Here is a 72,089-nt window from a genome sequence, read left to right as displayed (position 1 = left end):
TCATTCTTAGGAACGGAGGCTCCCGGTTACAGCGGTAAGGTCCAGGGGCCATCGGAGAGGTGAGTATATCCATAGTTTTTATTTTAATTCTTTATTTTACACATGAATATGGATCCCAGGGCCTGAAGGAGAGTTTCCTCTCCTTCAGACCCTGGGAACCATTCCGATACTTTGCGTCCCATTGAAATGCATTGGTATCGGTATCGGCGATATCCGATATTTTTCAGGTATCGGCCGATACTATCCGATACCGATACTTTCAAGTATCGGACGGTATCGCTCAACACTACTCAGCACCTTTCTTCCCTTCTTCTGAGATGCATTTAACTCATTGTTGGCCAGTTGTACTGTTATGATCCGGTGACCTAGGAGCCGCATGAGAGACTTTCTCAGGAGTAGTGGTATCTGTACTGACCGCAAACCCTAAACTGACACCGCAACTAGAAGTAGCCGTGGGGTGTGCCTGACCCGTCCTAGACACCTCGACACAGCCGGAGGACTAAATACCCCTATAGGTGGAAATGGGAATTCTATCTTGCCTCAGAGCAGACCCCCAAAGGATAGACAGCCCCCCACAAATATTGACTGTGAGTATAAGAGGAAAGACACACGCAGGCAGAAAAACAGACTTTAGCAAAAGAGGCACTTCTAGCTAAATAGAAAAGGATAGGACAGAATTCTAAGCGGTCAGTATTAAAATCCTAAAAATATCCACAGCAGAAAATACAAATATACTACATCTAACTAAAGACATAGCAAGTATATCTGCAACTCCTGAAAATCCAGCATGACTGAAAAATCCAAACAAAGTCTAAGCTGGACAAAAACACAAATGGATTGCACTGAATTACAAGCACACTGCATGTGTGCACAGAGACAAAAAAACAGACACTTATCTTAGCTGAATTGGCAGCAGAGCATGAGGAACCAGAGAGAGCAGCAATCCCTCCAAGAACAATGGACAACTGGCACTGACTAATGAATCCAGCAGTCCTAAATACCCCAGTCAGGCCTGCAATCAGCAAGGACACCTGACCAGAATTGCCAGCCAGGAACAGCTGCAATACCACCAACAACCACCGGAGGGAACCCAAGAACAGAATTCACAACAGGAGACAGACAACCCGAAGGGCATTGCTCTAAATTGTAGATGACAAACTTGACCTCCTATTGTAACGGCTACTCGAAGGAACTGTTGATGTGAGTGATGTATAGTCAGATGGTAATACGCATCTTTAAGATCCAAAACCGCCATATAGCAGCTGGGAAACAAAATCTTAATAGCCGAACGTATAGACTCCATTTTAAGGGTTCAGATCTTAAAAAGATATTTCATTTCCTTTAATTGTGGTCCTGGTTTTTCGCGATAAAAACGCTATAAAAACTCATTAAAAACGCATACATTATGCATCCTATCATTTAGAATGCATTCTGCATGTTTTGTGCACATGGTGCGTTTTTTTCCGCGAAAAAAACGCATCGCGGTAAAAAAAGCAGCATGTTCATTAATTTTGTGGATTTTCCGCATTTTCCCGCAATTCTATGCATTTGGGGAAAAACGAGTCAAAAAACGCACCAAGAACGCGTCAAAAAACGCATGCGGATTTCTGGCAGAAATGTCCAGTTTTTGTCAGGAAAATTTCTGCAAGAAATCCTGACGTGTGCACATACCCTCAGGCTTGGGAATTAGAAACAAGGGAGAGTAAAAGCCCAGGAATTAGTAGCTATTTTTCTCCATTGGTGACCGAAATGTAGCAATCTACCCACTACTGGCAGGGAAGAACTAGCGGGATCTATCGGCTGGTTTGAAGGGACGTCTGTGAAATAGGTTCCCCTTCTGCCTGAAATCTTTATTGTTCTAGCGGTCTTTATAGTCCTTTCTCCTGCCAAATGCCGGCTTCCTGAATGCTCTTCTGTAGGAGGGAATGAATGGATTAGGAAACCCTTTTTTCCTCTCACACACTTTAGTTAGGATATCGTCTAGCACTGCCCCAAAGAGGTACTCACCCTGACAGGGTATTGCACAAAGCTTAGATCTGGATTGGGCATCACCTTTCCAATTTTTTAACCATAATGCTCTGTGAGCTGTATTGGTTAAGTTAGATGTTCTGGCTGCCAAACGGAGAGAGTCTATGGAGGCGTCTGACAAAAAAGCCGCAGCACCTTTAATTAAGGGAATAGCAGAACGTAACTTGTCTCAATTGGATCAGACAAGGTTCCAGCATCCTCTACCGGCAAGGAGGAGCGACGAGAAGTACAGGCTACAGCAGCGTCCACCTTAGGTACTTTAGCCCAAGTAGCTAGGTCCTCGTCATCAAATGGGTAGCGTCTTTTAGATGCTATGGGCACAAAACCTTTTTGCCCTTGTTTGTTCCACTCTTTTTTAACTAAATCTTTAATAGTTTGAATTACCGGAAAAACACGTCTAGATATTCCTTTTTTTATATTCTGGTCCAGCTGATCAAGCCAAACAAGCATGGACCTCCCTGTGCATGTTCTGAACAGGTAGGCGGCGGCTGCCAGTGATACCGCACACTCTTACCATCCGGTCTCCAAGTTGCGGCACGTGCCTCCTTGCGCTGCAGGTCCAATGTGATAGCATATTTCACATTGAGGCATCTCCCAAAAAGCAGTGTCCCAGCAGGGAGACTGCTTGGTATTATATGGGCATCATCATCAACATGTGCCACAGAGGAGGGGGGAGCCAGCAGGACCATTCCCCCGACCCTGCCACCCGCACTGGAGCCCCTGCCGCTCTACCAGAAACTGCACAGGCGACAATCCAGGCGGGTATTCCTCTTCTCATATAATCTTCAGAGAATCTTCTCTGTAGGTTCCCTTTTAGGAACAGGAAACCAACAGAGGAGCGAGGGGGGCCGCCCCTTTTATCTCTCTGTAGGTTTCCTGTTCCTAGGGGCGGATCCCCTCTCTCTGTGGGTGCTGTCGTGGCGAAGAGAAAAAAATGTTGCCGAGTTTCAAATTAAATGAGACTTCTGGGAATACTTTTTTTTTTTTTTTTAAGTTGTTCAACCTCTAGTTAAATGCAACAGAGTCACATGTAAAATATTATCACCCTATACTCAACTCTCAGACCATCTTTATTCCAGTAATGTCTGCACTGTTGCAACACTGATCCCATTAGAGGCTGCAGATCATAGAATGAAGGGACCTCCTGAGTCATCTTGTCCAACCCTCTGCTCAATGTTCACTAAACCATCTCAGACAGATAGATGTCTGTCCAGCCTCTGTTTGAAGACTTCCATTGAAAGAGAACTCACAACCTCTCGTGGCAGCCTGTTCCACTCATTCATTGATCACCCTAACTGTCAAAAAGTTTTTTCTAATATCTAATCTGTGTCTTCTCCCTTTCACTTTTATCCCATTGCTTCTCGAGTTTCCAAGTGCAAATGAGAATAATGATGATCCCTCTACACTGTGACATCCCTTCAGATATTTGTAGACTGCTATTAAGTCTCCGCTAAGTCTTTTCTTTTGCAATCTATATATTGCCAAATGTAGGAGATGTGGGTGTGCTGCTGTTAAATAAGAAATAAAAGATATACATTAGTGTTCAAAATAATAGCAGTCCAATATGACTAACCAGAATGATCACTGTTTTTTTGGTATAAATTACCACATGTCAAACAATTTACCTGTTGGTGCAGTAGATTCTAAGAAAACCAACAGGCTCAGTATTCATGATCTGCAGGTTTTTGACTGTGTATTAAAACGCAGGTCATTCCGCATGTGTTCATTGAACCGTGTGGAATCACTGCATCCAATAGATTGTACGGGTACATTTATCTTGTGGAGACTGAGCGTCTCCGCAAGATAAATTGACATGCTGTGGTCTGGAAAGATGGGCAGCATGTGTGTCTCCACAGGGAAGCCGCAGGTGCCGATGCACGTATAGTGGAGATGCGATTTATTCAAATCCCATTCATTATGCTGTAACATCTGGACACTGCGGGTTGGACGCTGTGGATGTACGCAGCGACCAACCCGCAATGTTTACAGACTGTTAAAGAGGAGTACAAAAGGAGCATATAGGTAATTTAAAAAATCGTAATATTTTATTAGGTAAATTTTGACAGACAAAGTGCATGCAGTATACAAAATCCAGTATTGGATAAGGTGCATAAGGATGGTTAAAAAGAAGTGGGTGTACCCCGGTGTACGCTGCCCATGTGACCAGTATGCATAGTTGCAAAGGGAAAGTGCTGCCAAAAAGTCAATGTACCAAATTGGCTAGCGAGTAGAATATACCTCACAGCAGAGTCAATAAATATAGACAGCAGCGCTTACGAATGCCGGACACCAGGACAGAGAACACCGGACAGGATCCACCAGACATTGTTCAGAAACAGCATACTTTGATTAAAAAGAGATTGGAGATGGTAAAACTTAGAAAAAAGTGCAGACAATGATAGGCTGTTCTGCTACAATGATCCCCAGTGCTTTAAAATGGATAGCCAAACCAGAGAGACGTGGAAGAAAACGGAAGACTACCATTCTAATGGATGGAAGTTACCTGTGAGCACTGTGACAGATGCCTGTGTGAAGCTAATCTCTTAGCAAGAAGTTCCCGCAAAGTCCCAATGTTAAAAAAAAAAAGACGTACTGAAGCTAATTCAATCTGCCAAAGAACACATCATCTCGCTTAAAGAGAGATGGAGAAACATTCTGAACTGATGAAAGTAAAATTGTTCTTTTTGGGTCCAAGGGCCGCAGACAGTTCGTCAGACGACCCCCCCAAACCCTGCATTCAAGCCACAGTACACTCTGAAGACAGTGAAACATGATGGTGCAAGCATCATGATATGGGCATATTTCTCTTACTATGGTGCCGGACCTAGTTACCGCTTACCAGGGATCATGGACTGGTTTGAAGATATTAAAATAATTGAACAGGCCATGTTGCCTTATGCCAAAGAGGATATGCCCTTGAAATGGACGTTTCAACAAGACAAGGACCCTAAACACACCAGTAAACAAGCAAAATCTTGGTTCCAGTCCAACATAATTGAGGTTATGGAGTGGCCAGCAAGATTACCGAACCTTAATCCGATAGAACACTTGTTGGGTGACATCAAAAATCCATTTTCTGAGGCAAAGCCAACAAATGCCAAGAAATTGTGGGCTGTAGTCCAAGCATCCTGGGCTGGAATAACAGGTGACAGGTGCCAGCAGTGTGGTTGACTCTATACAACATAGATGTATGCATACAGTTTTTTAGAACTGCTTCACAACTAAATATTAGGTTAGTGATTCACAGGAATGCTAAATCCGCAAAAAAGTACCGTATTTTGCGGACTATAAGACGCACTTTTCCCCCCTCAAATTCGGGGGGGAAATGAGGGTGCGTCTTATAGATGGAATGTACCTTTAGATGGGGTTCGCAGGAGCTGGGACGGAGGTCTGTCAGCGCTGCCAAAGCCGCCGGCGGCGGAGCGGCCACTGCAGGAGCCGCCAGCGGTGTTACAGCAACTCCCTGAGCCGCCGACAGTGGAGCGGCCCTGCCGGAGCCGCCAGCGGTGGAGACACGGAGGTCTGTCCTGGAGCGGCCACTACGGGAGTCGCCTGCAGTGCAGTGGCCCAGCCGGAGCCACCGGCAGTGAAGCGGTAGTGTGGGAGCGGAGGTCTGTCCGGAGTGGCCCTGCTGGAGTGGCCACTACGGCCGCCGTCTGCAATGCAGCGGCCCAGCCGGAGCCGCCGGCAGTGGGGGAGCCGCCGGCGGAGTTGCTGGCGGAGTCGGTGCAGCGGCCACTGCGGGAGCCACCAGCCGGAGCCGCCGGCAGTGGGGGAGCCGCCGGCGGAGTCGGTGCAGCGGCCACTGCGGGAGCCACCAGCAGTGCAGCGGCCCTGGTGGAGCCGCCGGCGGTGGAGCGGCATTGTGGGAGCCGCCGGCGGAGTCGCTGAGGTCTGTCGGCGGAGCAGCTCCTGGAGGTGTCTTAGAGCAGCCGCTCTACTTCGGTATACTGCGGCCACACTAAACAGGAAGTAGGAGGTCTCACATCCGGTCACGTGCCGCAGTGACGTACTGGCCCTGTCTCATCAGCTACTGTCACTGTGTCTCGTGATCTGGATAGGAGAACGTCTACCGTACTTCCCTTCACGGTAATTTGCATTAAAAGTAAAAAAAAAAAGTTACACTAAAACACTCACACTCGTGAACTCTAAGGCTAGGTTCACATTGCGTTAGGGCAATCCATTTAGCGCATAGCGCTAGCGGATTGCGCTAACGCAATGTCACTTTAGGGATCGCGTTTGCCGATCCTGCTAGCGCAGATGCCCGATCTGCGCTAGCGAGGAACGGACCTCGGACGCTGCAAGCAGCGACCGAGGTCCGTCCGAAAATAACGGGACATCGCTAGCGCGTGCTGAAAATGGCACGCGCTAGCGATGCGTTGGTGACCCGTTAGCACATTGCTGTCAATGGGTGCGCTAACGGACCCGTTACATGGCACTAATTGCGACAATTTCGCCATGTAACAGAGTCCGCTAGCGGACACCCATTAACGCAATGTGAACCTAGCCTAACTCCCAGCATGTTACAGGAGCTTCATGTTGGGAGTTAGGGCCTGTTTCCATGTGGCATAATACATCCGGATTTGCTGCGGATTGGAAGCTGCGTACATCCACAGCGTCCAATCCGCAGCGTCCAGATGTTACAGCATAGTGGAGGGGATTTTATGAAATCCCATCTCCACTATGCGTGCAGGGCCGCATACGGCGGCCCTGTCTATCCGGACATGCGGCGCGTCTCTATAGACTGCAGCATGTCTATCTTGCGGAGACGCTGCGTCTCCGCAAGATATCGTAAATACCAGTCAATGAATATGATGCGGTGCTTCCGCATGTGCTCAATGAACACATTCGGAATCACCACGCATACAACAGGGGGTGATGCTTTGGGTGGAGCGGGGCATCCGCTGCGTCCAAAGCACTGCGTTTCCTGAATGAACGTGGAAATATACGGTACAATAAATGGCACCTATGACATATGGTATTAAAGGTGATGTTTTGTAGGCTGTCCAATGCGTAGGCAGCGTGCATTAGTGTAGCAACAAGCTGTATGACTTTAGCCACTTTTTTCTCTGAAATGCCACAGCATTTCAGAGGAAAAAAAGTGGCTAAAGTCATACAGCCCACTGTTACGCTAATACCTTACATGCTGACTATGCATTGAACAGCCCGTACTTTAAAAGCCACCTAAAGACTAGTCAGACAGGTCCCCAGCCGCTTCTCCCCATCCGCTCCCAATGAGTGACAATTTTCTTTCTGAGTGCGCATACAGGAAGAGACCTGTCAGTGATTGGCAGCAGGAGGGGAAAAGCCAAAGGTACGGTACAGTGTGTTTTTCTCTGAAACGCCGTAGCATTTCAGAGTGAAGCATACCATACCTGGCTTTCGGTACGGTAGATCATACAGCCAGTGTCTGATACATGCTGTCTGTGGATTACGGTAGCATGTATCAGCTGTCAGGTTCCCTTTATACCGTAGTGTTTACGGTACTTCCACATTGGGAGGTGAGCTGCATTCACATGTGGACAGATGCATGATTAGTACGGTAACTACAGTGTCATGCCGGTGCTTTGGTTCACTTTGATGGTAGGATGTCAGCACTACTCACTTCCCAATCCTGAAGCAAATGGTGCCAGAAAAACCCTTTTAACCCATCAAAAAATACAAGATGTCACCAATCTGTACACACTTTTTTTTCATCCCGCCGCATAAAAAAGTGATTGAAAATCATACCGTAACTACGGTACCATACCACAAATTTGTACCAATAAAAATTCCAGCTTGCTAAAAAAAACCTCAGACATACGGTGAACAGAAAAATTACCGTACCACAGAGTTACGGTAGTGGTCAATTACGGTATCGGTATTACCGTATTTTTTTATTATGCATTGCCTACGGTACCGTATATTAGACTATCCTATTCCACAGCGCTTTACAGACATTATCATCACTGTCCCCATTGGGGCTCACAATATCTCTATCTGCATATGTTGGAAGTGTGGGAGGAAAGCAGAGAATATGGAGGAAACCCACACAAACCTGGGGACAACATACAAACTCCTTGCAAATGTTCTCCTTGGTGGGGTGTTGTTCGGTAAAAGAGTGTAGCACTACCTGTGGCCCTCAAGCAGCAGATCCCCCACCATAACAGTGTCAGCAGCAGGACAAAGTACCGTACTGATACCATAATTTTGTATTTTCTTGCAGAAAGATACCGTACGTTACCATACTCTCCTGGAAAGAAGTCAAAGCAGAGAAGGATTTCATATAAAATCCCTTTTAAACTGGAGGTAGTGAAGTACGCCAAAGAACATGGGAACAGGGCAGCGGAGAGACACTTCGGGCCACCTCCAACTGAAAAAATGATACGGGAATGGAGGAAACAGGAGGATCAGCTGCAAAAAATGGACAAAGATAAAAAATGTTTACGTGGCCGTGCTGCAAAGTGGCCACATTTAGAAGTGGATGTGAAAGAGTGGATCATACGTCACAGGAACAATGGATATTCTGTATCGACAAAAATGATCATTTATGAAGCTAAACGTCTTGCTGCAGAGAAAGGCATTCAGGACTTCACAGGAACACCATCATGGTGCTATAGATTTATGAAGCGATGTGGCCTTGCTATGCGCACAAAAACTAGGATTGCACAAAAAATGCCTAAAGAATACGAAACCAAGATTGTGTCTTTTCACAAATTTGTACTGGAAGCAAGAAAGAAAAATGGATATGAAATGACTCAGATTGGCAACATGGATGAAGTCCCGTTGACCTTCGATGTTCCGTCAAACAAAACGGTTGATGTGAAAGGTGCCAAAACTATAGCCGTGAAGACGTCAGGGCATGAGAAAACCCATTATACAGTTGTGTTGTCCTGCTGTGCAGATGGCACCAAATTGCCTCCACTGCTGATTTTCAAGAGAAAAACCATGCCAAAAGAGGCAATCCCAAAAGGAGTCATTGTCCATGTTCACGACAAGGGATGGATGGATGAAAATGGCATGAAGATAGGGATAGAAAAAGTGTGGTCCAAACGTCCTGGAGGGCTCCTGAAAAAAACTGCTCTATTAGTGCTGGACCAGTTTAGGGCACATATCACTGAAGCCACAAAAAGGAGATTTAAAGAAGAGAAAACCCATATTGCCGTAATTCCTGGGGGGCTTACCAGTCAGTTGCAACCTTTGGATGTTTCCATCAACAAGCCATTTAAAGTTTTCATGAGAGAAGAGTGGAATAAATGGATGGCTGCTGGAAACCATGATCTGACACCAACTGGACGAATGAAGAGGCCCACAATCACCCAAGTTTGTGAGTGGGTGAAAACCTCATGGCAGTCCGTTAAGGATGAAACCATTGTGAAGTCCTTCAAAAAATGTGGCATCAGCAATGCCTTAGATGGCTCTGAAGATGACATCCTCTATGAACAGAGTGAAGACAGTGATACTAGTGATTCTGAGGAACCGAGCTTCTTAAATACGGACAGTAGTGATGAGGAGTTCTTGGGGTTCCCTGATGACTGAGGAGTTTCTGTACTTAAATCAGTAATGGTTGTTATTAATGTTGCTGCTGAGTTCTGTTTACATTTGCATTGGTGAAATATTATGTTATTTATGTTATTAAATATTTTACCCCGTTATTTGCTTCAAAATATTTTATTTCCTATTTTCAACCTTTAAAACTTAGGTGCGTCTTATGGTCTGGTGCGTCTTATAGTCCGAAAAATACGGTAGATATTGTGAGTTTGTAAAGACAAATACAGACACTGCTATTTTTTAGAACAGCCCAATGTTCATTTTTTGTTATTTTCTGTAAAGTAGTTAAAAAGTATATACATTTCTCTTCATGTTTTGAATTAGAAAACAGTGTGTAATGTTCCCAATGTATGGAAATAAAAACTAGTACAAAGATTTTGTCATTAGCTCATGTTTTTTAAACTACTGTATAGCACCGTTTCTCATTACATAGTATCCGCTATTATGTACAGTGCTATGTTATTTATAGCACTGTTAGGCTACGTTCACATTTGCGGTGTGCGCCGCAGCGTCGGGCGCCGCAGCGTCGCCGCATGCGTCATGCGCCCCTATATTTAACATGGGGGCGCATGGACATGCGTCGCACTTGCGTTTTGCGCCGCATGCTTCGCTGCGGCGCCCGCGTCTGGGCGCAGAGGACGCAGCAAGTTGCATTTTTGCTGCGTCCAAAATCAATTAAAAAAAGGACGCATGCGGCGCAAAACGCAGCGTTGTGCATGCGTTTTGCTGCGTTTTTGTTTGCGTTGTGCGCTGCGGCGCCGACGCTGCGGCGCACAACGCAAATGTGAACGTAGCCTTATTGTTTTGTACACTTCTGTACAGAGCCAAGGTTAGAGTGAAAGGATCGCGATTTTATTCTTCACGTCTTAGGGTATGTGCACACGCTGCGGATTTTGCTGTGGAACCGCAGCGTTTCCGCAGCTGCGGGTCCGCAGCGGTTTCCCATGAGTTTACAGTACAATGTAAACCTATGGAAAACGAAATCCGCAGTGCACATGCTGCGGAAAAAACCGCGCGGAAACGCAGCGGTTTATATTCCGCAGCATGTCAATTCTTTGCGTGGATTCCACTGCAAGTTTACACCTGCTCCAATAGAAATCTGCAGGTGAAAACCCGCAGAGGAAACCGCAATAGAAACCGTGATAAATCCGCAGTAATTACCGCAGCGGTTTTGCACTGCGGATTTATCAAATCTGCTGCGGAAAATTCCGCAATGGAATCCGCAGCGTGGGCACAAGCCCTAAGGCTACTTTCACACATCCGTCGGTACGGGGCTGTCGCAAACCGTCGGCCCAACGTACGTTGTGCTAAATTTAGCACAACGTGGGCAGCGGATGCAGTTTTACAACGCATCCGCTTCCCATTGTGATGAGCGGGGAGGAGGGGGCGGAGTTCCGGTCACGCATGGGCGGTCGGAAGTGGCGCACACGTCGCACAAAAAAATGTTACATTGAACGTTTTGTGCGTCACGTCCGCCAAAACACGACGGATCCGTCGCACGACGGATGCGACCTGTGCCCATCCGTTGCTAATACAAGTCTATGGGCAAAAAACGCATCCTGCAAGCACATTTGCAGGATCCCTTTTTATGCCCATAACGACGGATTGCGACGGAGGACAAAAGACGGAAGTGTGAAAGTAGCCTTACAAAGTGAAACTGAAAATAGTTTGAAAAAAAAAAAAAAGTAAAAAAGTACCGTATATACTCGAGTATAAGCCGACCCCCTAATTTTGCAACAAAAACTGGGAAAACTTAATGACTCGAGTATAAGCCTAGGGTGGAAAATGCAGCAGCTACCGGTAAATGTCAAAAATAAAAATAGATACCAATAAAAGTAAAATTAATTGAGACATCAGTAGGTTAAGTGTTTTTGAATATCCATATTGAATCAGGAGCCCCGTATAATGCTCCATACTGTTCATTATGGCCCCATAAGATGCTCCATACAAAATATGCCCCATATAATGTTCCATGCAGTTCTTTATGGCCCCATAAGATGCCTCATATAATGCTCCATTCAGTTATTTATGGCCCCATATAATGCTCCATGCAGTTCTTTATTGCCCCATAAATGCCCCATATAATGCTCCATGCAGTTCTTTATGGCCCCATAGATGCTCCATATAATGCTCCATGCAGTTCTTTATGGCCCCATGTAATGCTCCATGCAGTTCTTTATGGCACCATAGATGCTCCATATAATTTTCCATGCAGTTCATTATGGCCCCATAGATGCCCCATATAATGCTCCATGCAGTTCTTTATGGCCCCATAGATGCCTCATATATTGCTCCAAGCAGTTATGTCCCCATAGATGCTCCATATAATGCTCCATGCAGTTATGGCCCCATATAATGCGCCATGCAGTCATGGCCCCATAGATGCTCCATGCAGTTCTTTATGGCCCCATATAATGCTCCATGCAGTTATGGCCTCATAGATGCCCTATATAATGCTCCATGCAGTTCTTTATGGCCCCATAGATGCCCCATATAATGCTCCACGCAGTTATGGCCCCATAGATGCCCCATATAATGCTCTATGCAGTTATGGCCCCATAGAGGCCCCATATAATGCTCCATGCAGTTATGGCCCCATAGATGCCCCATATAATGATCCATGCAGTTATGGCCCCATAGATGCTCCATATAATGCTCCATGCAGTTATGGCCCCATAGATGCTCCATGCAGTTATGGCCCCATAGATGCTCCATATAATGCTCCATGCAGTTATGGCCCCATAAATGCTCCATATAATGCTCCATGCAGTTATGGCCCCATAGATGCTCCATATAATGCTCCATGCAGTTATGGCCCCATAGATGCTCCATATAATGCTCCATGCAGTTATGGCCCCATAGATGCCACATATAATGCTCCATGCAGTTCTTTATGGCCCCATAGATGCTCTATATAATGCTCCATGCAGTTCTTTATGGCCCCATAGACGCTCCATATAGCATTGTGACACATGTAATGCAGCTGCACTAAAAAAATAAATAAAAAAATGACATACTCACCTCTCGTCGCTGCCCGCTGCTCCTCAGCATCCCGTCTCTCCGCACTGACTGTTCAGGCAGAGGGAGCGCGCACACTAATACGTCATCGCGCCCTCTGATCTGAACAGTCACTGCAGAGGACGCGGAAGACAAGGCGGCGGTGGAACGTGGAAAGGTGAATATGACATACTCACCTGCTCCCGGAGCGGTCCCTGCATGTCCCACGTCTCCGGGAGCGGCAGCTTCTTCCTGTAGTGAGCGGTCACGTGACACTGCTCATTACAGTAATTAATATGCGGCTCCACCCCTATGGGAGTGGAGTCCATATTCATAACTTTAATAAGCGGTACCAGTGACCACTGAACAGGGGAAGAAGCTGCCGCGCCCAAAGACCGTGGGGCATGCGGGGACCGTGCCAGGAGCGCTGGGAGCAGGTGAGTATTTGACAGGCGTCACTCCCCCTCACCCGCCGACCCCCCCCCCCGCCTTCCATGACTCGAGTATAAGCCGAGAGGGGCACTTTCAGCCCATTTTTTGGGGATTAAATTCTCGGCTTATACTCGAGTATATAAGGTATATATATTTGTTGAACTGCGTTGAATTTTGGGAGGCAGAATGAAAAAAATAAAAATAAGGCTAGATTGGCACTTTTCTTCTTCTCTACAATGAACATTTACATTGGAATTTCCATCTAAATTACCCAAAAAACACTATTACGATGTAACCACTCATAAAAAGGAAAATGGAGTCACTATGGCCTCTGTTTCGATTGTGTCAGTCTCATCTTTTCATATGTCTTTAGCACACGAAGTGTGGTCGATCACAGTTGTGTGCATGCCTAAAACAATAGGACACTGCTGCAACAGAGGGCAAAAAGAGTCCAAAATGACTCCATCTGTCTCCTTGTAATGACCATACAATAACCATATTTCACTGTAGGCACTATGCATTTTGACAAATGAAATGAGAAAAATTAACCCCTCTACCCACAAGGGTGGTTTGACCGTTAATGACCAGGCCAATTTTTACAATTCTGACCCTTTATGAGGTTATAACTCTGGAACGCTTCAACGGATCCCAGTGATTCGGACACTGTTTTCTCATGACATATTGTACTTCATAATAGTGGTAAAATTTCTTTGATATTACCTGCATTTATTTGTGAAAAAAATGGAAATTTGGCGAAAATTTCGAAATTTTGCAAATTTGAATTTTTATGTCCTAAAATCACAGAGATATGTCACACAAAATACTTAATATACGTAAGCTACTTACCGGTAGCGGTGTTTTTCAGAAACCCATGACAGCACCACGAGAGAGGAGATCCGCCCTTCAGGGACAGGAAACCTACAGACATAAAAGGGCAGCACCTCTCTCCCTTGTCAGTTGGTTTACTGTTATGACCCCAGTGGACAGGGTCTCAGAGGAACGTGTAAGTCTGCAAGATACAAAAATCCAGCTCATAGGGCTGTGGTAACTGGGTTGACCAAATAGCTACTCCTAACGCCAACACTAGAAGTAGCCGGGGATCATGCCTACGGTGATCGCTAGATGACTCGCGCCAGCCGGAGAATCTAACTACCCCTAGGAGAAGAAAACAAAGACCTCTCTTGCCTCCAGAGAAAGGGACCCCAAAGCAAGATACAAGCCCCCCACAAATAATAACGGTGAGGTAAGAGGAAATGACAAACACAGAAATGAACCAGGTTCAGCAAAGAGAGGCCAGCTTACTAATAGCAGAATATAGCAAGATAACTTATCTGGTCAACAAAAACCCTGTAAAAATCCACGCTGGAGATTCAAGAACCCCCGAACCGTCTAACGGTCCGGGGGGAGAACACCAGCCCCCTAGAGCTTCCAGCAAAGGTCAGGATACAGATAGGAACAAGCTGGACAAAAATACCAAACAAAACAAAAGCAAAAAGCAAAGAAGCAGACTTAGCTTGAAAAACAGGAACCAGGATCAGAGGACAAGAGCACAACAGATTAGCTCTGATTTCAACGATGCCAGGCATTGAACTGAAGGTCCAGGGAGCTTATATAGCAACGCCCCTGAACTAACGGCCCAGGTGAGGATATAGGAAAAGACAGACGCTCCAGAGTCAAATCACTAATGACCACTAGAGGGAGCAAAAAGCAAAATCACAACAGTTTACAGAGCATGAGAGGATCTCTTAGGTTAGTAGCATATAAACAATTTTAAAACATGGTACAATTCACCCAGTGAATAAACTTAGGACTTAATGGAAAGAAGGTGTTGACCCACACAAGAAGAGAGGGTAGGGAATATAAGGGTGCTGTCATGGGCTCCTGAAAAACACCGCTACCGGTAAGTAGCTTACGTATTTATTCAGTCGCCATGACAGCACCAAGAGAGACTTTCAGAGAAGTAAAAGAGACTAGGAAGGGACAACTGCTTCAAGCACCCTTCTCCCAAATGTGAGATCGGAGGAGCTACCCAAATCTAGTCTATAGTGGTTAAGAAAAGTAGATGGAGAAGACCATGTGGCCGCCTTACAAAGGTCTTCAATCGACACTTCTGATCTCTCTGCCCAGGAAGTAGCCATGGCTCGAGTGGAGTGAGCTTTTATACCTTCCGGGATCTGCACACCACCTGCTGAATAAGCCAAAGAAATTGCCTCCCTGATCCATCTAGCTAATGTGTTTTTGGACACTCTAAGTCCCTTTCTAACTCCCTGGAAGGATACAAATAGGGAATTATCTTTCTTCCAAGTGTTAGTAACCAAAATATATTTAAGAAGACATCTTCTTACATCTAGCGAATGGAATTTTCGTTCTTTATCATTAGTGGGGCTAGAACAGAACGAAGGTAGAACCACTTCCTGTAATCTGTGAAATTTTGAAGCTACTTTTCGGAAGGTAAAGAGGATCAGGTTTCAAGATAACTATCTTCTCTAAACTGCATATATGGAGGCTGTCTAGATAGGGCTTGTGAATCGCTAACCCTTCTCGCGGATGTGAACGCGACTAAAAGGGCCGTTTTAAAAGATAGGATCTTAATCGGGACAGTGTCAATAGGTTCAAATGGCGCTTCCATCAGAGCTGCCAGTACAAAATTTAGGTCCCATGGAACCAATTTCTGCTTAATAACTGGCCTGGACCTAGTTGCAGCCTTGAAGAAACTAGATATCCAGTGATTGTTGGCTAACTTACTATTGTACAGCGCCCCCAGAGCCGACACTTGAACTCAGAGTGCTTGTGGCTAAACCCATCTCTAAACCCCTCTGTAAAATTTCCAAAATTTTATTAATACAGAATTTTTGACCAATATGTGCCCCTGAGACCTCTAAAAATGTCTTCCAAATTCTGACATAAATGTTTGTCGTATTTGTTTACTAGCTCTCGAGAAAAACCCTTCGCTCTTAGTAATGACCTCTCAAATTCCACGCCGCTAGATGTAAATTGGCGACTCGTGGATGGAGAATTGGGCCCTGGGAGAGGAGATCTAGTATCTCTGGAAGAATCCAAGGCTGGGAAATGGACATCTTCCTCAGCCATGGAAACCATGACCTTCTGGGCCAGAACGGGGCTACCATGATTACCCGGGCTCTGTCCTCCCGTATCTTTCTCAGAACTATCGGGATTAAGTTTAGAGGGGGAAAGGCATAAGCGAGATTGAAGTGCCATGAAATTAAGAGAGCATCCACTGCATATGGGTTTTCCCTGGGGTTTAAGGAGCAGAATCGATGTAGCTTTCTGTTTTCTTTGCTTGCGAAAAGGTCTATATCTGGGCATCCCCATAATTGTACAATCTGATTGAAGATGGTCTGATTCAATGTCCAATCTCCCTGTCCGAGTTTGTTGCGGCTTAGATAGTCGGCCATGACATTGAGCTTTCCTTTTATATGAAGAGCCGGAAGAGATAGTAGATGTTTTTCGGGCATCTGAAACATACGATCCGCAACATCCATTAATGAACCTGACCGAGTACCTCCTTGATGGTTAATATAGGCTACGGTCACCTGGTTGTCTGAAAAAAATCTGACATGTCTACCCTGTAGGGGTATAAGAAAATTTTTTAAAGCGCGTTCTACCGCTAATAATTCTTTTAAGTTGGCCGATGAATTTTGTTCAGATTGAGAACATAGTCCCTGGACCCAACTATCCTCCATGTGCGCTCCCCATCCCCTGGGACTAGCATCTGTAGTGACTATTCGGGACACATCGTTTGTCCAGGGAACACCTCTACGTAAATTTGGTATATGTGTCCACCAATGTAAAGATTGTATAGAATCCGTGGATAGTGAAAAAATACCATCAAGGTGACCTGACAAGTGACGGGTGTTACGTAATATGTCCCACTGTAGTGTTCTGGTGTGATATTGAGCCCAGAGGACCGCCGGGATACACGATAGGATCACTCACAACAGTGACATTGCCTTTCTTATAGAGACAGATGGTTTTTTAATTACTTTAGTTACTAATTGTTGCATATGGAAGGTGGCATTCCTGCCTACTAGAATCTATGAGAAGACCCAAAAACTCCTGTACTTTAGAGGGTTGTAAATGGGATTTTTTAAAATTAATGATCCAACCCAATTCCTGCATTATTGAAGTCACCTTTCCTAACTGGTCAGTGCAGTGTGATTCCGAATGTCCCACGATTAATAAGTCATCTAAATAGGGAACTATTAAGATGTCCTGTTCGTGAAGGTAAGCCATGACTTCTACCATTATTTTAGTGAATACACTGGGTGCAATCGCGACACCAAAGGGAAGTGCTCGGTATTGGAAGTGCTCTATTGTGCCATTAATTGAAACTGCCACTCTAAGGAATTGTTGATGGTCTGCGTGTATCGGGACGTGATAATAGGCGTCTTTCAAATCTAAGACAAACCATGAAGCAATTGTTAAACATAAGCTTTATTGCCGTCTTTACAGACTCCATCTTGAAGGAAGGAACCAGGAGAAATTTATTTAGTCCTTTTAAATTAATGATGGTACGGAAGGACCCATCAGGTTTTTTAATCAGGAAGAGGGGGGAATAAAACCCCTTACCTCTCTGTATTGTGGGCACATTAATCAGCACTCCCTTTTGCTGAAGTTCCTGGACTAATTGTTCTGCAGAGGAAGAACGGATAGGTGTTAGACAAAATTTATCTTGAGGAAATCCTTGGAACTCGAACCTTAGAACAGTTGCAATAATACTGAGGACCCATGGGCTATTGGAAATCTTCAACCAGGCCGGGTAGAAGGCTGAAAGTCTTCCCCCCCACCTGGTCCAGCAGTCATTGAGGCTTTTTATAGTCCCGAGAGGTGTTAAACATATAACCTCTACCTCTTTTCCTGTTACTGTCATATCTGGATCTTTCTCTGCTTGACCTTTTGCGGTTGAACCATGTTTTATTATATTCCCGTCTGTATGAGGGTCTTCCTAGAAAGGGAAATCGTTTTTTATTATCGCCGGCTTTTTCTAACAGCTCATCCAGCACTGGTCCAAACAAGTGCGCCCCCTCACAGGGAATGCCACACAATTTTGATCTGGCTTGTAAATCTCCTGGCCAACATTTTATCCATAAAGCCCTGGGGGCTGCATTGGACAGGGCTGAAGATCTGGCTACCAATTTCACCGAATCTGTTGAAGCGTCTGAAAGAAAAGCTGCTGCTTCTTGAATTATAGGAAGGGAGGCTAAGATCTCATTTCTATGAACTTTATTTTTAAGTTGATCTTCCAGGCGGTCAAGCCACACCATTAGCGACTGTGCTGTACAAGTAGCCGCAATTGCTGGTCTCAGAGATCCCGCCGCCGTTTCCCAAGAACCCTTTAGAAAAACGTCAGCCTTTCTGTCTAATGGGTCTTTTTGATTGCCTAGATCCTCAAACTGTAGCGAGGTCTTTTTACACGCTTTGGCTACTGCCGCGTCTAGCTTCGGGCCTTATCCCATGAGGATGACGCTTCTTCCTCGAATGGATACCTTAAATGCCGGTGGAAGTGATCCTTTCCTTTCTGGTTTCTTCCACTCCCTTGCAATTAAAGCTTTTATTTTATCAATCACCGGAAAAGATCTATGGGATTTTTTATCTAACCCCTTAAACATTATGTCCTGCATGGAGCATTCCGACTGGGGCTCTTCAATACCCATTGTATTATTCACTGCTTTAACCAGCTGATTAATTCTATCTAGTGGTAAGCAGGAGTGCCCCGACTCAGCGTCAATGGATGAAGAGGAAGATTGAGAGGAATCTGAGCTTAGCTCGCCCGAATTTGAACAAAAGTCCAACATTGGGGATCTAATTTTTTTCCCCTTTTTAGAATCTGACTTTTGGGATTTAATAGAACTTCTGATTTCCCATCTAACCATATCTCTTAAGGTAGACGTAAGGTCAGGGGCCTCTTCCTCTATTAAACGTTGTATGCAAGGCTTGCACGACCTTTTCTCATAATTATCTGGGAGTGGTTCCCCAAAATCGCCACACTCCCTGTGTTTGGCTTTGGTGGAACATTTTCTCCCCTAGTAAGGAGAGAGGGAACATAAAGAGGGGCAGAGGATCATTAAGTGAACATTCACGTAGATCACTTACCCAGATGCGTGATTCACGGTACCGTAGTTAGTGGGGGGTCCCTCCTGGCCGGTGATGTTTTACGGCCTGAGGACTTCTGAACACTTTTGGCTCCACCAGCGCGACTACTGCCACTAGATCACCGCTGGGAGATAGCATGGGTCTCTTCAATGGCCTGAGGCTGCTGCCGCTTCTCAAGCTGCGGTGCTTCCTGCTCCGGCGACTCCATTTGAATAAATGGGTCTGAGACACTGAGCAGCTTCCATATCCTTCCTTAAATATGCCCCCAACGGTACCTCCCCCGGATGGGGGTCAGCAGGATCTCCATGTGACCTGCCCAGCACCAATGTGAGGATTGGCTTCCCCCTCCCGAGGCCGCGCCCCCGGCTGACAATAGGGCCCCCCCAGGCCGTGCCGCACCCGCTTCCGCAGTCCATCCAGAGGGACCCACCAGTCGCAACTGCGGCGCCTCCTCCGACACCCGGACACGCCGGCTGGACTGAAGAGCTCACCTCCGCAGGACACGACCGGACCCGGAAAGACCCGCCAGACACGGCCCCAGGAGCAGGCACCACATACTTACCGGGTACCTGCGGCGAAGGGTCATTTAGGAAGCAAGCCGTTCTGAAGGCTGCTTCCCTCTGCTGACACCTACACGAGACAGTCCCCCTGCTGTGTGGTGCTTCCTGCGTCCTGGATAGTCCGAGGTAGGGGCCCTCCCGCTACCTGCATCGGATCACCAGAAGTGGGTAGTCTTCTTTCTTCGACCTTCTTCACAAGGTCTGCCTGAAGAGGTTCGCCTGTCAGGGACAGGAAACCAACTGACGAGGGAGAGAGGTGCCGCCCTTTTATGTCTGTAGGTTTCCTGTCCCTGAAGGGCGGATCCCCTCTCTCGTGGTGCTGTCATGGCGACTGAATAAAAATAACATTTCCCATGTCTACTTTACATCAGCACAATTTTGGAGCCAAAATTTTTTTTTGTTAGGGAGTTATAAGGGTTAAAAGTTGACCAGCAATTTCTCATTTTTACACCACCATTTTTTTTTTTTTTAGGGACCACATCACATTTGAAGTCATTTTGAGGGGTCTATATGATGGATATTGTGAAACCATTCTAAAAACTGCACCCCTCAAGGTGCTCAAAACCACATTCAAGAAGTTTATTAACCCTTCAGGTGTTTCACAGGAATTTTTGGAATGTTGAAAAAAAAAAAATGAACATTTAACTTTTTTTTTTTTTTACAAAAAAATTTACTTCAGCTCCAAATTGTTTTATTTTACCAAGGGTAACAGGAGAAATTGGAATACAAAAGTTGTTGTACAATTTGTCCTGAGTACGCAGATACCCCATATGTGGGGGTAAACCACTATTTGGGTGCATGGCAGAGCTTGGAAGGGAAGGAGCGCCATTTGACTTTTTCAATGCAAAATTGACTGGAATTGAGATGGGACGCCATGTTGCGTTTGGAAAGCCCCTGATGTGCCTAAACATTGAAACCCCCCACAAGTGACACCATTTTGGAAACTAGACCCCCTAAGGAACTTATCTAGATTTGTGGTGAGCACTTTGACCCACCAAGTGCTTCACAGAAGTTTATAATATAGAGCCGTAAAAATAAAAAATCATATGTTTTCACAAAAATGATCTTTTCGCCCCCAATTTTTTATTTTCCCAAGGGTAAGAGAAGAGATTGGACCCCAAAAGTTGTTGTGCAATTTGTCCTGAGTAAGCTGATACCCCATATATGGGGGGGAAGGGACCACTGTTTGGGCGCATGGCAGAGCTCAGAAGGGAAGGAGCGCCGTTTGACTTTTTAATGCAAAATTGACTGGAATTGAGATGGGACACCATGTTGCGTTTGGAGAGCCCCTGATGTGCCTAAACAGTGGAAACCCCCAATTCTAACTGAAATCCTAACCCAAACACACCCCTAACCCCAACCACACGCCTAACGCGAATCCCAACCATAACCCTAACCACACCCCTAATCCCAACCGTAAATGTAATCCAAACCCTAGCCCCAACCCTAACCCTAACGGGAAAATGGAAATAAATACATTTTTTTAATTTTTCCCTAACTAAGGGGGTGATGAAGGGGGGTTTGATTTAGTTTTATAGCGGGTTTTCTAGCGGATTTTTATGATGGGCAGCCGTCACACACTATATTTATACTCCATATTTTGGTCCACAGAGTCATGTGAGGTCTTGTTTTTTGCGGTACGAGTTGACGTTTTTATTGGCACCATTTTCGGGCACGTGACATTTTTTGACCGCTTTTTATTCCGATTTTTTGTGAAGTAGAATGACCAAAAACCAGCTATTCATGAATTTCTTTTTTTTTTTTTGGGGGGGGGGGAAGTGGCGTTTATACCATTCCCGTATTCTTCGGGTCAGTACGATTGCAGCGATACCTCATTTATATCATTTTTTTATGTTTTGCCACTTTTATACGATAAAAACTATTTTATAGTAAAAATAATTATTTTTACATCGCTTTATTCTGAGGACTATAATTTTTTTATTTTTTCGCTGATGATGCTGTATGGCAGCTCGTTTTTTGCAGGACAAGATGATGTTTTCAGTGGTACCATGGTTATTTATATCCGTCTTTTTGATCGCGTGTTATTCCACTTTTTGCTCGGCGGTAAGATAATAAAGCGTTGTTTTTTGCCTCGTTTTTTTTAATTTTTTTACGGTGTTCACTGAAGGGGTTAACTAGTGGGACAGTTTTATAGGTTGGGTTGTTACGGACGCGGCGATACTAAATGTGTACTTTTATTGTTTTTTTTATTTAGATAAATGAAAGTATTTATGGGAACAATATTTTTTTTTTAGGATTTTTTTTTTTTTTTTCTTACACATCTGAATTTTTTTTTTTTACACTATAACATTGCCCTGGGGGGGGGGGGGGGGGGCATCGTGTTATAGTGTAAGATCGCTGATCTGACACTTTGCAGTGCACTGTGTCAGATCAGCGATCTGACATGCACTCCTGGAGGCTTCCCGATGCCTGCTCTAAGCAGGCGCTGGTAAGCCACCTCCCTGCAGGACCCAGATGCAGCCCCGTGGCCATTTTGGATCCGGGGCCTGCAGGGAGAAGGTAGAAGACCCGTGAGCACAGCCGATCGCTATGACGTACTATCCCATCGCTGGGCAGACAGGCCCACCCCACCTCGACGGGATAGTACGTCTAATGTCAGAAAGGGGTTAATGGTGTCTATAGTGAAACATAGTGGTGGCAGTGTCCTTATGTAGGGCTGCATGAGTGCTACTGGTGTCAGGGAGCTACAGTTCATTGATAGCATCATGAACTCACAGATGTACTGCTCTATACACTGTGTTCCAAATTATTATGCAAATAATATTTCCTCATATTTTCTCTAAATTACCTATCTGAATTGCAGTCATTGTTATTTTCCAGTCATCTACTATTCTAGTATAATTGCAATGTTTTGGAACAAGCTGCCTATGAAAACAGTATCTTTTTAAAAAAAAAAATAAATACTCAAAATGCATGTTCCAAATTATTATGCACAGCAGAGTTTTCAACCTTTTTTTATTTTGAACAAACAAATGGTCAGTTGTGAAGTTATAAGCATTATCAGCTTATTACAAAATGAAATCAAACAGTTTTCAAGTGAAAACTTTATTCTAGGTGATGTTACATTTGCACATAGGACCCCTTGTTCGAAAGAAGCTTCTGAACTCTCTCGTCCATTGAATTTGTCAGTTTTTGGATGATTTCTGCTTCAATTGTTTTGCATGTGGACAGAATACCCTCCCAGAGTTGTTGCTTAGATGTGAACTGCCTCCCGCCATCATAGACACTCCTTTTGATGATGCTCCAGAGGTTCTCAATGGGGTTGAGGTCAGGGGAAGATGGTGGCCACACCATAAGTTTGTCCTCTTCTATGCCCATAGCAGCCAGAGATGCAGATGTGTTTTTTGCAGCATGAGACGGTGCATTATCATGCATGAAAATGATCTTGCTGCGGAAAGCACGGTTCTTCCTATTGAACCATGGCAGGAAGTATTGTTTTAGAAACTCCACATAGATTATGGAGTTCATCTTTACCCCTTCAGGGATCATAAAGGGGCCGACAATCTCTCCCCATGATTCCAGCCCAAAACATTACTCCACCTCCTCCTTGTTGGTGCCTTAGCCGTGTTTTCATGGGGTGTCCATCCTCCACTCCATCCATCTGATCCATCGAGCGTTGCACGGCACTCATCGGTGAACAAAACAGTTTGGAAGTCAGTCTTCATGTATCGTTTGGCCCACTGGAGCCGTTTCTGCTTGTTGCTGTGGATAGAGGTGGTCGACAGGATGGCTTACGCACAGCTGCAAACCTCTGAAGGACCCTGCATCTTGTTGTTCTGGGGACGTTGGAGGCACCAGCAGCTTCAAAAACTTGTCTGCTGCTATGACAAGGCATTTTTGCAGCTGCTCTTTTAACCTTACGCAATTGCCTGTTGGAAAGAGTCCTCAATTTTTCCTTATCAGCACGCACACGTGTGTGCTGGGAATCAGCTACATACTTCTTGATTGTGCGATGATCAAGATGAAGTGTCTTGGCAATGTTGATTGTAGTCATGCCTTGACCTAAATACTCCACAATTTGTTGCTTCTCAGCAGCCGACACATCCTTTTTCTTTCCCATTTTGGCAAAAAATGTAGGCTGCTTAATAATGTGGAACAGCCTTCTTAAGTAGTCTTGCCTTTATTTGGACACACCTGCCAAACTAATTTGCACAGGTATCTGCAATTGCTTTCAGTGATTATAAATAGCCCTGACACACATCACCATCAATGAGTTTAAATGACAAATAAAAAAAACTCTAACCTTATCATTCCTAAACTCTTTGTGCATAATAATTTGGAACACAGTGTATTGAATGAGAAGCGTCCACCATCACAAGCCCTAGGGTAAATGTGCATTTTTCCAACATGATAATGATTGTAAACACACATCTGTTTTCTGAAGAACAGGGTAAAAGTAACGCAGTGGCCAAGTCAGTAAATTAATGTTAAAAAATAAAAAAAAATAAAAAAAATCTAATTTATACTTGCCTGTCTGCCGATAATCCATAATGCTGATGTCTCACGACTAGTGTTGAGCGATACCGTCCGATACTTGAAAGTATCGGTATCGGAAAGTATCGGCCGATACCGGCAAAGCATCGGATCCAATCCGATACCGATACCCGATACCAATACAAGTCAATGGGACTCAAGTATTGGAAGGTATCCCTGATGGTTCCCAGGGTCTGAAGGAGAGGAAACTCTCCTTCAGGCCCTGGGAACCATATTAATGTGTTAAAGAAAGAATTAAAATAAAAAATATTGCTATACTCACCTCTCCGAGGGAACCGGCAGCGTTGTTTGCTTAAAATTCGCGCTTTTCTTTCCTTACGTGAAGTCCCGGCTTTGTGATTGGTTGCGTCGCAGTCACATGGGCGACGCAACCAATCACAGCAAGCCGTGACGTAATTTCAGGCCCTTAAGGATTTTAAAATTACGTCCCGGCTTTGTGATTGGTTGCGTCGCAGTCACATGGGCGACGCAACCAATCACAAGCCGTGACGTCACAGGAGGCTGGACACGCGCGCATTTTAAAATGCGCGCGTGTCCAGCCTCCCGTGACGTCACGGCTTGTGATTGGTTGCGTCGCCCATGTGACTGCGACGCAACCAATCACAAAGCCGGGACGTAATTTTAAAATCCTTAAGGACCTGAAATTACGTCACGGCTTGCTGTGATTGGTTGCGTCGCCCATGTGACTGCGACGCAACCAATCACAAGCCGGGACTTCACGTAAAGGAAAGAAAAGCGCGAATTTTAAACAAAGAACGCTGCCGCTTCCCTCGGTAAGGTGCAGGCTGCGTCGGAGAGGTGAGTATAGCAATATTTTTTATTTTAATTCTCTCTTTTACACATTTTTACATTAATGTTGTTTCGATACCGATACCCGATACCACAAAAGTATCGGATCTCGGTATCGGAATTCCGATACCCGCAAGTAACGGCCGATACCCGATACTTGCGGTATCGGAATGCTCAACACTACTCACGACATTATGGATTATTGTACAGCTTTACAGATAGCCCTTGTCCATAGGCAAGTAGGGTAATATTTTTGGGTTGATGTGTTGCTCTGCTTACATATTCATCCTTAAGAGCTTATGACCGGTCACTGATCCTTCAGTGACCTGCCTCCTATTTTACATACTGCATATAATATTGCGGGGTTAGAAAACAAAACAAAAAAAAAATTAACCCCTTAGTGACAGAGCCAATTTGGTACTTAATGACCGAGCCAATTTTTACAATTCTGACCACTGTCACTTTAAGAGGTTATAACTCTGGAACGCTTTATCGGATCCCACTGATTCTGAGATTGTTTTTTCGTGACATATTGTACTTCAAGTTAGTGGTAACATTTCTTCGATATTACTTGCGATTATTTATGAAAAAAGGAAATATGGCGAAAATTTGTAAAATTTTGCAATTTTCAAACTTTGTATTTTTATGCCCTTAAATCAGAGACATATGTCACGAAAAATAGTTAATAAATAACATTTCCCACATGTCCACTTTACATCAGCACAATTTTGGAAACAAAATTTTTTTTTGTTAGGGAGTTATAAGGGTTAAAAGTTGACCAGCAATTTCTCATTTTTACAACACCATGTTTTTTTTAGGGACCACATCACCTTTGAAGTCATTTTGAGGGGTCTATATGATAGAAAATAACCAAGTGTGACACCATTCTAAAAACTGCACCCCTCAAGCTACTCAAAACCACATTCAAGAAGTTTATTAACCCTTTACGTACTTCACAGGAACTGAAACAATGTGGAAGAAAAAAATGAACATTTAACTTTATTTTGCAAACATTTTACTTCAGAACCATTTTTTTTAATTTTCACAAGTGTAAAAACAGAAATTTAACCACAAATTTTGTTGTGCAATTTCTCCTGAGTACGCCGATACCCCATATGTGGAGGTAAACCACTGTTTGGGCGCACCGCAGAGCTTGGAAGTGAAGGAGCGCCGTTTGACTGTTTCAATGCAGAATTGGCTGGAATTGAGATCGGACGCCATGTCGCGTTTGGAGAGCCCCTAATGTGCCTAAACAGTGGAAACCCCCCACAAGTGACACCATTTTGGAAACTAGACCCCTTAAGGAACTTATCTAGATGTGTGGTGAGCACTTTGAACCCCCAAGTGATTCACAGAAGTTTATAACGTAGAGCCGTGAAAATAAAAAATCGCATTTGTTTTCACAAAAATGATTTTTTCGCCCACAAATTCTTATTTTCACAAGGGTAACAGGAGAAATTAGACCACAAAAGTTGTTGTGCAATTTCTCCTGAGTACGTCGATACCCCATATGTGGGGGTAAACCACTGTTTGGGCACATGGCTGAGCTCGGAAGCAAAGGAGCGCCATTTGACTTTTCAATGCAAAATTGACTGGAATTGAGATCGGACGCCATGTCGCGTTTGGAGAGCCCCTGATGTGCCTAAACAGTAGAAACCCCCCAAAAGTGACCCCATTTTGGATACTAGACCCCCCCATGGAACTTATCTAGATGTGTAGTGAGAACTTTGAATGCCCAAGTGCATCACAGAAGTTTATAATGCAGAGTCGTGAAAATAAAAAATATTTTTTTTTTTTTAACAAAAAAGATTTTTTAGCCCCCAAGTTTTTATTTTCACAAGGGTAACAAGAGAAATTGGACACCAATATTTGTTCTCCAATTTGTCCTGAGCATGCTGGTACCCCATATGTGGGGGTAAACCACTGTTTGGGCACACGGCAGAGCTCGGAAGAGAAGGAGCGCCATTTTGGAATTCAGACTTTGATAGAATTGTCTGTGGGTGTTATGTTGCGTTTGCAGAGCCCCTGATGTACCTAAAAAGTAGAAACCCCCAACAAGTGATCAAATTTTGGAAACTAGACCCCCTAAGGAACTTATCTAGATATGTGGTGAGAACTTTGAATGCTCAAGTGCTTCACAGAAGTTTATAATGCAGAGTAGTGAAAATAAAAAAATATTTTTTTCCCCACAAAAAAGATTTTTAGCCCCCAAGTTTTTATTTTCACAAGGGTAACAGGAGAAATTGGACCCCAAAAGTTGTTGTCCAATTTATCCCGAGTACGCTGATGCCCCATATGTGGGGGTAAACCACTGTTTGGGCGCACGGCAGAGCTCAGAAGGGAGGGAGCACCATTTGACTTTTTTAGCGCAAAATTGTCTATCGTGTTTGGAGACCCCCTGATGTACCTAAACAGTGGAAACCCCCCAATTCTAACTCCAACCCTAACTCCAACACACCCCTAACCCTAATCTCAACCCGATCCATAATCCTAATCACAACCCTAACGATAATCACAACCCTAACCCCAAAACAGCCCTAATCTCAACTCTAACCATAACCCTAATCAAAACCCTAATCCCAACCCTAATCCCAAACGTAACCCTAATCCCAACCGTAACCCTAATACCAACCCCAATCCAAACCCTAACCCTAATCCCAACTCTATCCCTAACTTTAGCCCCAACCCTAACCCTAATTTTAGCCCCAACCCTAGCCCTAACCCTAACTTTAGCCCCAATCCTAACCCTAAATTTAACCCTAACCCTAGCCCTAACTTTAGCCCCAACCCTAACCCTAAGGCTACTTTCACACTTGCGTCGTGTGGCATCCGTCACAATCCGTCGTTTTGGACAAAAAACGGATCCTGCAAATGTGCCCACAGGATGCCTTTTTTGCCCATAGACTTGTATTACCGACGAATGGCCACACGTCGCGTCCATCGTGCACTGGATCCGTTGTGTTTTGGCGGACCGTCGTCACAAAAAAAGTTCAATGTAACCTTTTTTTTGTACGTCGCGTCCGCCATTTCCGCGCATGCGTGGCCGTAACTCTGCCCCCTCCTCCCCAAGACATAGACTGGGCAGCGGATGCGTTGAAAAACTGCATCCACTGCCCACGTTGTGCACAATTTTCACAACGTGCGTCGTTACGTCGGGCTGACACATTGCGACCGCCCCGTACCGACGCAAGTGTGAAAGAAGCCTATTGCTACTTTCACACTAGCGTCGTACTCGGCCCATTGCAGTGTGTCGGGCCGACGTACCGACGCTAGCGTTGTAAGCGCCGCACAACGGGTGCAGAGGATGCTGTTTTTTCAACGCATCCGCTGCCCCATTGTGAGGTGCGGGGAGGCGGGGGCGGAGTTCCGGCCGCGCATGCGCGGTCGGAAATGGCGGACACGTCGCACAAAAAAAGTTACATGTAGCGTTTTTTTGTGCCGACGGTCCGCCAAAGCACAACGCATCCGTCGCACGACAGATGCGACGTGTGGCAATCCGTCGCAATGTGTCGCTAATGCAAGTCAATGGAGAAAAAAACGCATCCTGCAAGCACTTTTGCAGGATGCGTTTTTTCTCCAACGATGCATTGCGACGGAAGCCAAAAAACACTAGTGCGAAAGTAGCCTAACCCTAACCCTAGCCCTAAATTTAGCCCCAACCCTAGCCCTAACCCTAGTCCTAATTTTAGCCCCAACTCGTCTCTCCTGCCGGCCGGCAGATGGCAGCAGATGGCGGGCGCACTGCGCCCGCCATTTTCTTTGCAGAGGAAGAAGCCGGCAAGAGGAGACGCAGGAGGACCCGGGGACACCGGGTGAGTATGATAGGGTCCCCGAATCCCCCTATTTCTCTGTCCTCTGATGTGCGATCACATCAGAGGACAGAGAATAACAGATCGCTTTTTTTTTTTTTTGCGGTCGCCGGTAAACAGTTAATTACCGGCGATCGCAAAACAGGGGTCGGTAAAAACCGACACCGATCACGTTCTTTGGGGTCTCGGCTACCCCCGGCAGCCGAGACCCCAAAGATCTTCTGGGTGCCAGGCGGCGGGCGCACTGCGCATGCGCCTGCCATTTTTTCCCGGAAAAAAGATGGCGGCGCCCATCGGGAGCCACGAGGAGCACCGGGGGAGATAGGTGAGTATTGGGGGGCTATTGGGGGCCATCGGGGACACTATTTCTCTGTCCTCCGATGTGCGATCACATCGGAGGACAGAGAAATTAAATGGCAAATCGCGTTTTTTTTTATTTTTTGTTGCGACCGCCGGTAAACGGTTAATTACCGGCGATCGCAACTCGGGGGTCGGTAAAAACCCCCCGAATCATGTTCTCTGGGGTCTCGGCTACCCTCGGCAACCGAGACCCCAGAGAAAATCCGACTCTGGGGGGCGCTATTCACTTTTTCCACAGCGCCATTAATTAACGGCGCTGTGGTTTAACCCCTTCATGACCCAGCCTATTTTTGCGGTTCTGAGATTGTTTTTTCGTGACATATTGGGCTTCATGTTAGTGGTAAATTTAGGTCGATAATTTCTGAGTTTATTTGTGAAAAAAACGGAAATTTGGCGAAAAATTTGAAAATTTTGCAATTTTCACATTTTGAATTTTTATTCTGTTAAACCAGAGAGGTATGTGACACAAAATAGTTAATAAATAACATTTCCCACATGTCTACTTTACATCAGCACAATTTTGGAAACAAATTTTTATTTTGCTAGGAATTTATAAGGGTTAAAATTTGACCAGTGATTTCTCATTTTTACAACAAAATTTACAAAACCATTTTTTTTAGGGACCACCTCACATTTGAAGTCAGTTTGAGGGTTCTATATGGCTGAAAATACCCAAAAGTGACACCATTCTAAAAACTGCACCCCTCAAGGTGCTCAAAACCACATTCAAGAAGTTTATTAACCCTTCAGGTGTTTCACAGCAGCAGAAGCAACATGGAAGGGAAAAATTAACATTTAACTTTTTAGTCACAAAAATGATCTTTTCGCAACAATTTTTTTATTTTCCCAAGGGTAAAAGGAGAAACTGGACCACGAATGTTGTTGTCCAATTTGTCCTGAGTACGCTGATACCTCATATGTGGGGGTAAACCACTGTTTGGGCGCACGGCAGGGCTCGGAAGGGAAGGAGCGCCATTTGACTTTTTGAATGAAAAATTGGCTCCAATCTTTAGCGGACACCATGTCGCGTTTGGAGAGCCCCCGTGTGCCTAAACATTGGAGCTCCCCCACAAGTGACCCCATTTTGGAAACTAGACCCCCCAAGGAACTTATATAGAAGCATAGTGAGCACTTTAAACCCCCAGGTGCTTCACAAATTAATCCGTAAAAATGAAAAAGTACTTTTTTTTCACACAAAATTTCTTTTAGCCTCAATTTTTTCATTTTCACATGGGCAACAGGATAAAATGGATCCTAAAATTGGTTGGGCAATTTCTCCTGAGTACGCCGATACCTCATATGTGGGGGTAAACCACTGTTTGGGTGCACGGCAAGGCTCGGAAGGGAAGGCGCGCCATTTGGCTTTTTGAATGGAAAATTAGGTTCAATCATTAGCGGACACCATGTCGCGTTTGGAGAGCCCCTGTGTGCCTAAACATTGGAGCTCCTGCACAAGTGACCCCATTTTGGAAACTAGACCTCCCAAGGAACTAATCTAGATGTGTGGTGAGCACTTTGAACCCCCATGTGCTTCACAGAAGTTTATAACGCAGAGCCATGAAAATAAAAAAAATTTTTTTCTTTCCTCAAAAATGATTTTTTAACCCACAATTTTTTATTTTCCCAAGGGTAACAGGAGAAATTGGACCCCAAAAGTTGTTGTCCAGTTTCTCCTGAGTACGCTGATACCCCATATGTGGGGGTAAACCACTGTTTGGGCACATGCCGGGGCTCGGAAGGGAAGTAGTGACGATTTGGAATGCAGACTTTGATGGAATGGTCTGCGGGAATCATGTTACGTTTGCAGAGCCCCTGATGTGCCTAAACAGTAGAAACCCCCCACAAGTGACCTAATTTTGGAAACTAGACCCCCCAAGGAACTTATCTAGATGTGTGGTGAGCACGTTCAACACCCAAGTGCTTCACAGAAGTTTACAACGCAGAGCCGTGAAAATAAAAAATCATTTTTCTTTCCTCAAAAAAGATGTTTTGGCAAGCAATTGTTTATTTTCACAAGGGAAACAGGAGAAATTGGACCCCAATATTTGTTGCCCAGTTTGCTGGGAGTACACTGATACCTCATATGTGGGGGTAAACCACTGTTTGGGCGCACGTCAGGGCTCGGAAGGGAAGTAGTGACATTTGAAATGCAGACTTTGATGGAATGGTCTGCGGGCGTCACGTTGCATTTGCAGAGCCCCTGATGTGCCTAAACAGTAGAAACCCCCCCTAAGTGACCCCATTTTGGAAACTAGACCCCAAAAGGATCTTATCTAGATGTGTGGCGAGCACTTTCAACCCCCAAGTGCTTCACATAAGTTTATAACGTAGAGCCATGAAAATAAAAAATAATTGTTCTTTCCTCAAAAATTATGTTTTAGCAAGTAATTTTTTATTTTTGCAAGGGTAACAGGAGAAATTGGACCCCAATAGTTGTTGCCCAGTTTGTCCCGAGTACGCTGGTATCCCATATGTGGGGGTAAACCACTGTTTGGGCGCACGTCGGGGCTTGGAAGGGAGGGCGCACCATTTGACTTTTTGAACGCAAGATTGGCTGGAATCAATGGTGGCGCCATGTTGCGTTTGGAGACCCCTGATGTGCCTAAACAGTGGAAACCCCTCAATTCTAACTTCAACACTAACCCCAACACACCCCTAACCCTAATCCCAACTGTAGCCATAACCCTAATCACAACCCTAACCCCAACACACCCCTAACCCCAACACACCCGTAACCCTAAATCCAACCCTAACCCTAATCCTAACCCTAATCCCAACCCTACCCACAACTGTAACCCCAACACAACCCTAACCCTATCCTTAACCCGAACCACAAGCCTAATCTTAACCCTATTTCCAACCCTAGCCCTAATTCCAACCCTAAGGGTACCGTCTCACATAACGATTTACCAACGTTCACGACCAGCGATACGACCTGGCCGTGATCGTTGGAAAGTCGTTGTGTGGTCGCTGGGGAGCTGTCACACAGACCGCTCTCCAGCGACCAACGATGCCAAGGTCCCGGGTAACCAGGGTAAACATCGGGTTACTAAGCGCAGGGCCGCGCTTAGTAACCCGATGTTTACCGTGGTTACCAGCGTAAAAGTAAAAAAAAAAAACCGTACATACTCACATTTCGGTGTCCTTCAGGTCCCTTGCCGTCTGCTTCCCGCTCTGACTGAGTGCCGCCGTACAGTGAGAGCAGAGCGCAGCGGTGACGTCACTGCTGTGCTGTGCTCTCACTTTCCAGCCGGCAGACAGTCAGAGCGGGAAGCAGACGGCAAGGGACCTGAAGGACACCGAAATGTGAGTATGTACGGTTTTATTTTTTTTACTTTTACGCTGGTAACCACGGTAAACATCGGGTTACTAAGCGCAGCCCTGCGCTTAGTAACCCGATGTTTACCCTGGTTACAAGCGAACGCATCGCTGGATCGCTGTCACAACGATCCAGCGATGACAGCGGGAGATCCAGAGACGAAAGAAAGTTCCAAACGATCTGCTACGACGTACGATTCTCAGCAGGGTCCCTGATCGCTGCTGCGTGTCAGACACAGCGATATCGTATGGATATCGCTGGAACGTCACGGATCGTACCGTCGTAGCGATCAAAGTGCCACTGTGAGACGGTACCCTAACTCTAATTCCAACCCTAACCCTAAGGCTATGTGCCCACGTTGCGGATTCGTGTGAGATTTTTCCGCACGATTTTTGAAAAATCCGCAGGTAAAAGGCACTGCGTTTTACCTGCAGATTTACAGCAGATTTCCAGTGTTTTTTTGTGCGGATTTCACCTGCGGATTCCTATTGAGGAACAGGTGTAAAACGCTGCGGAATCCGCACAAAGAATTGACATGCTGCAGAAAATACAACGCAGCGTTTCTGCACGGAATTTTCCGCACCATGGGCACAGTGGATTTGGTTTTCCATAGGTGTACATGGTACTGTAAACCTGATGGAAAACTGCAACGAATTCGCAGCGGCCAATCCGCTGCGGATCCGCAGCCAAATCCGCTGCGGATCCGCGGCCAATCCGCTGCGGATCCGCGGCCAATCCGCTGCGGATCCGCAGCCAAATCCGCACATGCCATAACCCTAACCCTACCCCTAACCCTACCCGTAACCCTAACCCTACCCCTAGTTCTAACCCTAGCCCTAGTTCTAACCCTAACCCTAGTGGAAAACAAAAAAAAAAAAATATTTTCTTTATTTTATTATTCTCCCTACCCATGGGGGTGATAAAGGGGGGGGGGTATTTATTATTTTTTTTATTTTGATCGCTGTGATAGAACCTACCACAGCGATCAAAATGTACTTGTAAGGAATCTGCCGGCTGGCAGATTCGGCGGGCGCACTGAGCATGCGCCCGCCATATTGGAAGATGGCGGCGCCCAGCGAGGAGACGTACGGACACCGGGAGGATCAGTAAGTATGAAGGGGTGGTGGGGGGGGGGTGGATTGGAGCACAGGGGGGGTGAATTCAAACAAGGAGGGAGCGGACAGGAGGACGGGGGAGCCGGCAGGCGGACGGAGGGGACCGGACCCCATAACGGAGGACTGGGGGGGGGGGGGGGGGCGATCGGTGGGTGTGGGGGGGGTCACTTAAGTATTTCCAGCCATGGCCGATGATATTTGCAGCATCGGCCATGGCTGGATTGTAATATTTCACCATTTTTTTAGGTGAAATATTACAAATCGCTCTGATTGGCTGTTGAAAGTGAAACTGCCAATCAGAGCGATCATAGCCACGGGGGGGTGAAGCCACCCCCCTGGGCTGAAGCACCACTCCCCCTGTCTCTGCAGATCGGGTAAAATGGGAGTTAACCCCTTCACCCGATCTGCAGGGACGCGATCATTCCATGACGCATACGCTGCGTCATAGGTCGGATTGGCACAGACTTTCATGACGCAGCGTATGCGTCAAAGGTCGGGAAGGGGTTAAGTACCCTTAGCGACCGCCGTTAAAAGGCGTATCGGCGGTTGTTAAGGGGTTAAACTTTATCAAAATAGCGCATTCAGATAGATGCTGTCTGCTGCGCAATCGCCGCCACTTAGCAATTTTTTTTCTCCAGCAAAATGGCCACGACGCATGCACAGTAGCATCCCATCTGACAGAACACCAAGCGAGGACATTGAGACTTGTGTTACTGTGTTTATTGGTATTTTAGTTTATATAATTTTTTGCCATACATGAAAGAATATGTTCAGGTCTGTGGGAAGTATCGCTCCCTCTCTGGTTAAACTGCCCTCCCTCTCCGACAAAAACACCTTACATTTTTTGAAAAAATGGCTAGTTGTGCGGAAAAAAAAAAAAAGGTATCTAACGGCTCATGGGGGACAGATGAAATCGGCGATAGATGAAGAAAACAAAAAGGAGATAAGTACAGTATTGGAGCTGTGCCGATGACAGCAGCAGCCTGACACAGAACTAATATCCAGCATATATTACTGGAAAAGACACTCCCACAAAAGAAATAGCTGAAACATGGATGAGGCTGCAAACTGTACATTGGGGGTCTGAAAATGAATGAAGAGATGAAGATTGCTGACAAAACATTTTTTTTTGTAAGTAAAAAATACTCCAGTGACTTCAGGAAATAAATGAGGAGGTTTACATTTTGCAGTGCTAGTGTAAAGTACATCATTTTTTTTACCTTGCTTGAATCATTAATTCACATATAATCCCTCTGCTGATAATAAATCCGAGCAGTAATATATTTTAAAATGACTGTACAAAAGTAAAATAAAAAGCATATAAATTAGTCTGATTAATCTGAATCAATGTCTTTGGTTGTGACAAAAGAATTCCTAATGGAAGACATGAACTGGTCCTGAATTTGTTGGCGTGGGTTTTCCTCGAGATCTGTCTTAATAGCTCCAGATTCAGATAATTTCCATTCTAATTCTGTAGCAAGAGAAACAACAGTGTCAGAGAAAATAATAGAGACACAATGCTGAACTGGTACATTTGCGTACAGATCATGCAGGCTCTGTTCACACTTTTTCCATAAGGACAATACAGTGTGCTGTGCTGTCCTATCATTGATGAGAGGGATAAAATACATAGTACATACAAGAAAATCAAGATATGACTGTCATTCAGCTCTGAAAAAAGAAACCTAGGCGACATTGTGACATCACCTAAGTGCTTTTCTAGAATATTCAGAGGCCGTCTTTTCACTAGCCAAAACAATGGCACAAAACATCCAGAAGAAACAACCTAGATATCTCACTTGGATGCAAATATACATCTTTTTCTATGCAAATATAGTTGCCTGTCATGTAAAAAAAAAAAAATGGCATTAACCTGCAATACAGGGGGTTTATCTGTAGGTTAAAAGCATTCTGAAGCATTGTTGTCTCTGCACTGAAAGCCTAGCTGTTGAGAGGGAATGAACTTTATTCCTCCTGGCAGCTTCAGGCTTTCAGTCATAAAGGTGCAACTTCAGTCACAGCTCAGTAAATAGAGTGCGGCGGACGCAGCACTGACCCATAGCCGGCTCTGTACTGATGCACAGTAGAGCCAGATATCAGTCTGTGCTGGGTCATGATTATGTCCGCCGCTCACTGTATACTGAGCTGAGACTGAAGCCATGCCCCTACACCTGAAAGCCTGAAGCCGCTGGGAGGAATAAAGTTCCCGATAGTCAGGCTTTCAAAATAGTGGCCACATTGCTTCAGAATGCAATTAACCTGCAGATTAATCCCATATCTACATGTTAATAGCTTTTTTTTACATGACCGACTCCCTTTGAAGGTGTTCTCCGATAACTTATTTTCAGAACTGTACTTCCCTTGACTCCCAAGCTTTCCCTCGGGTGTTCCAGTCCTTATGGATTAACAGTTTGGACCAGTAACATGGTTTCGCCACTGATGAGAACTGTGCACTCGCCAATGCTGCAAGAACAGGCTTTAGAGGAGTGCTGTGCTCCTTGCCTAAAAGATAGGCCAACGCTGATACTGCAGTGATTGCCAGTAACCCAAGAATCGAGCAGTACACCTCAAATTAAAAATCCTTCCACTCTTCTTGAGAACACATTTAACAACAAGCGAATCGCAAAGTTGCTTGTTTTTACAATTTTAAAATAAAATATCCATTGCCTACTTGTTCAATCTCACTTGCACCTGCAATGATGTCACATCCTTCATTCACATGACCGCTGCAGCCAATCATTCACGTGACCCCTGAATCGAGTGACAGTGTCTGCAGTAGTGCAGGGAATGATTGCCATGACTCCATAACTACAGAACCAGTGGGGAATGATTAAGTGATAGTTACTGTATCATTTCTTTGTTTACTTTATTATATTTTAAGACTTTTCCTAAACAACCACTTTAAATGATATCATAAAAAGTAGCCGACATGGTCACTGATACTTTACTTACCATCCTGAGTTAGATTCATTCCACCAAACAGCAGCGGTCCTATAAACCGAGCACGGATGTCCCCATCAAGATAAACAAAGATGGTAGGAAGGTTCTTGTCAGGGTAGTTTGGTATACAGGTGGTTGAAATGGATTTCACAAATTTCACATCTTTAAACTTTCTTGCAAGAGCAGCTAAATGTTGGTTTATTAACGTGCAAAGAGGGATTCTAGAAAACAAGTGTGAAGAATGTTCACTATACAACAATGCGAGGACACAGAAGGCACTATAAATGGTAAGTTGTGAACAGCTGCATTTTACAACTGTCTTCACAAGAGAAGGTGCCTCCATAATCAGTGCAAACGTTCACATGCTGGAATATTGCATTCTTGGCCAGGACTCCACTGGGATTTAGTGCAAATGATAATGGCACGTGCCACAGAAGGCACAATGACAGAACGTGTAAGGTATTTCTATGGGAGTGTATATGCGATTCCATGCATTGCAACTACAAGACAAGATTGTCACAAAAGCTCCTCCAAATCAGATAAAACGGAATACTTTGCTCCTATTTACTATTATTGTAGGTGGTAGCTGGGATTTCACCTGAGACTGAATCACAACACATCTAGGGGAGTTTATTATTGGCTGTGCGCCAAAATTCTGGCACAAATTTTTGAAGAAGCTCAAAAAGGTTATTACTTTTTTAAATTTTGCAAAGAGTGTGGTTTAGCTAAAGGGGCATGGACCCACTGAAGTCTTAGGCCGGGGTCACACTTGCGAGTTCATTGCAAGAATCTCGCATCGAGTCCCTTGCAGCGTTCAGCTGCACAGAAATACATGCCGCCCCAAATTCTGGTCCCGAGTGCCGGCGGCAGTGCAGGGGACTTGATGCGAGACTCTTGCATTGCACTTGCAAGTGTGACCCCGGCCTTACAACAATGTTATGCCATTAAGGTTTAGTTCAAGGGTAATGTATAAAAAGAGCATTAATAATCTCCGATCGAGTGCAATGTGTACACTTGGTGCCCTTAGGATTTAGTTTATCCACAGTAAAAGGGCTTTCTAAATTCCCAAGGAAAACAAGGCCCCCCCCTTTTGGTTTTAGGAATTTTGTAGACGAGGGAAATATTTTTGTTCCTGGTTATAGTAAGGGTTGGGAAAGTGAAAATGGCAACTTCAGCCGCTTGATGGTAATACGCACAGAAGCAAGCAGAGCAATCAAAAAAGGACAAAAAACATATAGGAGACTGATAGATGAGGAAGGCAGGAGATTAGTAACAGCTTTTCAGTCGATTGTCTAATGTCAATGACAGCGGAGATCACATATGTCACAGGCCCAGGAAAAGGGGTTGCTACAACAAATTCTTCCTTTGAGCACCATTATTGGTGATCACATGACTTGGAACTTAAATAAGGTGATATTTACCCTTGTTTGTAAAGGTGCAAAATCACCCAGAGATCCTTACTAGCGTTCGTCACTTCTTGTACGTAGTCCTGTCCAGAGATCTCCAACACCTCCCCAAACTTATTCTTTATTTGCGTTGCTTGCCACTGAGCCAACCTTTGCTGCCTATGACGAAGAGCAAAAATTATTATCATCACTTTCCATACGCAATTATAACTGCAGTTTTCAGACTTGCTAGATAGGGCATACGAAGTTTTAGAAAGTCAGCAGAATTATCTTAAATCTGCTCAGACTTCTGCCCTCTCCATAGAGTGAATGGGATTCTATTAAGGTTCACTAGCATTATATTGCAAGTTTATGGAAGATTTTTAATGAACCCATGATAGGAATATCCTTACTGAAAAACTCTACAGTCCTCTGTACGCTGTAGAATGGCTGCTACAGACAACAACATTTCTTACCATTTCTGCATTTCCAATTAAAGGGGGATAAGAACTAACAGGCAAGTTCTTACCAACTACCTTCTTGTTCCGCCCTATTCTGGCTCAAAGAAGTCGCAGACTGCCGACGATTCTGCTGCTTCACATCAACAGAATAATTAACCAGTTTTCCAGAAACATCATTGCGACCACCGTGTGTCACCAAAGACCATAGTCATCTTCCTTATAAAGCATGATATTTATAGGAGAACAAAAGGAAGCTTTCTTGAATTTATAAAAGCAATAAATTTATTGATTACAAAAGACACTCCATAAAAAAGACCAATAAAATACACATAGTACAATAGCACAAAACACGTTATCTGTAAATACCCGTGTGAATAACACAAAAGTGTAACAAGAGACACCAGGACTGAAAAAGAGCGTACCACATAAATCATTAACCATATATATTTTAATGTATACCGTAACTAAGGTGCAACCAAGCCTAGAAATCCATGTGTTACTGTAGATGGAATAAATATTCAGTCTATCACTCCCTGTATGTCCTATACCATGTAGACTGGAGTGGTGAAAAGACTGTAGACCATGCGCTATACACCCCCTACGGTCCTAGGCACCATGACCTTATGGACCCTGGAAACGCTAGTGGCCCTAAAATAATGCTTGATATATTAAGCACATGGAAGGCTGGTCTCACCTGGTGTGGGGACGCTCCAGCACGCACCCCGACGCGCGTTTCGCTACTTGTAAGCACTCGCTTTATCAATGGGAATAGTGTGGATTGGGAATGGTTTACAGGACCTTATATCGTCCTGACAACGGCCATGTGACCATCATGTGATGGTACCCGCCCCCCGGCCGTGTTAAGCGGCGCATGCGCACATTGCTGCAGTCATCTCCCCGCCCCAGCCCGGGCATGCCCCGCCGCACATGGGAGCAGGCACCAGTGGTCCCGATCACATGCGCAGATGAGCGCCGCCGGACGAGAGCGGGTGATTAACCCCAGCAACACTGCTAATGCGCACCACAACCGGGGTACATATAATAACCATGTAGCCTGTACAGCTAAGGAAATATACATATGTGCTGCATGAATATTCAAAGGAAGCCATCCCATACAAGCAGGGGTCCAAACTTTTGCAAATGTTCTCCAAATATGTTGATACCATCCGATCTTGTGTTCCAAATGACCATATGGATCTTTTGCTGCTTGTATCCCATATAGATGAGACGGAGCTTAATAATACTGCAGTATTCACTGCTCACTATGGGAAAAACCTACATCATATAAAACAACAAGAAAGAAGAAGAAAGTGATTAAAACCAAACACAAAACACATAGATAAAATACTGATCTGGCCCGTGGTTAAATATGAACGGGAGGCCTATCGACAGCTACGTAATAATGATGTCTATACTAAAATTGGATATAATCCAGTGGTGTCCTTCTCGGCACAACTCCAAAAAATCTTACTGAGAGCTTTGGATTCCGGGGTCATTGACAAAAAAGTTTTTGAGGGCCTCAGTGTTAAATTCCCAAAGATACCTACCTTTTACTTACTTCCAAAGGTGCACAAGGACGCCGTCAACCCTCCGGGACGTCCGATCGTGTCAGGTATAGGTGGTCTATGTGACCCCATTTGCAAATTTGTAGATTATTATTTAAAAACAATTGTAGAGACATTACCCTCTTTTGTCAAGGACACGACGGATGTCCTCACGAGGGTTGACGGTGCCTTTGTAGGTCATGATATTATTCTTGTAACAGCTGATGTAGAAACCTTGTACACCTGCATCAACCACAATGATGGCATTCGGGCGGTCCGCTTCTTCCTCGGGACCTCCAACCTGGACGGCCCCCTGTGTGAGCTCATTCTTGAGCTGCTGCACTTTGTCCTCACGCATAACTTTTTCACTTTCAAAGATCAGTTTTATCAACAAAAGCGTGGCGCGGCCATGGGCGCGGCCTGTGCCCCGGCGTACGCTAACCTCTTTTTGGGCTTTTGGGAGAGGTTGGTTTTTGGTGACGCCGGGTCGGGGGCCGCGGACCATGTGCTGTGCTGGTTACGCTATATTGATGACTTCTTGATGTTTTGGTGGGGGACGGTGAAGCAGTTAGAGGAGTTCATGGCGGACTTGAATAAAAATGATTTCAACATTAAGTTGACTTATAAATACAATAAGACTAAAATTGACTTCCTGGACATCAGCCTGGAGGTGGACCTCACATCCACCATCCAGACTGACGTCTTTCGTAAGGAAACATCTGTTAATTCATTGATTCACGCCACGACTGCGCACAACCAGTCCACAGTAAGGGCCGTCCCGGTTGGACAGTTCCTGAGGATGCGGCGGATCTGCTCGACGGACCAGAGATTTGAAATGCAGGCCTCAGACTTGAGAGAACGTTTTGAACAGCGTGGTTATAGTCGGAGGTGCATTAAGCACGGGTACAATAAGGCTAAGTCAGTGTCCCGCACTTCTTTGCTGTATCAAAAAAAGCATAAGAAGAAAAAGGATGATAATATACGATTTATTTCAACATATAACCATGAGTGGGACAGTATGCGAGGTATACTGACCAGATACTGGCCTGTGCTTGGTGCGGAACCCTCCCTGAGACCCTTTTCACCACTCCAGTCTACATGGTATAGGACATACAGGGAGTGATAGACTGAATATTTATTCCATCTACAGTAACACATGGATTTCTAGGCTTGGTTGCACCTTAGTTACGGTATACATTAAAATATATATGGTTAATGATTTATGTGGTACGCTCTTTTTCAGTCCTGGTGTCTCTTGTTACACTTTTGTGTTATTCACACGGGTATTTACAGATAACGTGTTTTGTGCTATTGTACTATGTGTATTTTATTGGTCTTTTTTATGGAGTGTCTTTTGTAATCAATAAATTTATTGCTTTTATAAATTCAAGAAAGCTTCCTTTTGTTCTCCTATAAATTTCACATCAACAGAGTAGATCTTCCTATTCTGGGTGGCTCTGTCAATGGTACACGATTGTCAACATCGTGCTGATTGACAACTGCCCCACCTGTCAATCAGTATGACATCGGCAGTCACACCCACCAACAGAGCAGAGCGGAAGAGAAGGGGCTGCTCTGTCAATGTGACGTCACCCGGAAGCAGCAGAATCACTGGCAGGAGCGGTCCATGACCACTTTGAGCTGGCAGAGCTCAGTGCCAGGCACAACAAGTACCGTATTTTCCGGCGTATAAGACGACTTTTTAGCCCCTGAAAATCATCTCAAAAGTCGCGACGTCATCGAAGGTCCTTCGCTCAATGCATCCTTAGGAACGGAGGCCGCCGCTTGCACCACTGAGAGCCGGGGGCCGTCGGAGGGTAAGTATATCCCATATTTTTTATTTTTATTCTTTTTTTGACATGAATATGGATCCCAGGGCCTGAAGGAGAGTCTCCTCTCCTCCAGACCCCGAGAACCATCCGCACCGCCCACGCCGTATAAGATGACTGGGCGTATAAGATGACCCCCGTCTTATACGGCGAGTATATCCCAAACTCCATATTTTATATGGAAAAGTTGGGGGTCGTCTTATACGCCCAGTCGTCTTATACACCAGAAAATATGGTATGTAGTTAGAAACTATCTGCAAGTTAAAAAAAAAAAAATGATTAAAATGAACCGGTGTGGGAACTTAGATTTACAGTCTAATTTTAGAGATTAATTACAATTAATTGAGTTCAGCTGTTCTATGTCACCTCCATGTTAGTCCAGAAGTCTCCAAGCAAGTGTGCACAGGTCAGAACTGATAAGTGTGTGTAACGTACAGTTGCATGGATTCTCCATTTACCATGTTGGACAAAATCGTCACGATTTTTTAAGAAAACAGATTTGTCCAGTTTGTACAACCCATATATAGGTGAAATGTCTCCAGATAAGTTGAAAATCAAAGCTTTCAATTGTTGAGACCAGCTGTAATAAGCAGGAAAGTGACCAGCTAGCCTTATTTTGTTCCTATTGAAATGAATACGTTATGGATGAGCCAGGCCCTATGGAGGTAAATATGATGGACCTATAGACCACTACTCTGGCTAAAAAGAGGGTCCTGCATGAGGAAATCCTCTCCCACTGGAACCATATTTTCATAAGATTTATTGTTATGGAAGAAATATTCTGAAAAAGCTACAGACCTCACTTTGATATGAAATTATATACCGCTTTGAATGTCTTACCATGACTAGGAAAATATGTTATATACTCACCGTACATATTATTCTAGTCACCCTGTTTCTACCTATGAGCCGGGGGTAAGGACTATGACTATGTGATTGTGTGAAGTGAAGCAGCCCCATCGTCCAAACACTGAAAGTGACAATTTCTCATAGGAGCAACTGGATAAAGCCAAGACTTGATTTTATATTACTATAGCGGAGGCGTCACTAACACTTAGTATTTCCACAGGTCTTATTAGGGGCAGAACAAATCTTCTGGGTTTTTTGTAAGAACAGGAACTAAGTGGCTCACCTGTATTGTTCTATTGCTCGCTCATCTTCCTCACCAAATTCATCCTCATTCTCATCAAGTTCTTCCAGTGTCATGTCCTCATAGGTTTTCACTGAAGAAAAAAAAAAACAAAAAAACAAAAAACATAGTTATAAGTACTTATTACTCAAAGGATTCAAACAATATGAATAAATCAAGTCCTAAATATCACACTTTAGCACAAAAAGTTGCAAAAAATCCTCCAAATTAGAAAGTCTCCTCCAGAAATGTACTCCAGGCAATGACTGGAACGAGATGCACCAGAAGAAAAGCAAAATATATATATTTTTTTTTTTTTTAAATCCAACATTTGGTAGAGTCACATTTCATAAGTCTGTCTACAAGAAAAATGAATAAAAAAGTCAATGTGTTTTGTAAAATTAAATATAATAGAGAATTGAGCTTGACCAGTAAAGTTAGCACGATCTGTAAAAATATTGCTAAGAATACGTAGAAATAAAAAAAAAGGTTACCGTATTTTTCGGACTACAAGACGCACTTTTTCCCCCCCAAAAAAGGGGGGAAAATGGGGGGTGCGTCTAATAGTCGCAATGCAGGCTTACCATGGCGGCAGAGGTGCGGGGATGAGGAGGCGCAGTGAGCGGGGTCCCTTTCCCCGGTGAGGTGATGCAGCAGCCCGGTAATGCAGCAGAGCCGGGTGAATCCTGTTGTTACCGGTGGTGGCGGCCATCTTCCTGGGGCCGCTCGTGCGCAGATGGAGCGCTCTGCTGCCCGGGGCTTCAGGAAAATGGCCGCGGGATGCCGGGCGTGCGCAGATGGGGATCGCGGCGGCCATTTTCCTGAAGCCGAGATGCGAACTCGGCTTCAGGAAAATGGCCGCCGCGATCCCCATCTGCGCACGCGCGGCATCCCGCGGCCATTTTCCTGAAGCCCCGGGCACCAGAGCGCTCCATCTGCGCACGCGCGGCCCCAGGAAGATGGCCGCCACCACCGGTAACAACAGGATTCACCCGGCTCTGCTGCATTACCGGGCTGCTGCATCACCTCACCGGGGAAAGGGACCCCTCTCACGCCATATCTCTCACTGCGCCTCCTCATCCCAGCACCTGTGCCGGTAACCACTGCTGCAACCCTCCCATGGACACCAGGCCGTGGCGTCGCCCACCTAAGCAGGAAGGGACCCTGCTCAGGTGCACGCCGTATCGCATCACCCCACCTCTGCCGACACCATGCCTCTTGTGACCCTGCTCTGCCACCGCCAGCCCTCAGGTAAGCTACTGTAAATTCGGACAATAAGACGGACCCCCATCTTATAAAAAATCTTTTTTTCTGCAATTTTCACCCCAAATTTGGGGTGCGCCTTATGGTCCGGTGCGTCTTATAGTCCGTAAAATACGATAGGTTTCATTGACACCTACATTGGATGCTCTACTGGAAGCATCGGTCTTAATTTTCACTACACTTACCACTAAGATTTAATTGGAACATGAGGGATACTATAGCAAAAACCCAATGGACCCCTACACAGGAGACACTGCTATCCATTATGTGATGAATCCAGCTCTGCCATCAGGTTCATTGCTCCCGTAACAAAACAAGATAACAGAACTTGACAAACGCAGATGTGAACAAGGCTTTAAAAGTACTCTGGGATTATCACATTCGGTACTCACCAACTGACTGCTGCTTGAGGATCTCTGCTTCTTCCTCCTCATCCTCCTTTGGTACCTCCTTGGGAGGAAGGATGCCTTTTCTGCGCAAGATATCATTCCACTCTGTATCTTCATTTGGGTCCTGAGATAGATATATAGATATATTTGAACAAAATCCACATTATCAAATGCACAACACACTGGGATACATATCTAGAGTCATTACATTTCCATATATACAGAGTCTGTAAACCAAGGTGGCTGTGCATGTGTGCAGCTCTCCTCAATGAAGTCAATGGGAGCTAGGACTGCCCAGATGAATTCGACATTAATCTTTTCAAAATTCACAAGTTCTAAACTACGGAAAGTAAATGAATGCATGAAATACTGATATGACGTGGTGACGCATTTACAGCATACATTCAACTGAAGGGGTGACCCTGTGAGTTTTGGTCGGTGCCTACTCATATCTTGGCCACAATGTGCCAGGCAGCACTTTAGCTGTCATATAGCGCTTAGAACGCATTCACATAGCCTACACGTAAGGCAGAAAAGAGCAGGAACCAATGTGTAATCAAGCAATGCCTCCGATAATTCATTGGAGATTTTTTTTTGCTACACATACGTAGGCTATGTTCACATGTTGCGTTTTTTGCAGCTTTTATTTATGCAAATTTTCAGCTGCTTTTCACAGTTCCAGCAAAGTCAGAAATCTCATGCACAGTTTGTTTTTTTCCCTGACTGATTTGTCAAAGAACTGCGTTTTTACAAAATGCAGCATGGCACTTCTCTCAGCTCTGAAAACAATAAGTGGAAAAACACAGCAAAACTGCAAGTATCAGGTTTTGCTGCGTTTTTGGTGCCAAAACCTGATGAAGTTTTATCAGATTATTCTATCATCTGACGCTGACTGAGCTAGTGGTAGGAGTTGTGCTGCATAGACTCGCACATACAATTGGTGGAGCAGGACACTGCATCCGGAGCAGCGCAGACCCCTGGGGCGGTCAAATAAAACAAAACATTGTAGGAAATCAGACACACTGGATCCTTCTCCCCCACATTTGGCAGAGAGGTGTCACCGGCACCTACAAGCATTGGACTGTCAGCCGACACCATCTAATGTGTACGAGGGAGCCTTGTACCAAGTCTGAATGCTATCCCCTAGCCAGAGGATAGGGTATAACCTCCTGATCGCTGGGAGTCCGACTACTTGGACCCCCACTGATTCTAAGAACAGAGACTCTTGAGACCCCTATGTTACTAGTTGATCATGCGCACCTCGGCTCCATTAATTCTCTGTGGGACAGCTAGAAGTAGCTGAGCGCTGTGTTTGGCATTTCCACAAAGCAATAATAGAGCAGAGGGGCTCATGTTCGACACGGAGCTCTTCTCGGGATTGTGGCGGTTCTAGCATTGAGCCCCCTGCAATCAATAAGTTATCCCCTTTCCATTAGGGGGATAAGATACAAACTTGGTAGAACCCCTTTAAGGCTACTTATACTATTAGTGATCCCGCGGGTACTGGAAGCAATAAGGTCCCATTACTTCTCGTCCGTACAAAGAGCACAGCTGAGGCCAGTTATCAACGGACATGTCACTTCTGTGGTGCGGTGGGGGCCACTGGGGATTACTGGGGGGCCATAGAAAGTGCAGTGGGGATCACAAGGGGGTGCGGTGCTGGAGTATAGAGGAAGTAACGCACATGTAGGCATCAGCAGGCACTAGACTATTCATTGTGACAACTTTTACAGTTTTTGATAATGGGGAAAATTCTTTTTCAGTTCCAAATTCATTCTAACATTAAAAGTGGGAATTTCCTATCGGAATCCATTTCCATGTGGCTTTTTCCAGGCCCAGCACTATCCCCAGTGTGAGGCACAGCAGTGCTCGGGGCTCCTAATGTGGGGACATGGGCACAGCCAGGAAAGTCAGCTCCTCTAGGAGACGTACAAGTCACCATTACATACACTAACCTGCATGGCCGCGACAAATGTGGAACTACCGGCAGACACACGCGAACTGACAGCACAACTCACATTCAGGGCACGGCCGGGGGAAGCAATTCTCTGTCACACCGCACACGACTTCCGGTTCCAGCGAGCTCCATATATGGCCGTGCTGTGCGGCGTCTGAGGCGGTGTGTGACGGGGCAGCTGCGCTGTGGAGGGAGGAGGTGCTGGTGGCGGGTGCTGCAGGATAATATGTCCCCCGCACTCTTCTCCAGTGCTGGTGTACAATGTGCGCACTGGCAGGCAGGGCAGGAGGTGGTTAGAGAATGCCGTCCTGCCCTGACAGGAAACCTTAATGGGGATTTCTACCTTTAACTTTTTTAATGGGTTTTCTCAAGTTCACACGTCAAATTACAAAGTGCTTGTAAAAAAACAAAACAATTTTGCAATTTACAACTTATTAAAAATCCTGTCTGATATGAAGACTAATGTGAAGACTAATGTTCTAGTGGGCAGCCGGCCACCTAAGTTATGGCCATGGTGCTGTCCCCATAGTTGGGCGCTATGCCTTAGAGCCGACTCGTGCCGCTCCGAAGATGATTGGCTCCGACCAACCTCCGCCCCTGCGCTTCCCCATGCTGCAGAGACAAAGCCTCCCGTACTAGCGGGCTGGGAGAGCACAATTCACACGGAAAACGGCTTCAGCATGTCACTTCTTTTAGTGGTTTTGCAGCGTGTCTTCACTCTGACATGCCAGGCTTGACATGTTCCTCTCCACATGTAGAAACATTACCCGTTAGACCCGGGAGAGTAGAGATCAGCGAACCCAAGGTCATGGTTTGTACAGGACACCTAGAGTCCGAACACGGACCTCTCCCATAAGTCCATTTTAGCATTCAGAGTTCTGGGAGAACAGTGATAGAGACTCCTCTGAAACCCCCTTAATTCTTAACTTCCACCATTTTACAGCACCAAAGTTCGGGTCCCCATTGACTTCTATGGGGTTCAGATTCTGATTCAAGTTTGGCTAGAGTTCTTATACCCGAACCGAACCTTGAACTAAAGTTTGGTTGAACCCAAACATCTCCAGGTCCGCTCATCCCTACTGGTGAGGAATCTGAAATCCATATTAATTCCACTAAACTCTGAATTTACGCTTACAGGGAGATTCTTATCTTGTGCAATGATGCCGTATCCATGGATATTACATAATGGATGGTACAGTATATGTGGATCTCACAGATGGGACCCACATGTATCCCAAGAATGAGGCGCTACTGATTTTCAGGAATTCTGCCATCTCTCGGCTGAGAGGCGGCGCCTGTCATGGCCCAGTTAGTGGGATCCACATCTACTATATACATTTCTACTTTACAAGATGAGAATACCAGACGATGTACAATGGAGCCGCTGCCCTGCTCTGCATGTATATAGGGCCAAACCGGTCAAAATAGAAATGTTTGAGAGAATTGTACAAAATTAGAAAAAAATCTCTGCTTTCCTGTATAATGACGTGTCCCTGGGTTATACCTGGTGCTGCCTCTCAGCTCCACTGACCTGAAAAGATTGAGGGGCAGCAGCACACACAAACCGAGGACAGGGGAGCGCTGTTTATGGCAGAACACCACAATATTTATCCCAAATAACTCCCTTATTAACCATAATTAACAATATATCCCAACCCAAAAAGTTGGAAGGATAAAGAGGCATAAACATGAACACTTAAAATTTACAATGTTTTATTAATAAAAGTTTTTTAAAATAATTCACCACGTTATTCAGCAATATTTTTGACTGAGCAATCTGCTCCAGACCTTACTGACTACCATAAAGACACAAATCCAGCATAGTCAACTAATATTTAAAACATAACTTTTACTACTTTCTAGTTAAAATTGGTACCAGACAACAAACATGTATGATTAAAGTGCTCAATATTACCAGTGCACATAAAAAAGGTTTGGTCTCACCCGTTTTCTGAGTCTTATTTCTAGGGTCACGCTTGTGCTTCTAAGACCTAATTGAGAGCATTCCGGGGGGAGAATATTGGGATCTGACTTCCCTGTCGTGCCCACAGTGAGAAACTCCCGCCCTTACAAGGGCAGTACCCAAGTGTAGATCTGCCTTCAAATGCCCATGGAACATATGGCCTCCCTGGGTATTAAATGTATCTCTTCCCAACGCGTTTCCCCCCCTGTTCAGGGGGTTCGTCAGGGGAAGTTGTTCTAAAGTAGTCTCCTGCAGTGGCTAGTGAGACCCTTCACTATATTATGTGTCTCTCTCCATAGGGGTATGCAATCTGCCAATTGCCCATACATCTGTTGTCATTATATAGGGTAGTGGGTGGGACTATCAGATTGCTGGCGTATTTCCTCACTTCCTACTTGTATTGGCGCCATTAGACTCGTGTCTTTACACTTATAACGGCGCTACAGCTCTTACCCGGCACTTTAGTTACAGCCGCATTTTATCCAGAGCGCATGCGCCGATGCTAGCGCTAAAGTCATGTGACCTAGGTCCTTTTCAACGTAATGTAGTTGGGGCTGCTTTGCGCATGTCCAATCTAAGGTCCTATTATTATCCGCCTGCATCTTATCCAGCGCTAGTGTTCATGTGACTAGATATAACCAGGCATGTGTCAATTTACTTCTATATTCCAAAATCACTACCGGCCATGCAAAACAAGATTATACCGGCTTAGTCATTATTGTATAAATAGACTATCCAATATTATTGAAATGGCAGTTCTGAGCAAGGGACTGTCATTTGTACCCACGACAGATATGGTAATTTTTGATATAATTAAGGACATAAATTTGTTCGCAAGAAAATTGAGATGGCATAAATTCTTTAAAGAAAAAGATCAAAAAATCTGCCAAGAACTCAATATTCCTTTGGAGATATTGCAAGACGTTCAGTGTTTGGCTAACCTAGATGAGATAGCACCTACATCTATAGGATTAGGTCCGTTTACCTCTCTCAAGAAGTCTAGTACAAAAATGCCTCCAATTAGTGGAACTGTGTCTGTTGTAGATGTCTTTCTCAGTATGGTTACAAAAGACATTGAAGAGATGAGACAAACACATATACCCTTTAATCTTTCAAAAGATCAGATGGAGGCTTTACATAATCTTGAAAAAGATACCTCCATAATTATAAAACCTTCGGACAAAGGGGGGAACATAGTCATAATGGACTTGGAACAATACAGAGATATGTGTTTTCATATACTGAAAGACACTTCAACATATGAAGTAATTAGAGAAAATCCTACACCCCTTTGTTTGAATGACCTTAAAAAGATCTTGTTGAAGGCCAAATCTCTCAAATTAATTAGCCAAGAGGAATTTGAATTTCTCTTCCCTGATTTTCCGATTATGCCTACGTTTTATAGTCTGCCTAAGGTGCATAAAGGATACACCCCCTTAAAAGGCAGACCAATTGTCTCTGGAGTAGGGGGTATCTGCAGTGGCATTGGGGTTTATATTGACCAACTCCTTAAACCATTTGTAAATGCGCTGCCCTCGTTCATAAGGGACACAACGGACCTCCTCCAGAAATTGGAGGGAATACCAATTGAAAAAGAAACTATGCTGGCAAGTATTGATGTAGAAGCTCTATATTCCTCAATACCCCATGAATATGGGATTAAAGGAGTAGAACATTTTTTAGGATCAAGAGGGCGCCAGTTTAATGAGCATAATAAATTTGTGATTGAACTTTTGGAATTTTCTCTCAGAAATAATTTCTTCGTGTTTGACGGTAGGACTTACCACCAGCTCAGGGGCACTGCGATGGGTAATCCATCAGCACCAAGTTACGCAAATCTGCTCCTGGGCTGGTGGGAGGACACGATGGTCTTTTCAGACGAACTCAATGAATTCACCAGATCTATTGATCTATGGGTGAGATTCATTGACGATGTCTTTATACTATGGAAGGGCACTAGGGAAATGTTTGATTCATTTGTGGCAGCCCTGAATATTAATGAGATTGGTCTTCACTTCACGTATATTATAGAGGCACAGAGCTTGCCATTTTTGGATATATGCATTAGTAAAACAGAGGAAGGAGATAGCTTGAGCACCTCTATTTTTCGTAAACCAAATTCCACAAATTCTCTATTAAGATGGGACAGTCATCACCCAACCGCCCAAAAAAAAGGGATTCCAAAAGGACAGTATTTAAGACTAAAAAGAAATTGTTCTGATGAGAAGGATTATAAAATAAAAGCAAAAGATCTGAGAGAGAGATTCCAGAGGAGGGGATATCCTGATCAAATCCTAAAAGATTCCTTTAAATTTGTACAAACACAATCTAGAGAGAGTCTATTAACACCAAAAGTAAGGAATGAGGAGAATCAGGGTCCAATTCGATTGGTTACAACGTATGACAATGGGGCACCCACAGTACGTAAGATTTTGAACAAATACTGGAACATCTTACAAATGGACCGAGACTTGAAAGATGTAATTGGCATAACACCTCAAATTACATACAGAAGAGGTAGATCTTTGAAAGATAGACTAGTACATAGTCATCTGACCAGACCTCTGGCAGGAAAAACGTGGCTACCTGAAAAACCTAAGGGATGCTACAAATGTGGACTGTGTGTGGTATGTAAAAATATACAAACAGGGAAAGAATTCATAAACGACACTACACAAGAGAAATTTACAGTGAGACATTTTATTAACTGTAAAACAATGGGAGTGATCTATAAGGCTTCTTGCATATGTGGTAAATCCTACATAGGAAAGACTATTAGAGAATTTAAGAAAAGAGTAGGTGAACATCTGGGAGACATACGCAATGGTAGAGACACACCACTTGCAAAACATGTAAATCAATGTCATGGAGGAAAATGTGAAGTAATGAGATTCATGGGAATAGACAGAGTAAAACCTCCCTTACGAGGAGGAAATTATGACAAACTTATCCTACAAAGGGAATGTCGCTGGATATATCGATTAGATACTCAACAACCTTTAGGATTAAATGAACAACTCAATTTCAGTTGCTTCCTATAACCAATCAACTATGCCTAATATATAAAATCTCTTAGCAGATGATGATTAACACAGTTTAAAAAAAAACCCAAGAATTTGTTTAAAATGAGATACTGTAACTATACCCAAACTGTACATATGGGAAATATGGGTAAAAATAATACACTGTCTATGATCATGAGGGGAACCTCTAAGAGGAGAGAGTGGTTCTATTTAAGTACAGTGTCCAATATAGGGTGAGTAGGGTGGCCGAAATTCTATCTATAAAAATTGAATCTAGAAAAAGATTAAAAAGTCAATAATATTGGATAGTCTATTTATACAATAATGACTAAGCCGGTATAATCTTGTTTTGCATGGCCGGTAGTGATTTTGGAATATAGAAGTAAATTGACACATGCCTGGTTATATCTAGTCACATGAACACTAGCGCTGGATAAGATGCAGGCGGATAATAATAGGACCTTAGATTGGACATGCGCAAAGCAGCCCCAACTACATTACGTTGAAAAGGACCTAGGTCACATGACTTTAGCGCTAGCATCGGCGCATGCGCTCTGGATAAAATGCGGCTGTAACTAAAGTGCCGGGTAAGAGCTGTAGCGCCGTTATAAGTGTAAAGACACGAGTCTAATGGCGCCAATACAAGTAGGAAGTGAGGAAATACGCCAGCAATCTGATAGTCCCACCCACTACCCTATATAATGACAACAGATGTATGGGCAATTGGCAGATTGCATACCCCTATGGAGAGAGACACATAATATAGTGAAGGGTCTCACTAGCCACTGCAGGAGACTACTTTAGAACAACTTCCCCTGACGAACCCCCTGAACAGGGGGGGAAACGCGTTGGGAAGAGATACATTTAATACCCAGGGAGGCCATATGTTCCATGGGCATTTGAAGGCAGATCTACACTTGGGTACTGCCCTTGTAAGGGCGGGAGTTTCTCACTGTGGGCACGACAGGGAAGTCAGATCCCAATATTCTCCCCCCGGAATGCTCTCAATTAGGTCTTAGAAGCACAAGCGTGACCCTAGAAATAAGACTCAGAAAACGGGTGAGACCAAACCTTTTTTATGTGCACTGGTAATATTGAGCACTTTAATCATACATGTTTGTTGTCTGGTACCAATTTTAACTAGAAAGTAGTAAAAGTTATGTTTTAAATATTAGTTGACTATGCTGGATTTGTAAAATAATTCACCAGAATTTAAACAAAAGGGAATTTAATTTAAAAGTAGCAAGAAGTAAGTTATTAACTAGCTGGAGACTGAGCAGCACTTAAATATCTAAAATGGCATATGGACACAATCACATCAATCACTGTAAACATCAAATATAAAGAAGGTGCAATGTGCTTATGATGATATGTAGGTGAAATTAATGCTTTCAAAAACAGGCAGTTTTTTGGATAGAAAATTTGTTTAAAGGTGTTAGGACATATTATGTTAGGGTCTAGTGACCACGAACCTATGCAAAATTATGGGGAATTCCTAAAGAGGAGATATGCTTGAACCCACTTAAATATGGAATTGTCAAGTGCCAGTGCATATAATGTTATGGTCAAGTTACCAAAGAAAAATTAGACACAGTAAGGAATCCCTAGACGAAGAGATAAGATCAAACCTGCCATATATGAACGTGCCATGCGCTTGTGATATATATCAAATATTCTTGGAACTGCAGGAGTAAATGAGAGTCATGTGGCCATTAAACCAGCAGAGAGCTGTAAAGCAATCATTAACCCCTTCCCGACCCATGACGCCTATGTGGCGTCATGGAATGATCGCATCCCTGCAGATCGGGTGAAAGGGTTAATTCCTATTTTACCCGATCTGCAGGGAGAGGGGGAGTTGTACTTCAGCCTAGGGGGGGTGGCTTTGCCCCCACGTGGCTACGATCGCTCTGATTGGCTGTTGAAAGTGCAACAGCCAATCAGAGCAATTTGCAATATTTCACCTATGAAAATGGTGAAATATTGCAATCCAGCCATGGCCGATGCTGCAATAGCATCTGCCATGGCTGGAAATCATGTTCTGGCCCCCCCCACCACCCCCGATCTCCTCCCCAGTCCTCCGTTCTGTCTGGTACCCCCCTCCGTCCCCCTGTCCGCTCCCCCGTGCTCCTGTCCGCTCCCCCGTGCTCCTGTCCGCTCCCCCGTCCTCCGATCCCCCCCCTGTGCTCCGATCCACCCCCCCACCATCCCCTCATACTTACCGATCCTCCCGAAGTCGGTCCGTCTTCTCCCTGGGCGCCGCCATCTTCCAAGATGGCGGGCGCATGCTCAGTGCGCCCAAAGAATCTGCCGGCTGGCAGATTCGTTACAAGTACATTTTGATCGCTGTGGTAGGTTCTACCACAGCGATCAAAATAAAAAAATAATAAATAAACCCCCCCCTTTATCACCCCCATAGGTAGGGACAATAATAAAATAAAGAAAATATTTTTTTTTCTTTTTCCACTAGGGTTAGGGTTAGAACTAAAGTTAGAACTAGGGGTAGGGTTAGGGTTACGGGTAGGGTTAGGGTTAGGGGTAGGGTTATGGCATGTGCACACAGAGCGGATCGGCCGCGGATCCGCAGCGGATCGGCCGCGGATCGGCAGCGGATCGGCCGCGGATCCGCAGCGGATCGGCCGCGGATCGGCAGCGGATCGGCCGCGGATCGGCAGCGGATCGGCCGCGGATCGGCCGCAGATCCGCAGCGGATCGGCCGCGGATCCGCAGCGGATCGGCAGCGTATCCGCAGCGGATTGGCCGCGGATATGCAGCGGATTGGCCGCGGATTGGCAGCGGATTGGCCGCGGATCCGCAGCGGATTGGCAGCTGCGAATTCGAAGCAGTTTTCCATCAGGTTTACAGTACAATGTACACCTAAGGAAAACCAAATCCGCTGTGCCCATGGTGCGGAAAATTCCGTGCAGAAACGCTGCATTGTATTTTCTGCAGCATGTCAATTCTTTGTGCGGATTCTCCGCAGCGTTTTACACCTGTTCCTCAATAGGAATCCGCAGGTGAAATCCGCACAAAAAAACACTGGAAATCTGCTGTAAATCCGCAGGCAAAACGCAGTGCCTTTTACCTGCAGATTTTTCAAAAATCGTGCGGAAAAATCTCACACGAATCCGCAACGTGGGCACATAGCCTTAGGGTTAGGGTTGGAATTAGAGTTAGGGTTGGAATTAGGGCTAGGGTTTGAAATAGGGTTAAGATTAGGCTTGTGGTTAGGGTTACGGATAGGGTTAGGGGTGTGTTGGGGTTACAGTTGTGGTTAGGGTTGGGATTAGGGTTACGGTTGGGATTAGGGTTAGGATTAGGGTTGGAATTAGGGTTACGGTTGTGTTGCGGTTAGGGTTGTGGTTAGGGGTGTGTTGGGGTTAGGGTTGTGATTAGGGTTATGGCTACAGTTGGGATTAGGATTAGGGGTGTGTTGGGGTTAGTGTTGAAGTTAGAATTGAGGGGTTTCCACTGTTTAGGCACATCAGGGGTCTCCAAACGCAACATGGCGCCACCATTGATTCCAGCCAATCTTGCGTTCAAAAAGTCAAATGGTGCTCCCGCCCTTCCAAGCCCCGACGTGCGCCAAAACAGTGGTTTACCCCCACATTTGGGGTACCAGCGTACTCAGGACAAACTGGGCAACAACTGTTGGGGTCCAATTTCTCCTGTTACCCTTGCAAAAATAAAAAATTACTTGCTAAAACATAATTTTTGAGGAAAGAACAATTATTTTTTATTTTCACGGCTCTTCGTTATAAACTTCTGTGAAGCACTTGGGGGTTGAAAGTGCTCACCACACATCTAGATAAGTTCCTTCGGGGGTCTAGTTTCCAAAATGGGGTCACTTGTGGGGTGTTTCTACTGTTTAGGCACATCAGGGGCTCTGCAAATGCAATGTGACGCCCGCAGACCATTCCATCAAAGTCTGCATTTCAAATGTCACTACTTCCCTTCCGAGCCCTGACGTGTGCCCAAACAGTGGTTTACCCCCACATATGGGGTATCAGCGTACTCACAACAAACTGGGCAACAAATATTGGGGTCCAAATTCTCCTGTTACCCTTGTGAAAATAAAAAATTGCTTGCTAAAACATCTTTTTTGAGGAAAGAAAAATGATTTTTTATTTTCACGGCTCTGCGTTGTAAACTTCTGTGAAGCACTTGGGGGTTGAACGTGCTCACCACACATCTAGATAAGTTCCTTGGGGGGTCTAGTTTCCAAAATGGGGTCACTTGTGGGGGGTTTCTACTGTTTAGGCATATCAGGGGCTCTGCAAACGTAACATGATGCCCGCAGACCATTCCATCAAAGTCTGCATTCCAAAACGTCACTACTTCCCTTCCGAGCCCCGGCATGTGCCCAAACAGTGGTTTACCCCCACATATGGGGTATCAGCGTACTCAGGAGAAACTGGACAACAACTTTTGGGGTCCAATTTCTCCTGTTACTCTTGCAAAAATAAAAAAATTCTGGGCTAAAAAAATATTTTTGAGGAAAGGAAACACATTTATTATTTTCACGGCTCTGCGTTATAAACTTCTGTGAAGCACTTGGGGGTTCAAAGTGCTCACCACACATCTAGATAAGTTCCCTTGGGGGTCTAGTTTCCAAAATGGAGTCACTTGTGGGGAGTTCCTACTGTTTAGGCACATCAGGGACTCTGCAAACGCAACCTGATGCCCGCAGAGCATTCCATCAAAGTCTGCATTTCAAAACGTCACTACTTCCCTTCCGAACCCCGACGTGTGCCAAAACAGTGGTTTACCCCCACATATGGGGTATCAGCGTACTCAGGAGAAACTGGACAACAACTTTTGGGGTCCAATTTCTCCTGTTACCCTTGCAAAAATAAAAAAATTCTGGGCTAAAAAAATATTTTTGAGGAAAGGAAACACATTTTTTATTTTCACGGCTCTGCGTTATAAACTTCTGTGAAGCACTTGGGAGTTCAAAGTGCTCACTACACATCTAGATAAGTTCCCTTGGGGGTCTAGTTTCCAAAATGGAGTCAATTGTGGGGAGTTCCTACTGTTTAGGCACATCAGGGGCTCTGCATACGCAACCTGATGCCCGCAGAGCATTCCATCAAAGTCTGCATTTCAAAACGTCACTACTTCCCTTCCGTACCCCGACGTGTGCCAAAACAGTGGTTTACCCCCACATATGGGGTATCAGCATACTCAGGAGAAACTGGACAACAACTTTTGGGGTCCAATTTCTCCTGTTACCCTTGGGAAAATAAAAAATTGTGGGCTAAAAAATCATTTTTGAGAAAAGAAAAATTATTTTTTATTTTCATGGCTCTGCGTTATAAACTTCTGTGAAGCACTTGGGGGTTCAAAGTGCTCACCACACATCTAGATTAGTTCCTTGGGAGGTCTAGTTTCCAAAATGGGGTCACATGTGCGGGAGCTCCAATGTTTAGGCACACAGGGGCTCTCCAAACGCGACATGGTGTCCGCTAATGATTGGAGCTAATTTTCCATTCAAAAAGTCAAATGGCGCTCCTTCCCTTCCGAGCCCTGCCGTGCGCCCAAACAGTGGTTTACCCCCACATATGGGGTATCAGCGTACTCAGGACAAATTTGACAACAACGTTCGTGGTCGAGTTTCTCCTTTTACCCTTGGGAAAATAAAAAATTGTTGCTAAAAGATCATTTTTGTGACTAAAAAGTTAAATGTTCATTTTTTACTTCCATGTTGCTTCTGCTGCTGTGAAACACCTGAAGGGTTAATAAACTTCTTGAATGTGGTTTTGAGCACCTTGAGGGGTGCAGTTTTTAGAATGGTGTCACTTTTGGGTATTTTCAGCCATATAGAACCCTCAAACTGACTTCAAATGTGAGGTGGTCCCTAAAAAAAATGGTTTTGTAAATTTTGTTGTAAAAATGAGAAATCACTGGTCAAATTTTAACCCTTATAACTTCCTAGCAAAAAAAAAAATTTGTTTCCAAAATTGTGCTGATGTAAAGTAGACATGTGGGAAATGTTATTTATTAACTATTTTGTGTCACATAACTCTCTGGTTTAACAGAATAAAAATTCAAAATGTGAAAATTGCGAAATTTTCAAAATTTTTGCCAAATTTCCATTTTTTTCACAAATAAACTCAGAAATTATCGACCTAAATTTACCACTAACATGAAGCCCAATATGTCACGAAAAAACAATCTCAGAATCGCTAGGATCCGTTGAAGCGTTCCTGAGTTATTACCTCATAAAGGGACACTGGTCAGAATTGCAAAAAACGGCAAGGTCATGAAGGGGTTAAGTAAACAAGTAACTTACATTGATATTAGTCCAACTAGTGGCTTACCCACGCTACAACCCCGGCAGTGCCGTTTCGCCTACCAGGCTTCTTCCATTGGGGGCCTTAACATAATATGTCCTAACATTGTTAATTATCTATATACTAGATGGTGGCCCGATTCTAACGCATCGGGTATTCTCGAATATGTATAGTAGTATATAGCACAGCCACCTAGTATATAGCACAGCCACGTAGTATATAACACAGCCATATAGTATATAACACAGACAGCCACGTAGTATATAGCACAGCCACGTAGTATATAGCACAGCCACATAGTATATAGCAGCCACATAGTATATAGCAGCCACATAGCATATAGCACAGCCCACATAACACAGACAGCCACGTAGTATATAGCACAGTCACGTAGTGTATAGCAGCCACGTAGTATATAACACAGCCCACGTAATATATAGCACAGCCCATGTAATATATAGAACAGCCCACGCAGTATATTACACAGCCCACGCAGTATATAACACAGCGCACGTAGTTTATAGCACAGCCCACGTAATATATAGCACAGCCCACGCAATATTTAACACAGGCCACATAGTATATAACACAGCCCACACAGTATATAACACTGCCCATGTAGTATATAGCAGCCAGGCAGTATATAACACAGCCCACGTAATATATAGCACAGCCCACGTAGTATATAACACAGCCCACATAGTATATAACACAGGCCATGCAGTATATAACACAGCCCACGCAGTATATAACAGGCCATGCAGTATATAATACAGCCCACACAGTATATAACACAGCCCATGCAGTATATAACAGCCCACGTAGTATATAGCAGTGTGGGCACCATATCCCTGTTAAAAAAAATTAAAATAAAAAATAGTTATATACTCACCCTCCGGCGTCCACCGAAGCTGTCCCGATGCGCGCGATGCTGCTGCCAGTTTCCGTTCCCAGTGATGCATTGCGAAATTACCCAGATGACTTAGCGGTTTCGTGAGACCGCTAAGTCATCTGGGTAATTTCGCAATGCATCACTGGGAACGGATGCTGGCAGCAGCATTGCGCGCATCAGTGGATGGATGGTGAGAATAGCACAATTTTTTATTTTTTTTTAATCATTTTTAACATTATATCTTTTTACTATTGGTGCTGCATAGCCAGCATCAATAGTAAAAACTTGGTCCGGGATGGGGCGACACACTGGCACTGACTCGAGGAGAGTAGGGAGGGGCCAATTCGCGGCCGGACTAAGCCTGTCGCTGTTTAGTCGCGACCAATCAGCGACACGGGATTTCCGTTACAGACAGAAAGACAGACAAACAGTCGGAAGTACCCCATAGACGATTATATAGATAGATGAGGTTACATTATCTATATATGAGGTTACATTGTACCGCCTCAGGACCTTGTGATATAAATCCCTTATTAACCAGTCTGGACGCATATCAGTTGTCAATGCTACAAATACCGTAATTTTGATGGCAATCTGTAAAAAAAAAAATCTACGCTGAATCATCTGGATATTGCTGCAGATTTGCCTCTGATGTTCTTATATGTTATTAAAAGAAAAAAAAGTCAATGATTTTGACATCCACAGAAAAAGCTGCAATGCATTGTACATAATGCACCTCATCTGCTGCAAACCTCCACCTTTTGTGTCTCCCCTTTTTCCTCAGATTGTCAGCTTGCGAGCAGGGCCCCCACTCCTCTTGGTATCTGTTCTGATCTATGTGTTTATTGTTATGCTGTAATGTCTATTGTATGTACAAGTCCCCTCTAAAATGTAAAGTGCTGTGGAATATGTTGGCGATATAGAAATAAAATAATAATTATTATTATTAGACACCTCAGTTGATGCAGAACCTCATTATACACATCTCAGCTGCTGCATAACCTTATAATACACAACTCAACTGCTATAGAACCTGAATATGAAAATTGTCTCTTCAGAGAGGAAGAGGACTAGAACTTCAGTGCCCTTTAATGAGCCTCACCACATGACTTAGGATAAAAGCCAAATCAAAATCTCAGTTTGCAGACACGGTGTTTCAGGGTATTGCCCCTCGTCAGTATAAAGTATACATGATTTGGCTGGGTGAGAGGCTAAGGCTATGTACCCACGTTGCAGAAATGCTGCGGAAATGTCCGCAGCATTTCCGCAACTCCCCGACGAGGGTATTATTATAGTGCCATTTATTCCATGGTGCTTTACATGTGAGGAGGGGTATACATAATAAAAACAAGTACAATAATCTTGAACAATACAAGTCACAACTGGTACAGGAGGAGAGAGGACCCTGCCCGCGAGGGCTCACAATCTACAAGGGATGGGTGAGAATACAGTAGGTGAGGATAGAGCTGGTTGTGCAGTGGTTTGGTCGATCGGTGGTTACTGCAGGTTGTAGGCTTGCCGGAAGAGGTAAGTCTTCTGGTTGTTTTTGAAGGTTTCGATGGTAGGTGAAAGTCTGATATGTTGTGGTAGAGAGTTCCAGAGTAGGGGAGATGCGCGAGAGAAATCTTGTATGCGATTGTGGGAAGAGGAGTTAAGAAGGGAGTAGAGAAGGAGATCTTGTGAGGATCGGAGGTTGCCTGCAGGAAAGTACCGGGAGACGAGGTCACAGATGTATGGAGGAGACAGGTTGTGGATGGCCTTGTATGTCATGGTTAGGCTTTTGTACTGGAGTCTCTGGGTAATGGGGAGCCAGTGAAGGGATTGACAGGGGGGAGAGGCTGGGGAATAGCGGGGGGGACAGGTGGATTAGTCGGGCAGCTGAGTTTAGAATAGATTGGAGGGGTGCAAGAGTGTTAGAGGGGAGGCCACAGAGCAGGAGGTTACTGTAGTTGGGCCGGGAGATGATGAGGGCATGGACTAGGGTTTTTGCAGATTCTTGGTTTAGGAATGTCCGGATCCGTGAAATGTTTTTGAGTTGAAGGCGGCAGGAAATGGAAAGGGCTTGGTTATGCGGTTTGAAGGAGAGATCAGTGTCAAGGATTACCCCGAGGCAGCGAGCTTGTGGGACTGGGGAGAGTGGGTAGCCGTTTACTGTAATGGATAGGTTCGTTGGGGGGGTCGTGTGAGATGGTGGAAAGACAATGAATTCTGTTTTGTCCATGTTAAGTTTTAGAAATCTAGCGGAGAAGGATGAAATAGTGGATAGACACTGAGGGATTCTGGTTAGTAGGGTGGTGATATCTAGTCCAGGGATGTAGATCTGTGTGTCATCAGCATAGAGATGATACTGAAAACCGTGAGATTCTATGAGCTGTCCCAGGCCAAAAGTGTAAATGGAGAAGAGCAGGGGCCCTACAACTGAACCTTGTGGGACTCCGACAGATCGGGGTCGAGGTGAGGAAGTGGTGTGTGAATGGGAGACGCTGAATGTTCGGTCAGTTAGGTATGACGAGATCCAGGATAGGGCCAAGTCTGTGATGCCAAGGGAGGGTCTGTAGTAATAGGGAATGGTCCACTGTGTCAAAGGCAGAGGACAGGTCCAGGAGGAGGAGGATAGAGTAGTGTCGCTTGCTCTTGGCGGTTAATAGGTCATTGATGACCTTAGGGCAGTTTCAGTGGAGTGGTGTGACCGGAAGCCAGATTGTAAGCGGTTGAAGAGGAAGCAGGAAGATAGATGGGAGGACAGTTCAAGATGGACGTGTTGTTCCAGTAGTTTTGAGGCATAGGGGAGAAGTGATATAGGGCGATAGCTAGATACGGAGGATGGGTCAAGAGAGGGCATTTTGAGGATAGGTGTGATTGAGGCATGTTTAAAGCTTGAGGGGAAAATGCCAGTTGTGGTTATTCTCAACATCTGACGGCCCCCGATCTCCTCAGTGGCGCTCCCGGTACGTTCCGTTCCCAGGGATGCTTTGCGCGAAGGACCTTTGTAAAGTCACGATCGCGTGACCGCGACGTCATCCCAAATGTGATGTCCCTTAAAAAATGATTTTGTAAATTTTGTTAGAAAAATGAGAAATCAATGATCAACCTTTAACCCTTCTAATTTCTTAACAAAAAAAAGTTCCAAAAATAGTGCTGATGTAAAGTAGACATGGGTGAAATATTATTAACTATTTTGTGTGATATGACTCTCTTGTTTAAGGGCATACAAATTAAAAGTTTGAAAATTGCAAAATTTAAAAAAAAAAATTTTTTTTCACAATTTAGATTTTTTTCACAGATAAACACAAATCCTATCAAAAATGTTTTATCACTATCATGAAGTACAATATGCCCCCAAAAACATTCTGAGAATCAGTGGGATCCATTCAAGCGTTTAAGAGTTATTACCACATAAAGTGACACTTTATTGTAAAATTTGGCCTGGTTATGAAGGTGGAAAAAGGCTTGGGGGTTAAGTGGTTAAATTGATAAAATCACTTTTATTTCCACATTGAACCATTATATGTGATCTGCAGAGAGCACTGACGCTATGTAATGTATGAGGTTTCCAATGTTCTTTTGCCACATGATAAGCAACCTGACATTCCTACAGCACGAGCCTCATGAACCAAACATTGGGTTCATTATTGCAGTCGTGCATGTTTTACTCTGATGTTGCCGCATTTCAGAGAAAACATATACCGTATATACTCGAGTATAAGCCGACCCGAGTATAAACCGACCCCCCTAATTTTGCAAAAAAAAACTGGGAAAACTTAATGACTCGAGTATAAGCCTAGGGTGGAAAATGCAGCAGCTACTGGTAAATTTTAAAAATAAAAATAGATACCAATATACGGTAAGTAAAATTAATTGAGACATCAGTAGGTTAAGTGTTTTTGAATATCCATATTGAATCAGGAGCCCCATATAATGCTCCATACAGTTTATGATGGGCCCATAAGATGCTCCATATTAAAATATGCCCCATATAATGCTGCACAAATGCTGATTATGACCCCATAAGATGCTCCATACAGACATTTGCCCCGTATAATGCTCCACAAATGTGGATTATGGCCCCATAAGATGCTCTATACAGATATTTGCCCCCATATCATGCTGCACATGGCCCCATATAATGCTGCACATGGCCCCATACAGATGCCCCATACAGATATTTGCCCCCATATCATGCTGCATATGGCCCCATACAGATGCCCCAAATAATGCTGCACATGGCCCCATACAGATGCCCCATACAGATATTTGCCCCCATATCATGCTGCACATGGCCACATACAGATGCCCCATACAGATATTTGCCCCCATATCATGCTGCACATGGCTTCATACAGATGCCCCAAATCATGCTGCACATGGCCCCATACAGATGCCCCATACAGATATTTGCCCCATATCATGCTGCACATGGCCCCATACAGATGCCTCATACAGATATTTGCCCCCATATCATGCTGCACATGGCCACATACAGATGCCCCATACAGATATGTGCCCCCATATCATGCTGCACATGGCCCCATACAGATGCCCCATACAGATATTTGCCCCATATCATGCTGCACATGGCCACATAAGATGCCCCATACAGATATTTGCCCCCATATCATGCCGCACATGGGCACATAAGATGCCCCATACAGATATTTGCCCCCATATGCTGTTGCTGCGATTAAAAAAATAAAAAAAATTACATACCTCTCCGGCCCCCGGCACTTGCTAGAGTCACCTGCTCCCCGTTCCACCACTGACCGCCACTGTGTCTTCCCATCCTCTGCACCGACGTTCAGGAAGAGGGCGGCACGCACTAATTGCGTCACCGTGCCCTCTGACCTGAGCGTCACTGTGGAAGACACAGCGGCACCGACGGTGGAACGAGGACCAGGTGAATATCGCGCACTGCACCCCGTCATACTCACCTGCTCCCGACGAGGTCCCTTCATGTCTGTTCCCCGGCGCCGCATTTTCTTCCTGTAGTGAGCGGTCACCGTTACCACTCATTACAGTAATGAATATGCGGCTCCACCCCTATGGGTGCGCCAGGATTAGGTGAGTATTATTAGACAGCCCCCGCTCCCCCTCCCCTGCCGACCCCTGGGTATGACTCGAGTATAAGCCGAGAGGGGCAATTTCAGCCCAAAAAAGTGGGCTGAAAATCTCGGCTTATACTCGAGTATAAATGGTATTTAATATATGGCCGGAAACTATGCGAAGAGGATGATTAGCCCTAGAGGTCAGTCCTCGGTATCTTCTCCTTTTCTTCTCCCCTAAATTGGCTGTTATCCCCTGTCAGGACTCTGAACATTTTTTATTACCTTTTTGTGCATTACTGCTCTTTTCCAAGATGGCGTCTTTGGTCTCATGTGCACTGTGTCTTCCTGCTATAAAACTCCACCCCAGCCTTCAGTCTGTGCTAGAGTATTTTGCCTTGCATCCATCTCCTGACCTCTGATGACTCCATGGCTATATACCTGCTCCTGTGAACCTGTGGGGTTATCATGCTACTCTGCTCTGAGTTCCTGCTGCATACACCAGTTCCAGTAATCCTCCTTCATCTGCTGCTCATGTTTGCTTCCATCTGCATTTGCTGGACATGTAAGCTGTTTCTGCTTTGCAAGAACCTGAGACTATTACCCAGACCTCCCTGGTTGAGCTAAGATATTATTTGAACTGCCTTATAAGCATATCTATCTGTGTTGTGGACTAAGCAAGGACTTATTCGTGTCAAGTATCCTCAAGAATAATTGTGCTTCAAAGACTTTCTGCGTGATTGCATTTTCCTCTGAAGTTTCCTATAGACTGCTGAGCTGCATTTGATATTTGCACCAAGTGTTGTGGACTTGAGTTTCTCTCTGCACCTGTTTGAATCACCGTGTGATAATATAGACTTTACCACTTATAAAACTGTGTCCTGTAGTTGTCTTGTTCCACGCAAAGAGTCTCCTGAGTTATCCCCTATAATTATTACAGGATACTCTAACCTAAAAAAAAAAAAGGAGACTACTGGAACAATGACTGCAGAAAGCAGACTAGAGCAGGTGTTTTCCATAGGTTCACATTGCGTTAATGTGTGCACGCTAACGGACAGCGTTGCACGGCGAAAATGTCGCAATTAACGCCGTGCAACGGGTCCGTTAGCGCACCCATTGACAGCAATGTAAATTTCGCCTGCGGCACATCGCTAGCGCGTGCCTTTTTCGGCTTGCGCTAGCGATGTGCCGTTCTTCTGTGGCGCGCCTCGGACGCTGCTTGCAGCGTCCGCGGCGCGCCCGAGGTCCGTTCCCCGCTCTCGCAGATCGGGGATCTGCGAGAGCGGGGACGTTAACGCGACCCCTAACGCGGCCCCTAAATAAACATTGCGTTAGCGCAATCCGCTAGCGCTAGCGCTAAACCTAATTAGATCACTGCAGAAAGATGTGGAAGGTCTGCAAAAGAAGTTTGGAAGCTTTGAACTCAATTAACAAGTGTTTGGACAGACTTTGCAGGATTTAAGCACCCGCATGGCAGCCCAGGAAAACAAACTTGCTGGCATAGAGTCCCAGTATGGACGGGCTTTTCAGGACATAAGCACGCAAATAGCTGCACAAACGACTTTTCCCTCTGGGCAACTGCCACCAGCTAGCCCACCTAAGTTGCCCCATTCAGATTTAATGGTGATCGCGACAAATTTCGTGGCTTTGTGAATCAATGTATGCTATATTTTGATGTGCATGCTGACCGTTTTCCTAATGATAGATCCAAAGTATTGTGTGTAATAATGCTGCTGACCGCATGAGCGCTCGCCTGGGCGAATCCGATGATTGAGTCTCGTGACCCATGGTTAAATAACTTGGATGATTTGTTGGCCACTATGGCATTAATGTTTGATGATCCTATTCGCCGTTCAACCGCTGAATCTGCTTTATTGTCTTTACGCCAGGCAAAACGTTCTGTTATTGAGTATGCTACTGAATTCAGGAGATTAGTGGTAGATACCAATTGGGACAGTTATGCACAATTGCCTATTTTTAAAAGGGGTCTGTCTAGTATTGTAAAGGATGAACTAGCTCGCTCTGAGTCACCACAAGAGCTAGAGACATTTATACAGCATTGTGTGCGCATTGACATTCGCCTTACTGAGCGTAGGCAGAAGAAGTTTGCTGCATATAACCGTATTTCTAACTTTTCCCTTCCTTCCAAAGAGCCTGCAGGTAAAACATCTCGGGAGGTGGAGGAGGTGCCCATGCAAATTGATTCCGTTCAAAGGAGCGAGATCAATGAGCACCGGGAGCATCGCTTTCGTGAAAGTCTATGTTTCTACTGCGGCCAGTCTGACCACTTCTTGATCAATTGTCCTAAGCGTCCTAGACGGCCTAACAAGGTGCTAGCAGCAGTAGGGGAGTATGACAACTGTGATGATGAATCTGACATCTCTGAATGTAGCCTGCCTTTAAATGCTGTATTCCATTCACTTTCTATGACTTCACCCCCCAAGGAGCTTAGGGAAAAGAACTCTCACTGTTCTCTCCCTATTAAGATCCTGTGTTCAGGACAGTGGATTTCCAGTGCAGCTATGATTGACTCTGGCGCAGGTGGCAATTTCATGGATATCGCATTTGCCAAGGAACATGGTATTGAAATTCAGCAAAGAGCCTCTCCAATTACCATGGAAACAGTGGATGGGTCACCTTTAATCTCTGAGCCTGTGGATCAAGAGACCGTACCCCTTGAAATTTTGTTGGAGCCTAATCATCAGGAGCAACTTTCTTTCTTGCTAATTTCTTCTCCTCATTTTCCTGTGATTTTAGGCATTCCTTGGTTGCGTTCCCAAAACCCAATTATCAACTGGGAGACCAAGGAGATTATCTTTCCAACAAGGAGCAACTCAGCGTTAACAGAAGCTGTCCCTGAGTCCACGGCTACGGAACCACATGTACAGGTATTTTCTTTACCTCCAGCATATAAAGAGTTCTCTGACATCTGTGACAAGAAGAATGCAGATCAGCTTCCTCCACACAGGCATTATGACTGTCCCATTGAGTTGCTTCCTGTGGCAGCTATTCCTTTTGGTAACGTATACCCTTTGGCGGCACCTGAGCTTCAAGCCTTAAAGGAGTATATTGATGAAAATCTGGCCAAAGGCTTCATACGTCCTTCTTCCTCACCAGCAGGGGCACCTATCTTTTTTGTAAAGAAGAAGGATGGGACCCTGAGACCCTGTGTTGACTATCAGGAACTCAATAAGGTAACCGTACAAAACTGTTACCCTTTGCCTCTGATTCCCGAATTACTGGACATGCTAAGGTGTTCTCTAAACTGGATCTTCGTGGGGCTTATAATTTGATGCGTATTCGTCCAGGGGATGAGTGGAAGACATCATTCAGATGCCGGTATGGACACTTTGAATCTCTTGTGATGCCCTTCGGGCTTTTTAACACCCCTGAAACGTTTCAACACCTTGCTAATGACATTTTCAGAGATTTGTTGGACCAGTTTGTAGTGATCTATTTGGACGATATCCTAATCTTTTCTGACTCTCTACAGGAACATGAAGAACATGTCAAAACTGTTTTAAGACGTCTGAAAGAGAAACATCTGTATATTAAGCCGGAGAAATGCGAGTTCCATCGTTCTGAGATACAGTTCTTAGGTTATATCATCTCTCCCCAGGGGCTGAACATGGAATCTGGTAAGATTCAGGCTATCCTTGACTGGCCGGTACCCAAGAACGTTAAGGAGGTCCAACGTTTTATTGGTTTTGCAAATTTCTACAGACGCTTCATTCGAAATTTTTCTGATATTGTCCGTCCCATTACTTCCTTGACAAAGAAGGAAAAGCCCTTTAAGTGGTCATCACAGGCTCAAGAAGCTTTTGATCGGCTTAAGATCTGTTTGACATCAGCACCGCTGTTGATACACCCAGATCCAACACTTTCTTTCATTGTGGAGGTGGACGCTTCTGATAATGCTTTCGGGGCTATTCTCTCCCAAAGAACTGGAGAGAAGGGTCTGCTACATCCTTGTGCTTTCTTTTCCCGTAGACTAACCTCAGCAGAGCAGAATTACGATGTGGGAGACAAGGAATTACTGGCTATTATTGCGGCTTTCAAAGAATGGAGGCATCATCTGCAAGGAGCTGCACAACAGATCATAGTGCTAACTGACCATCGCAATTTAGAGTTCCTTAGATCCGCTAGATGTCTTTCTCCTCGTCAGGCTCATTGGAACTTATTTTTAAATCAATTTAACTTTGTTATCTCGTACCGTCCAGGTTCTCGTAATGGGAAGGCTGATGCTTTATCCCGAATCCATGCTTCGGATTCCGTACCTGGAGCCCCGTTCAAAACCATTCTATCTGCTGCCAATTTCATCGGAGTTATCCACGATCAGGACTTGTGGAAGGAGTGCAGGGAGGCCTATGACGGTGATGTATTTCTGGCCAACCCACCTGTGGATATTAATCTTGTCTTTAAGGGTGGCATGTGGTTCAGAGATCGACGTATCTACGTCCCTGAGGTCGTCCGTCTGCAGATCCTCAAGTTGGTGCATGACTCCAAGTTGGCTGGTCACGGGGGTACAGAAGTCACAAGAGTTCCTGAGCCGATTCTTCTGGTGGCCAACTTGCCTGAAGGATACCAAGGACTATGTTCAATCTTGCGAGGTATGTGCTCGTTACAAGACTCCTCATATGGCACCTACGGGACTTCTACAACCATTACCTGTTCCGTCCCGCCCTTGGGGGTCTATATCAATGGACTTTATTGTGGAGCTGCCTACATCGGGGGGCATGAATAAAATCATGGTGGTAGTTGATCGCCTGACTAAAGCTGCTCATTTTGTTCCATGCACCGGCCTCCCCTCAGCTAAAGATACAGTGAACTTGGTTATACAGATTGACTTTCGGTTGCATGGGGTTCCGGATGAGATCATCTCTGACCGTGGAGTGCAGTTCACTTCAAGATTCTGGAAGGGGTTTTGCTCTGAACTCAATATTAATGTCTGTCTCTCTTCCGCTTACCATCCCCAGACAAATGGTCAGACTGAGCGTACCAACCAGACGCTGGAACAATATCTATGATGCTATGTCAGCCATCTCCAGGATGATTGGTTGGAGTTGCTGCCGTTAGCCGAATTTTCATATAACAATTCTCAGAGCGCCTCCACTAAATTTACACCTTTCTTTGCCAATCTGGGTTATCATCTGTGTATCTTACCTAGGTCTCCCATTAATTCTCCGCTTCCGGCAGTGGAGGAAAGGCTGACTGAGATGAGGCAAAATCTGGAGGTTCTGAAGGAATCCCTCACCACAGCTCAAGAACGTTATAAGAGATCGGCAGATAGATTCCATAAACCTGCACCCATGTTCAAGGTAGGAGATTCCGTGTGGTTAGCAACTAAGAATCTGAAGTTAAACGTTACTTCACAAAAACTTGGACAGAAATTCATTGGCCCTTTCAAGATCAACGGTATTGTGAGCTCTGTGGCCTGCCGGCTGAAGCTGCCTAGGACTATGAAGGTACACCCAGTTTTTCATGTATCTTTATTAAAGCCTATATCTCCTAATACCTTCCAGGCACGTGTTGTGCCACCTCCGCAGCCTGTGGTGATTGATGGGCAAGAACAATTTGTGGTGGAGGAAATTGTTGATTCCGGGATTCGCAGGAATCGGCTCCAATATCTGATAAGATGGCAGAGATATCCCCCTGAGGAAGACTCTTGGGAACCTGTGGAAAACATCAATGCCCAACAGAAGATATCTCATCAGAGATTCCCTGAGAAACCAGGTCCAGGATTGTCCTGAGGCCGCTTCTAAGGAGGGAGTAATGTCAGGACTCTGAAAATTTTGTATTACCTTTTTGTGCATTACTGCCCTTTTCCAAGATTGCATCTTTGGTCTCATCTGCACTGTCTTCCTGCTATAAAACTCCACCCCAGCCTTCAGTCTGTGCTAGAGTATTCTGCCTTGCATCCAGCTCCTGACCGCTGGTGATGTCATGTCGGCCGCTGTTCAGACTAGATCGTCTGACAGACAGCGGTAATTCCGCTGTTGACCACTATTTGCTCATTGGCGTCTGCTAGATTTTATCTAGCTGGTCCGGGGTTAATTTACCTGATGCTCGGATTGGAAGCTGGGCCATGCCCATTGCCTTTAAATAGTTCTCCTGAATATTGGGCGTCGCCGATTATAGCTTCTGTCTGGTGCGTTGTTATCTCAGTCTGGAGTGGTGAGCTAGTAGTTGGAGTATCGTTGCTGGTGGTGTATTTCCCTTTGTCTTATTTACTCCTTCCTATATTTGTATTTATTTTGCCCTGCGCATTTATAGTGTATTCCTGAGTGACTGCGGCGTGGTGTATATTTTCCGTTAGCCTTGTCTGTGCTAACTGTGGGTATTGGTGTATGATTTTTTCACTGGGTGGTGGGCGGTGGTTTCAGCCTAGGGTTAAAACAGGAGACAGGGCGAGGGTCGAGGCCTAGACATGCACACCATCAGTGTAAACTCTAGGTAGAGGGTCAGTCAGGATTTCCCTAGTCTGAGGGAAATTGCAGGGGCCCGGGTTATTAGCTCTTGCCCACCTAGTCTCCCCGTGACATTATAATCGGCCATTAAAACAAAAACAAAAAAAAGAAAAAGGGGGTGTCCTTTTTTTTGTTTTGTCATGGATCCCATGACTTCCATAACCCGCCAGTTGGAGGCGCTGTCCCTACAGGTCACTGAGTTGAGGGGGGCAGTGCAGCAACAGGGACTAGCAGTATCTAATGTGCAAGCTGGAGCGACAGGTAGAGTTGCTGAGCCTAAGTTTCCTTTGCCTGAAAAATTTGCTGGGGAACGCAGTAAATTTGTTTCTTTTCGTGAAGCTTAAAACTGTATTTCCGTATGAGCCCGATCTCATCAGGTAATGAGGCTCAGCGTGTGGGCCTGGTGTTGTCATTGTTAAGCGGGGATCCCCAAGCATGTGCGTTTTCTTTGCCATCTGATTCTGCTGCATTTGACTATGTGGAGAGTTTTTTTTTCCTTTCTTGGAAACATTTACGATGAGCCAGACAGAATGGCTCTAGTAGAATCTAAGATACGCACTATTCGCCAGGGAAAGCGAGTTGCAGAGGATTACTGTTCTGAATTTCGTCACTGGGCAATCGATACACAGTGGACTGATCCAGCGCTGCGGAGTCAGCTTATTCATGGGGTTTCTGGAAGGGTTAAAAAAGCCCTTCTGATGTACGAGACTCCTACTTCTCTAGATTCCGCTATGAGTCTGGTTGTCCGCATTGATCGCCGTTTGCGTCAGGGGGAGCATGAGACACCGCCTATGGGAGAGGGTTTAGGTTCACGTGTGGTTGCTGCAGGTGAGCCCATGGAGCCTATGCAAATCGCAGGGGTGTCACATGTGAAGCGTCGAGCCCCTGAGCTCAGGAAGCAGGGAGCCTGTTTTTACTGCGGTAAGCCTGGTCATTTTATTAACATCTGTCCTCTACTGTCTAAGAAAAACGCAACGGCGGAAAACTTCTAAGCTCAGAGGGTGTGGAGGAGACCAATCTGAGCTTATGTATATCCTCCATGGTGGTTTCTCAATGCATGCTCCCTGCTAAGGTTATAATCGCTGGCAGTGAGCTGCCAATTACTGTTTTTGTGGATAGTGGTTCAGCCACAAATCTCATTGATGAGGAGTTTGCGCGCACAGCAGGTTTTAGGATTGAAAAACTGCCTCATCCTATCCGCGTGGTCACCATCAATGCTGCTCCTCTCTCACAGGGGGAGATTACTGAATTTGTGGCTGAGGTGAAACTCCACATTGGGGTTCTACATTCCGAGCAGGTTACATGTAAGGTGCTCAGGAATCTTCCTGCTCAGGTGGTTTTGGGTTTTCCATGGTTGTCTATGCACAACCCGGTAATTGACTGGAAAACTCAGGACATAATTCAGTGGAGCGAATTCTGCCAGGAGAATTGCCTGGCCACATGTGTGTCTGCTGTGACTTCAAGCGTTCCGGAGTAACCTCTGGATTTTGTGGATGTGTTCTCTGAGAAGGGTTGTTCAGAGTTGCCGCCACACCGCCCCTATGACTGTACTATCAGGTTTAAACCAGGGGCCAAATTGCCTAAAGCAAGGATGTTTAACATCTCCGGTCCGGAGAGACAAGCATTAAAGGATTACATTGCTGAAAGTTTGAGCAAAGGGCACATCAGGCCTTCATCCTGGCCTGTGGCAGCAGGGTTCTTCTTCGTGAAGAAGAAAGATGGCGGATTACGCCCGTGTTTGGATTTCAGGGAATTGAACCAGATTACGGTTCGTGATCCATACCCTATGCCACTAATACCAGATTTGTTCAACCAGGTGGCAGGTGCTAAGTGGTTTACCAAGCTTGACCTCAGGGGGGCGTACAACCTCATAAGAGTCCGTCAAGGTGATGAGTGGAAGATGGCTTTTAATACCCCTGAGGGTCATTTTGAAAATTTGGTGATGCCATT

The 72,089-nt window shown here is 44.9% G+C and overlaps 1 protein-coding gene across 1 annotated transcript; it reads right to left on the bottom strand.

Annotated features, from left to right (window-relative positions):
• Positions 1-34,282: 34,282 nt before the first annotated feature.
• Positions 34,283-46,602, bottom strand: PDCL3 (phosducin like 3). Its single transcript, XM_077296613.1, has 6 exons — positions 46,464-46,602; positions 44,512-44,632; positions 42,860-42,950; positions 37,930-38,073; positions 36,521-36,729; positions 34,283-35,039 (listed from the first exon to the last, which is right to left on the bottom strand). Exons 1-6 carry the CDS (start codon positions 46,467-46,469, stop codon positions 34,903-34,905), a joined length of 708 nt encoding a protein of 235 aa, XP_077152728.1. The 5' UTR covers positions 46,470-46,602; the 3' UTR covers positions 34,283-34,902.
• Between the last annotated feature and the right edge of the window lie 25,487 nt (positions 46,603-72,089).

This window comes from Ranitomeya variabilis, chromosome 3 (genome assembly GCF_051348905.1).
Source record: "Ranitomeya variabilis isolate aRanVar5 chromosome 3, aRanVar5.hap1, whole genome shotgun sequence".
Taxonomy (NCBI): Eukaryota; Metazoa; Chordata; class Amphibia; order Anura; family Dendrobatidae; genus Ranitomeya; species Ranitomeya variabilis.
Note: the sequence above shows the minus strand (reverse complement) of the source record. Positions and strands in the feature narration are given on the sequence as shown.

Bases quoted from the DNA above. Each gene is read 5' to 3' on its own strand.
- PDCL3 (XM_077296613.1), bottom strand. The intron at 42,951-44,511 runs GTGAGTACCGAA...TTTTTTCTTCAG, and splicing joins CCTCAAGCAGCAGTCAGTTG to TGAAAACCTATGAGGACATG. The intron at 36,730-37,929 runs GTAAATATCACC...CTTGTTTTCTAG, and splicing joins TTGCACCTTTACAAACAAGG to AATCCCTCTTTGCACGTTAA.